Consider the following 62011-nt stretch of genomic DNA (forward strand, 5'->3'; position numbering starts at 1 on the left):
CATCACCAATGAATCTCAACTCCTCACAATCAACACAGCTGCACAAGCTCCTCTCAAACTTACCTCCTCGAACTATCTCTCATGGAAAATCTAATTTGAAACACTCTTCATTGGCTATGATCTCCTTGGATACATTGATGGATCCAAACCTTGTCCACCCAAAACTCTAACAACAAACAATGTTACCACACTAAATCCTGCCTACACCCTCTGGATTCGCCAAGATCAACTGATTTTGAATGCTCTCATTGGCTCTCTCTCACCCACAGTCATCTCATTCATTGCTCGTGCCAAAACCTCTTGTGAAGCATGGACTATTCTAGCAAATACTTATGCCGAACCATCTCGTGGTCGCATCAAACAAGTCAAAAATCTTCTCAAAAATCCCAGTAAAGGCACTATGACAGTAACTGATTTTCTGCACTCTGTCAAAGCACGTACAGATGAATTGGCCATCCTAGGCGCCCCAATGGAGGAAGAAGACCTTACAGAGAAGATCTTGGATGGACTAGGTGATGAGTACAAAGAACTTGTCCGTGCTGTTCAAGCCCGTGACACCTCTATATCATTTGATGAACTCTATGAGAAAGTCTTATCCTTTGAAGCCTCTCTCTCATCCAACACAAAATCTGAAATAAATCTTCCTATATCCCACAAACAGGGACAATCCTATGAACACCAACTGGAGGTCACATAGGACCAACACCAACACCAACTGGCGCCCAACCACTCATACTGTCCAGGTAACACAGGTTGGCGTCCACCTGCAACCTACCCTGCCCGCCCTCCTATGGCCACCAACCCAGGAACTCCACCTCACACCAACCGACCTCCACCTCGTCCATACCAGGGGTTTTGCCAAATCTGTGGCATTCAAGGTCACACTGCCAAGCGATGTCCATCCTTCCAGCTTGTACCAATACAATCATCCACTACAAGTGCTACACCACCAGCTACCTCTTCCACCTCTTGGCAGCCACAGGCTCACTATGCTGCCAATACCACCACCAATAATCCATCATGGCTGCTAGACAGTGGAGCCTCTCATCATGTCACTACCGACTTAAACAACCTGTCTCTTCATGCACCATACACTGGATCAGATGATGTTATGATTGGTGATGGTACAGGTTTACTTATCTCTCACACTGGTTCTGCTTCTCTTCCATCATCAACCACTACTTTTACCTTGGATGATGTTCTTTGTGTGCCAACTATGAAAAAGAACTTAATTTCTATCTCTCAATTTTGCATCTCTAATAATGTCTCTGTTGAATTTTTACCCTCTTCTTTTCATGTGAAGGATCTTCATACGGGGGCAATCCTTTTGATGGGCAACACTAAGGATGGAGTGTATGAGTGGCCAGCTGCACAACCCGCCTCTTCCCCGATTCTAGCCTTCTCTCATGTCAAAACCACATCATCAAATTGGCATCATCGCTTAGGCCATCCCGCTTTTCCCATTTTAAAACACATTATGTCTAATTATCAGTTAGATTTTTCTGCACCTTTACCAAAAGAATTCTCATGTAATGCTTGTCTTAGCAATAAAAATCATAAGCTTCCTTTCTCCATTTCATCTCTTCACTCTACAAATCCTCTTGAAATAATTTTTTCTGTTGTATGGACTTCTCCTATTTTGTCACAAGATGGTTTCAAATATTATGTTATTTTTGTTGATCACTTCACAAAATACATTTGGTTATACCCCCTCAAAAAAAAATCTGAAGTTCAAGAAGTTTTCAAACGTTTCAAAGCCATTGTGGAAAATTATTTCTCTAAAAAAATTATCACTCTCTACTCTGATAATGAAGGCGAATATATGGTCCTCAAAGATTATCTCTCCCTCCATGGCATTTTCCACTTCACTACTCTACCACATACACCTGAACACAATGGCTACTCTGAAAGGAGACACCGCCATATCGTTGAAACTGGCCTCACCCTACTCTCTCACGCTTCACTTCCAATCACCTTCTGGCCTCATGCCTTTGCTACTACTGTCTACCTCATTAACAAGTTTCCAACCACCACTCTCAATCTGTCCTCCCCCTTTGAATTAATTTTTCATAAAAATCCCAATTATTCTAGACTAAAAGTTTTTAGCTCTTTGTGTTATCCTTGGCTGCACCCATATACCTCACACAAACTTAATCCACGCTCCAAACCATGTGTGTTTCTTGGGTACTCTTTATCTCAAAGTGCTTATCTCTGCCTTGACCCATCCACCTCCAAAATTTATGTTTCTCACCATGTTCTGTTTGTTGAATCAATCTTTCCATACACCTCACTGCACACCACTCTTCCACGTCCCATTTTCTCTACCATATCTACTTGGATTCCTCCTATCCTTACTGTCTCCACTCCTACATCATTCCAGCAGGCAGCCCACACTCCATCTGCAGCTAGCTCTCAAGGACTACTTCTGCCCGAGACTACTTCACAACCAGCTGCCCCGTTCCCACAACAAGCTTCCCCTACCCGCCAACCATCTCCTCAACATTCACTTACAACCACCGAACCACACATCCCCATCCCACCTCCCACTCAACACCGCATGACTACCCTTGCCAAGAATAACATCACCAAACCAATTCAGAAACTCAACCTTCATACCCACAAACCAACGTCCCAAAATACTGCTCCTACATCCATCTCCCAAGCTCTCAAAGATCACAATTGGCGTCAAGCTATGTCCGAAGAGTATGATGCACTTGTTCGTAATGGAACTTGGGAACTAGTTCCCCCTGAAGACATTTCTAATCTGGTTGGTTGCAAATGGATTTTTCGTCTTAAAAGAAACTCTGATGGTTCTATTGACAGGTACGAAGCTCGCCTTGTAGCCAAGGGCTTTTATCAAAGACCGGGTGTGGACTACCATGAAACTTTCAGTCCAGTTGTCAAGCCTACCACAGTGAGACTTGTGCTTAGTATCGCAATCAGTAATGGCTGGTCTCTTCGCCAATTGGATGTCAATAATGCGTTTCTTCAAGGCAAGCTCTCTGAAAATGTATTTATGGCTCAACCACCAGGTTTTGTAGACTCTGATCATCCTTCCTATATCTATAAACTCCATAAAGCCATCTATGGCCTCAAACAAGCTCCCTGAGCTTGGTATCACGAGTTGCGTCAGTTTCTGCTCACTTCTGGTTTCAAGAACTCACACTCAGATACATATCTCTTTGTTCTTCGCAGCAGCAATCATGTCTTGTATCTTCTTGTGTATGTTGATGATATTATCCTAACTGGCAGCAATGATGCTCATGTTTCACAGTTTGTTGACTATCTGGCCCAAAGGTTTTCTCTAAAAGATCTTGGTCCACTCTCTTACTTTCTTGGAGTTGAAGTTGTCCCTCACCATCTTGGCATTCTGCTCTCTCAAAGAAGATACATTCAAGACCTACTCAAACGAACCAATATGGATGATGCAAAACCTGTTCTCACTCTCTTACCAACCAGCTCAACATCCATCTCCCTAACCTCAGGCACACCTCTCTGCGACCCCACACCATATCGTGCAGCAGTTGGTAGCCTGCAGTATCTTTCCTTAACACGCCCAGACATTTCTTTTGCTGTCAATCGAATGGCCCAATTTATGCATCATCCTACCACTGAGCATTGGGTCCTTGTTAAGCGTATCTTACGTTATTTGTGTGGCACACTAAACAAGGGGCTCCTTCTCTATCATGATTCTCCCCTCACTCTTCATGGCTTCTCTGATTCTCTTTATGCCTTTTTCGATGCGGATTGGGCTAGTAATAAAGACGATTATTCTTCCACCAGTGCTTATCTTGTTTATCTTGGCCGGAACCTTGTCTCTTGGAGTTCGAAGAAGCAACAAACTGTTGCTCGCTCATCCACAGAAGCAGAGTATCGTTCTGTTACTGCTACTGCTGTTGAACTTCGCTGGGTTGATTCTCTTCTTTCAGAACTTGGTTTTAGCTTATCAACTTCTCCAGTTGTCTATTGTGATAATGTTGGTGCTACCCAATTAAGTTCCAATCCTATCTTTCACTCTCGCATGAAACATGTTGTTGTTGATTATCATTTTATCTGAGATCAAGTTCAGTCTGGTCTACTTCGCGTTGCTCATGTCTCCTCTGCTAATCAGCTTACCGATCTTCTCACCAAGCCACTGCCTACTTCTCAGTTTCTACTATTACGGGACAAGATTGGCCTCTCTACTCGTGGCCTATCTTGAGGGGGCATATAGAAGTAGTCAAAAATTCTGGTGTATAACAGTTTCAGTAGTTCCAACTGCAATTGTATTTTTGAATGTAGTCCTCCAAATATTTTTCTGTTAGTATTCCTTAAGAATAGGTCAGCTTGAATATTGCTAAAATATAGGACATAGTTATTGCTTTCTATTTTGATTCAATGTATTATTTATACGATTTGTTTCTTTAATGAAAATGGTGAGTTCACACATTTATCAATCTCTTCGAACCGTTATAATTTTTTGAGAGGGGCCTCACCCAAGACACTGCGGCCGACCTAACCCACAACCATCCCACAAGCGAAAGTTCACTGAGATTGGAATCCATCGATAAGTCGATTACAAAAGCCAAAAAAGGTCCCACGAATAGAATGGTCATGATGGTCTGAACCGTTGAGGTGAACATATAGCTCAGGCCGTTGTATGGACAGTCAAGATTGAGAGGGGACTAATTACTGTGGTCAGACCAACTACCTTCCTTTTCTACTCGTTGGAAATAGAGAGCGGTTATTTTTTGGACCGACAAAGTACAACTCATATGAATGCATGAGGCCACCATACACTTGACATGTAGTCACCTCAGTTCAAACCATCTAAATCATGCATGGACCACAGTTTGAAAGGTGTCTATCCTAAAATAATTAAATTGCATGCATGGCCGATCAATTTCTTGGCCAGCCTTGAGATCAGGTCATTGTAGCCCGGTCTAGGAAAGTTCATGCGTACGTGTGTCGTATCCTACAAATATGCTGATCCAATGGGACACATGCATCTTTCATGTAGACCGTCAATTCTCATATCCAAAAATGTCTATATGCATGTGCTTCTGATGTAGAGTGGGTTGTGGACACTTTCATGTCCAAGATGGACCAGAGAAGGCCCAATCGGAGGCGAAAGTCATCGAGACCATCAGAACCTTAAAACAAGCATATCTCACAAACCGGAATGAGTTACTCGACGTACTATATATGATTTTGGGTGGCAAAAGCTACTTTAGCTAACCAAACCAGTTGTGCCAAGTTGCACGCCGAATTTACAAGATTCCATCGAGCGAATGGTCGAATTTCCTATTTATTACTATTTTTAGTAAGTTTTGGTTTGATTGTAACTTTTCATATGCTAGGCTTTAGGAGTTATGTCCAACGTTAAAGGTGTTTCGAAAAATTAGGAGAATAACGTAGTTAAGCCATATAGGACACTTGCTATAAATAATAAATTTACTATTTATAATAAGTTACGAATTTTATGGAGTTTAGACTCGTTTATTTCATCTATCAATCATCAACAAATTTATTTCAAATATTTTAGAATTATTTCTATTTCTTTTCCTCATGAATTCAAGAAGTCTCCGTGAGGAGTCCAGAGAAGCTCCGTAGATTCGGAGTAGTTATCCTTAAGGAAGACGGTGATCGACCTCGTCACATTTATCCCTGCATTGGTATTAGATTGAGGACTCCCCTCGAGCCGATGGCAAACAATGAAAGTATGAACGAAAATCATAAGGTACGTCAAGTAACTCATTTTGGTTTGTGAGATATGTCTGTTTTAAGGTTTTGACTGTCTTGATGACTTCCGCCTCCGATCGGGCCTTCTATGGTCCATCTTGGACATGAAAGTGTCCACGACCCGCTCTACATCAGCTTCCAACATCAATAGATGGATAGGAACATTCACCATGGAAACAACAAGGATTCGATCAATTTCTGGGCCAGTTGCGCATGGGCCCGTCCAATTTTCATGCTTGGGCTTACACCTTAGTCCTTGAAGTGTTGGGCTAAGTAGGTTGCACATAGCCCAGACTCAGCACACCACCACTCCTATTTTCAACATGTGATCTTCATAGTGGGCTAGACTTTTGGACGGGTTGGATGTGGTACACGCATGAGCAATTGGCACTCATGCAATAGTTAGATTATAACACACCCGCCCAAGTATCCAGCTACAAACCAAAACTGGAATAAATGCACCCAAAGCAGGCTGGAAGATGAACGTATTTGATTATTTTTCCAATGCTCATGATGCAAGGTGCTTGGAAGGAGGAGCTGAGGAATTCTTGTTGAAGCCCGTTCAGTTGTCTGATATGAAGAAGCTTCAACCCCACCTTAACATATCTCTATACTCTAGTTGTAACAATACAAGTAGTACCGACGATCACAACAACGACCACAACGAAGGAGGTGGCCATAACCACAATGACAACCACGACCAAACTTGAAAAAGAGGAAAGCACTGTCTCCTCAGCCCTCAGACAAAAGACCCAAATATAGAGGTCTTACCTAATGTAAAATGCATACATGAGAAGTAGATACTCTCTTCATGCGTTTAACTATCCATTTTTCTTTTTATTTTATTTTTTCATGAAATTAATGGATTTTCAATAGGATTGCTAGCGGATGTCACCAACCGAGTATGATCCAGCCATTCGAGACCTAAATAAATTATTCACTTATATATATACCCAATTAGCATATATATTTTAAACTATACGATCTCAGGTTACACTGACCTATAGCAAACCCGTAAAGTTAGAGATCAATCCACCTTTAATTAACTCATAATCCCCCTCCATTGACTTGCATTTTTAAGGACCATTGAACCTGCAACTTAAATATTCATCCCTCTGAGACCTATGATAACGTACCTAAACATCCCAAACAATCTAACTAAGATGGTGGTCCAATCCCTCAATTTTTACTCTTAACTGACGTGTACTAATTCTCCAATTTCACCATTAATTTTAAGTCATTCATTTATGAACCTTCACATCCACTCCTATATGCAATCATTCACCAAAACAACGATGGATATACCTAATTAGACTTAAATCTAATAATCTAACTCTCGAGTCATCATGGAACCATTCCATCGTATAACAAACTTGTCCAAAGATTATTGGAAGCATACTTATACACGTCTATTCATGCATGATTATATCATGCCGTTGAATTTCAATCCAAATGACTAAAAGAAATCTATAAACCAAGATACAACTAACGTCTCCTCATGTCAGTTTGTACAAGTGCACCCATGGTTAGGACCGCTCTCCTAAAAAAATGGAAACAGTCCACATCAATTGTAAAAATTCCAAATTAGGGTACGTTTTTTCAGCATAGGTTATGCCTGGTGAGGACCATTAGATCAATGGTTTGGATCCCTGAACGGTGGGTACAAATTGTTGTCAAAAAAAGTCTTCAAGTCTACTCGACTAGTCGAGGGTCCACTCGACCAGTCGAGGCCAGCTTGACTCGAAGTCCAGCGGCTTTGTCCTTTCACTATTCCATATTGCTTGACTAGTCGATGGGCTTGCCCCTCGACCAGCTGAGGCCTCGGCTCGACTAGTCGAGGCCTCGGCTCGTTATGCAGATTCTTGAGTGGATTCTGCGCGGACTGCGTAAATTTGAGGCATTTCAAGGATGTGCGAAAGGGGAGTTTCATAAACTATAAATAGGGGTCCCTATGGCTATTTTAGGGCATTCTAAGGCTTTCTAAAGGTTTTTTAAGGGTTCCTAAAAGGGTCTTAGGGTTTCTAAAGGGTATAATAAGGGTGGGATTTGAGGTTATTCGAATCGGGTAAGTCCTCTCTCTTTGTAATTTCTATTTTCATAGTGGAGATCTATCACTTTGTACCATGGTTTTTTCCCGAAAGGATTTTTCACATTAAATCTTTGTGTTCTCTTGTGTGTGCTTGGTGCCATTGGATTGCTATCTTAAATCTAGATCTGTGTGATTTCGCAGCACCAATCCTCAACAAGTGGTATCAGAAAAATCGTTGAGGCATAGATCTGAATCTAAGGGATTAGTAATAATGGGAAGTACCAGGTATGAGATTGAGAAGTACTCAGGGAAAAAGAATTTTGAGTTATGTAAGATCAAGATGATGAGTTCCTTAATCAAGTAAGGTGAAGATGGTGCTCTTGAAGAACGAAAGTCTACTATGACCGGCGATGAATGGAATACTCTTGATAAGAAGGCTTTATCATCGATCCGTTTATGTCTCAAGGATGAGGTTCTCTACAATGTCATGAGAGAGAAAGCTGCGGCAGTGGTATAACTTCAAGATGGCAGAGGGTGGAGATATGGAAAAATTCATCTGAACATCGCCTACACTTGAAGTGGCAGTGGTATAACTTCAAGATGGCAGAGGGTGGAGATATGGAGGCTCACATCAGCAACTTTAATAAATTGGTTTGCAAATTACTAGATATGGAGGAAGTGATGAAAGATGAAGAACAAGCATGTATGTTGCTGAATTCTCTTCCAGCGTCTTATGAGTCATTCAAGGACACAATGTGCTCCACGATAAAACCCTGAGTGTCGACACTGTTATCTCAGCCCTTCAAGGGAAGGTTATGAGAAAGGTTAACATCGACATGGGATATCTTCTAACGCACTGTTTATATGGGGTAGGAATTCTAAATAAGGTACAGGTTCTTAAGGTTCTAGATCAAATCCAAAGGCAAGGGCAAAGGAAAGGTAAAGTGTTGGAATTGTGGGAAGGAAGGACATGTGAAGAATGATTGTGAAAATCCTAAATCGAAGAGAGAAGATTCTGAAGCTTCATATAAGGAGGTCAATGCTACCACGTCTGATGGATCTAGTCGATGTGATTGTAATATTTTATCTATGTCTACTATCAGGTGGCTATACGATGATTATAAGGACGAGTGGATGCTAGACACAGGGGCATCTTTTCACTTGACTCCTCATCAGAGTTAGTTCACCAGCTAAAGGAAGTGCGATGGTGGACAGGTATTTATGGGCAATGACAGTGCCTGTAATGTTGTGGCTGTTAGTACGGTGCGTATCAAGATGTTTAATGGGGTGGAGCATACCCTGACTGATATCAGACATGTTCCTGATTTGAAGTAGAATCTGATTTCTCTTGGTGTGCTTGAGGAAAAAGGATGCAAGTTCACAAGTATTGATAGTGCTCTTAAGGTATCTAAGGGGACACGGGTAATCATGAAAGCGCAACGACTTGGTAACATATGCAAGTTGATCGGGAGTACTTCAAAAGGTGGAGCTGCAGTAGATGTAGCGGATTTCACATCTGCACGTGTGTGGCATGTTGAGCATGGCCACATGAGCGGGCAGGGTAGGAAGGCTGAGACGCGCGGACAATGATACAGAGTAGGTGGAGCAACCACCTGTGAGAAGAATCACACGGCGTGATCGCAAGATATCTGCGAGGTACATGGATGACTCCAATATCGCGGGGGATTCATCTTCTATTCAGATGGCTCTAGGTGAGCCTGGTGCTGAAAAGTGAAATGTGATTATAAGAGATGTGATGGATTCGTTGTACCAAACCAATATATGGGAGAGGGTGGAGCTTCCAGTGGCCCGGAGAGCGGTTAGATGCAGGTGGATCTTCAGGAGGATACATCATAGATACAGGGCGAGGTTGGTAGCGAAGGGTTATGCTCAGAGAGAAGGGATCGGCTTCTCAGAGATATTCACGCCTACGATATAATAGGTGTCTATTAGATCCGTGATTGGCGCTGGTTGGCTTATGTGATCTTGAACTGGAAGGATGGATGTGGATTCTGCCCTTCTACAAGGCAAAGTGAAGAGCAGATTTACATGAAGCAACCTGAGCGGTTTGAAGTTAAAGGGGCTGAGAAAAGACTTTGCAGGAGGTCGTGGTTCTACCTGTCACCTAGGCAGTGGTTTGATTCCTTCATTATGAGTCAAGAATTGATGACATGTAAATCGTCAATTATGACATGTCTGAAATCAATACACTGAATACTCGGTTAAATGAGACATTGAGGATGAAGGATCGGGGGGCTGCAAAGATGGTTCTCGGCATTGAGACTAAAAGATGAGTAGGCTTTGGTAATCACAGGAGGAATACCTTGTATGTAGGTATTGATCAAGGATGTGATAGGCCAAGTAAAGCCGAAGAGCGTTCCCTACGCGTCTCTCCTCAAGTTTTCCTCAGGACATGTCCCAAAACATATGAGGAAAAGTAGGATATCTCATAAGCCTTATTCGAATGCAATTGGCAGTGTATGTCATGGTCTAAATTAGACCTATTATTTCACAGGCTATCAGTATTGTGAGCAAGTACCCCGGCAAGCAATATTGGGTAGTGGTGAGATGGTAACAAGACTACGTCTTTTGTTTTGAGAAGACGGGAGCAAAGGTGGTTGAGCACGTGGATTCTAATCTAGCAGACATGCTCACCTAGAACGTTCCTGAAGAGAAGTTTAAGTTCTGTGCAACTTCTTTGGGCTAGGCGATGACATAAAAGGAAGACGGAGTGTGCAAGAGAAGCTATGATGTGATGCAGAGATAAAAGAAGATGTCAAAAAGCTATACGGTTGAAGATTGAAGACTTGGTGGAGATTGTAGTCAGAAAAAGTCTTCAAGTCTGCGCGATTGGTCGAGTGGACTACTCGAACGGTCGAGCGGGTCGCTAGACTAGCCGAGGATTGTTCGAATCAAAGTCCAGTGTCTTATAATTTTTGGTGTCCGGACCGCTCAACCAGTCGAGGGGGTCCCTCGACCAGTCGAGGTTACGCAGATTCGAGTCCGGATCTTGTGCGGAATGAAGAAATCTGGGGCGGTTTTCACAAGAGTGTGAAAGCGAAGTTTCATAAACTATAAATAAGGGTCCCTAGGGTTATTTTAAAGTATTTTAAGGCTTTCTGAAGGAGTTCCAAGGGTTCCTAAAAGGATTTTAGGGTTTCTAAAGGGTGTAGCAAGGGTGAGATTCGAGGTTGTTCGAATCGGGTAAGTCCTCTCTCTTTATAATTTCTATTTTCATAGTGGAGATCTGTCGCTTTGTGTCGTGATTTTTTTCCACAAGGGTTTTCCATGTTAAATATTTGTATTCTCTTATGTGTGCTTGGTGCCATTGGATTGCTATCCTAGATCTAGATCTGTGTGATTCCACAGCACAAATCTCCAACACAATCTTGTACCCAAAAACCTGAGGATATTACGCATAGGTCTCCTTTGCGGAATGAAATGATAGGGAAGGTTTAGTTATTTCTTTGAATTATTGCAATTCAATTCAAGTGAACATCCAAACAGAGCCTGAAGTATTCCACACTGTCCTATTTACGAGTTGGCTTGCCTTCTTCTCTCCACCGAGTTAGCCGAGTCCGGTTAGATATGTAAATACTGTATATTAGGACTGTCAACTGGTCGGGTTCGGGTCCAGGCTGATCGGGTCAGGCCTTGCCGTGTCTGCTTAATTGCGGGTCCGGGTCTCATTTTTTATGATCTTGACCTATATTCCAATTGATTTCAGGTATCAGTCAAGTACCCATCGAGTCTTTGGACCTTGGTTTCAGGTCAGGTCCAGGTCAAACAATTGCTATGACACATGCATGGTGTATAAACTGGGTCTCTGTCTGCCTTAGCAAACCTCATGCCATAGAACTGTGCCCAACCTGCCAGGATTTTAACCTCGTCCAGTATGGTGGACCCCACTAGACCTAATTATTTTCTGGGCCTGAACCCAACCTAATTTCTAAATGGTTTCGAAAAATAGGGTCAGATCATACCAGACGATCCAGCTTAACTGGGCCTCAATATTTAGCTACCAGTCAAGGCCTAGACAAGCCTAGGTCTGATCAGGCCCAGCCAATTTATAAACCAAGCACATATCAACACTGATTTGCCAAACAGAAACTCAAGCCTTTTTATTTCAATGCTATTATTGTATACAGAGAGAGTAGTTTTATTGGATATATTCCCATCGTGTAAATCAATCTTACCTATCTATTGATTCAAAGACAAAGTGAGCCACACAAAGCTCATACGCCACATCTAACAATATATCTCTTCTTTTAAAGACTACAATGATAGTTCCTTTACCATGCAGCGCTGAGTCATCCACCGTACAATGCGGTGTGCTTGTGCATTATTGCACTTAATCGAACAATCCTTACCGTCTGATTGGTGGCTTTCAAATGGACGGTTAAAAGAGAACGGCCAGTTGCCCGAACTGAATGGAAAATCGGATGGCTATTATTGGCCAATACATTTCAATTTCGCATCATGATCGACAATGGGGCTCACTTTGAACGGTTTGGATTGCCTTAAAAGCATATTGAGGTGTACGGTGGATGACTCACCACTATTATGAACATGGGAGGAATTAACATGATGGTTAGGGAGAGTGAGGTGCAGCATGCTCATACACACATCCCCCGTGCACATGGCATACACGTACATCAATCCAGACCGTCCAACTCTTAGGACCCACCATGGATGTTGAATGTGCTTGGACTGTTAAACATTTTTCATTCCTACATCCCATCTGACGGTACTCAATCAAAGAGTCATGATCATCATAGACGATTAAATAGTGTGATTTTCGGCAGCCATTCCCAATCCATAGTGGGACCCACAATTTGAAAGATCATGATCTGGTAACGTATATGCCACGTGTACAGTGATGTGTAGATGAGTATAATACACCATGCTCTACCAAAGTATTGTAATTCAAACTGGGCTTGGATGGGCTTGGGCCTGGTCCTGGGCCTGAGTTTGAGCCTGGGCGAGGCGCTTGACATCGTTATTCTTAGTGGACCTGTACTCTCCGTAGAAGTAAGAGACGAAACCCCAGAGAGAGAGTGCTAGGGCCATGCCTTTCTCTCCAGTGAACTTCTCTTTGTAGGCGATGACAGCAGCGATCTGTGTAAGCGGGAGAAGGACGGCACTAACAACGCCGCTGAAGAGTGATGTGGTGCAGAAGATCACGCCCAGGCTTCCTATAAATGCTAGCTGGAATGCAACTGCGGTCGCCACAAGCACGAAATAATACATCCCGTTCCCAAGCTTATACTCCCTTGCCTCCCTTGGAATCACCTGTGCCATACATCTCATGCCATCATATCAGTGAATCCAGACCACCTATTTTGCAGAACATACAATGGATGGCCCACTGCTGCAATACTAACCACCGTATGCTTGAAACTTTTATTGAAATGAAACATAGTTCTAAAATTAGGTGACTCGACTTGGAACTGGCCGAGTCGACTCGACTCAGTTGGTTCTCAGGTCGAGTTTTCCTGTAGACTCGGCGATCAACTCGGCCTCGAATGGGTTGAATGGCCTTTTACTCAGTCAACTTGAACTGAATCGCTAAGTTGGAAGGAAAGGCCTCTAACTGGCAGAGAACAAGCTTTGGAAGCGGATTGCATCCTGTCCCCACCTGTAGGGCTCTGTAGGGCCCACCGTGATGTATGGGTTTTATCTACGCCGTCCATTCATTTTTTTCCGATCATTTTATAATAAGAACCCAAAAATGAGGCAGATCCAAGGCTCAAGTGGACCACAGAGTGGGGATTGAATTCCCGCCATTAAAAACTTCTTGTGAGCGGCAGAAGATTTGGATCAATCTGATATTTGTGTTTCCCTTCATCCAGGTCTATATGACCTTATGAACACGTTGGATGGAAAATAAATATCACAGTGCCTCCTAAGAAGGTTTCAACGGTGAGTTTCATTATGGCCGCTGCTTCATGTGGTGTGGTCCAATTGAGCATTGGACCTGCCTAATTTTTAGACTCATACTCTAAATAATCTGAAATTTTGAATGGACGGCATGGATAAAAGCCATACATCACAGTGGGCTCCACAGAGTTTTTGTGTTATCACATTTAGCAATTATATACATCATTAATTTATTTATTAAAAATTAAATCGAGTCAAGTAAAGACTAATCTGAGTCTTCTAGTCAACTCGACCTAGTTGGAAACCGAGTAACTTCCGAGTCATGCCCAAGCCCAGTCCATGAAATGGAGGACCAGGTCCAGAGTCCAGAATCAAGTCCTAAGCTAGGACAGAGAGGAAATTTTCAAACCTGGGTTGAGGCAGCTTAAGCCCACCTGGGCCAGGTAGCACGGTCAGCCCATCATGCTCTTTTAAAGTATTAAGATTTTTCTATGGCATATCTATGTCAAATATCATTATCATCTATTATTTAAGCACATACCCCACTCAACTATCTACCGTATGCATGGACTTAAAAATATATCAATGAACTGTTTACCATCTAAACCGAAATTCGCAATTGGGAGAGTGCAGAAGTGCTTGCATATAATTCTAGACATTCTACTAAAGTATCAAAGTTCTTCATATTATATATATGAGCGCAGACTCAACAGTCCACATTACTAATAACTATGTATTATATAGCATTCAATAGGCAATGGGCTGGGCTAGACTATTCATCATTGGCTCCGCCCAGCCAGGCATGGACATGGTGCCTAGATTTCAAGCTGAAGCCCAGCCCTCAGGCCTAGTTATAGTGGCCCAAGCCTAACACTTCAGGGCTCTCTCTCTCTCTCTCTCTCTCTCTCTCTCTCTCTCTCTCTCTCTCTCTCTCTCTCTCTCTCTCTCTCTCTCTCTGTGTGTGTGTGTGTAGAGAGAGAGAGACATAAAAGAAGTGAGAAAGGTTAGAAGGCTAATTCACTTATCAAAATATGGTCATGGATAGGAGTGATTAACACAATAAAATTCACAAATCCATGGCAGCATGGTCAGCACAGTTGTTTTGGGTACATAGGGCTATAGGTTTGATGTTGTCACCTTGATGTAGGTTGAAATCAGCTAATACTCCAATCTTAAATCAACATGTAACGATAGGGACCTTGTCAGTTATATTGTCATTCTTTCTTTTATAGTTCTATGATAAGTATCATTTTCTTCCTTCTCTTTGATTGCTTTCTTTCATTCCGGTATCTTTTGATAGAGAAATATATTATTTTGAGTTGGTGTCCGAAATTATTTCTTACTAGAACAACTGCAATGATGATGATAAAGATGAAGAGTACAATGATGAAGTGAACCAACAATGTGGCTTTAATACACATATTCAATGCATTTCCCTTACCTTAAAATCGTTGTTCACCAGCATCCCTGTGATACTGAAGATCGTTGCAAAAACTGCCACGCCTAGCTGAAATTGCAACACAGTAGTGAAATTGACACGGCGACTCGCCTTAGAATAACAGTACTCAATGCTCGGCCAGATAAACCCTGCAAGTGCCGCACTCCCAAGTGTACAGAAGAAACCCAGTAGATATTTCGCCTTAGAGGTTCCAGCAGGTCGGTCTCCATTCGTGTGGAGGCCCAACATGATCGACCCAAGAGTCATCAAAATCACTGAATTGATAGAGTAAGGCGTGAACTTGTGCTTGACGATGAGCAATGCGAAGATCGCCGTAAAAGCTAATTGAGTGGCGAATAAGAGAGCAGAAGTGGATACTGGAATGTAAGATAACCCAAGCGCATACATGAAGTTATCAAATCCTAGCAGGACGCCGATAACAGCGCTTGCGAAGAAGAGCTTGGGCTCGATGAAGAACTTGGAAGGTGGGACTCCTTGGGCACGGGCACGTGCGTACAGGATCAGTAGAGGGATGAACAAGATAGGGAAGCCGGCATTCTGCAAGCAGCTGGAGAGCCATCGACGACCACCTCCATGGATGAAGTAAAGCCTAAGGAGGAGTGGACCACCGATCGTGCCGACGGCCGTGAAGAAGATATTGAGTAGGAGGAGTGACCATTTGATGGCTTTGCTCCTCCCATCGGTTGTGGTCGTTGGAGATGGCCGGTTATGGCCGTTGGGATAATCAGTACCGTTGATTGGACTCTCTACATTCATGGAAGCCATGGATGAGAATCGCAGAAGCTTGTAGTATTTTTTACTTTATTGCATGATAGGATATGAGATCATGAGGTGTGATTTATATTGCATTGAGCATATTCAAACTCACGTGAGCGGGAGACTGGTAGCTTAAGTGGTTGACTTTTTGACTGTTGACTTTCATAACCCCCGGAGGGTGGTATGGTAGAGCCTGCGGGAATGAGGTGAGCCATCACTGCTGTACACGTGGAAGAGAGGGACCGGTCATCCAACTAGCTACAGTGGATGGAGAATGGTTTAAAATCACGTTATGGTATAATCGTTAGTCATCCGATCTATGGAAATCGAAGTAACGATGGGCAATTAATAGTAGCTGCCTGTAAGATACTCAGAAGGGAAATTGAATAAAAAATGATGGGGCTAGCTTGATCATTGTCTAATAGGTACCATTTTAGAGATGTAAGCCATCAGGGCTAGTTCCCACCGGATGAACGGACCTGATTGATTTTTAACCCTGCCATATGGCATTCCAATGAGTTGAGTGTACCATATTCCGGTTTTCCAGCTGCACCGTACCATCTCCCATCCCAGGAATCCCCGTTCTTCGTTCTCCCACGGAACCCTCTACGACCTGTTGCAGGCAGCAGGTACAACACGAGAGCTCCCTCGGCCCACCGTATTGTGTGTAATATTGAATCCATCTATCAAGACACAGTCTGTATTAGGGCCTGGGCCAAAAAATAGTCCCAATCCATAGTATAGCTAGGCCAGGCTGTTGGGTCCTCCTCATATGGAGTTGGAATTCACATGTGTGGGCTTAAATAAAAAAAATTTTTTCTCTTAAAAAGACTTCGGCCAACATTTGGAATTCTTGGAGAAAATAATTATAAAGAAAAGAGAAAATGAAGTTGCGTAAAAGAAGAAAAGCTTTCTACTTCCCAAACCTTCACATTTGGGTTAATGAGACTCTATCCACCATGTCAATTCCTTCTATGGGCTTCTCCAAATTTTATTTTGTGGGTTTCCTATTATCCTTTGTTTGTGAGAAATTTCATTCCTTTATTATTGCTCGTAATTCATATTTAGATGATGTGGTTTGGATATCTAAGAAAGTTATTTGATGATTGTAGTTCCATAATTCCTATTATAATGGATTTTGGATGATGTAGTATGAATATCTAAGAAAAGTTATTTGATGATTGTAGTTCCATATTTCCTATTATAATGGATTTATGTTAAAATAAGTCCTGTGATTTTTGTATTTTTTTTTCTTCACATCAAAGGATTTTTTACCTAAAAAAAAAATTAGCTCTTGTACTTTACATATATATTAAACTTTTTATATTGTTAATTTTATTGATTTTGCACGTAAAAAAGAAAATTTGTGTGGTTTCCAACCCGTAGAGTATGAAGAGAACGGCAGCCATAGGTTTGTTTGAGGTATCCATTATAGTGTGTTTGTTTAATCTAACCCGTTCTTCAGGCGAGAGACACCAAGATGAATAGATAATCTAAAAATGTCTAATCCAATACTTAAGCAAGTTACCTACCCATGTGAAATTAAAGGTTTTAGGCATAATTTTACTTTGTTCTCTAATTTAGATCCGATGATTTTTATTTATTTATTTATTTTGCACTGTGAACATGAGAAGGTGCAGCTAATGCACGGAGTGGACACCGCGCAACCAACATTATGGTCCCCGTAGAGCTAGGCTATTGTACCTTTATGTACAACAAGTACTGTAGAGGATCCGGTCCGCTGCTAGGTAGACCCCTGGGGCCATTTTGATGTATGTATTTTGTATTCACATTGTTCATCCATTTGAGGCCAATCTTGATATATGTATTTTGTCTCTACCCTGTGCATTCATTTTTTTCCTATCGCTTTAGGCATTATTTCAAAAATGAAGCAGATCAGATTATCAGGTGGACCATACTATAGGAAGCAGTGGTGATTGACCATTAATAGGCCTCAAAAGTTTTAGATCAAGCTAATATTTGTTGTTTGCCCTTCACTTAGGCTTATGGGCCACTGCAGAAACATTAATGTGCGCCTGAAGAAGTTCTTAATGTGAGGGCTCAATCACCAATGTTTCCTATGGTATGGTCCACCTGATAATCCAAGCTGCTTCATTTTTGGGATGATGCCCTAAAATGGTATGGAAAAACGAATGGATGAGCGTCGATACATAAAACATACATCAAGGTGGACCCATCCTAAGGTCCACACCATCTTAGGTGAGGCGCTCCTAAAATGTAGAACACGTGGCAGATCCGCTCGAGCTTATGCTTTTTTCTATGAAATCTTTTTGGTTTGATGGTCTGGAAGGCGATTGTCATTTTATTCGCTACATATGTAACTTATTTACTTATCGCGGGCCCACTGTGTGGATGGATGGAGCGGAGCCTGAGAATTGCATCAGTTAGAAGATCCTGAGCGTCCAATTGTTAGACATAAGAAAGGTTTCCTGGTCTGAATATAACAGACAAATTAAATCGTCGGAAAAATGAACCCATTGTTAAGGGCCTATTTTGATTAGGAATTATATAGCTGTAGTGTAAAAGTTTTGTTATTGGGATTTTATGTCTGTTTAAATATGTAATTTTACAGTAAAATACTGCTGTAATAGGAGACAAATAAATAAAATTTATAATTATTATAATTTTACATTACATTACGTTTTGAATCTTCTGTCTAAACACATGTTAGTATTTTTTTTTTTTTTATATTTTGATAATAATATAAAAATATCATCATTACAATCTTACCAGTCCAATTACCTATTCAGGAAATAAGTATTGTAATTTATGATAATTATACTTTACATTATATTATTGATTTAACTCACAATTCAAATAGGCACGGACGGTATATATGCATATATGTGTGGTATATGTATAGATTGCCAAAAAGAAGAAGTTGATCTTCACTTTTAAAGTGTGGCTATGGTTGAGGAGAGGAACACAACAATGGCATGCTTTCAATTGAAGGAAAAAAAAAAAGAGTCTTAATTTTGGCCTTTGAAATCTTGAATCTTGCAATTCAGGACAATTTTGGCGCACGGATCTGCAGATGCAACTCAACGAAACATGTCAAACTGAAAATCCTTCTACACTGTCCAGGAATGCCTGCCATTTGCTCATGTAATTCCTCTAGCAACTGAGAAGGGATGGACGTGATGAGGTTGATCACCATCTTCTTCAGGGGGTAATTACTCTAAATCCATGGAGCTTCTATGGACTCCTTACAGAGATTCCTTGAATTCACTAGAGAAAAGATACAAATTCTAATAAAAATTAAAAAAATAACTAGAGAAAAGATATAAATTCTAGTAATAAAAATGTGTTTACAATCCTTTAAATAGTAATATCAATCTTAAGAAGAAGTTTCATAATCAAACTCCAACTCAAACTCTCTAAAATCTTAACTTACTAAATACTAAATCATGATTTCTACTTGGATGTCATGGTTTTTGGCCAAAAATAATTCAGGTCTATTGTTAACACTGAAAAATAGTACTTAATGCGGGATTGAGAAAATGCTCCATATCAAGAGTTGTTTGTTAATGCCAAAATCAGAAAGCGCTAAGTGATTTTTCATTGAATTATTTCCATAATAGGGGTCCGGCTTAATGGTGAATGCGGAATGCACTCCATAAAATTTTCTATTAAAAAAAATCTTCCAAAATTACTCCTTTTCAAGTTGGGCACAACTCCTAAAACTCAACGGATCAAAAGTTATGATCGAATTAAAACTTGCTATAAATAATAAAAACAGAAATAAAATGGAGCTTCGACCATCAATCTAATGGAATCTTGCAAATTAGGCATGGGTAACCTGGCATAGTGGGTTGGTTGGTTAAAGTAGCTTCTCCTACTCCAAAATCATATATGATACATCGAATAACTCATTCTAATTTGCGAGATATGTTATTTTAAGGTTCTGACGGTCCAGATCACTTCCACCTCCTCTGAATAGGCCTTCTCTAGTCCATCTTGACCATAAAATTGTCCGTGACCCGCTCTACATCAACCAGCATCGCGCTCTGCACTCTAGTGCATGATCCAGCCAGGAGGGACCCTGAGCCACCCTGCTCATCGGGTGGTCTCCCCTTCGAAATTGGCATGGACGGTTGTGTGCCCTTGACGCCCACTGGATGAGTTGACCAACTTGATTTTTTGGCCATCTTCCTGATGAAGAGGCTGGATCTTGAATTCCTACATCAAGCTGTCAAATCTAGCTGAAAGTAGCCTTCGCGGGACTTTTGGATAAAGGAGAGGATACCAGACATCCAAATTTAAGAAAAGAGTTAAGAGGGTGGTCGCAAGCAGCCCTACTTGCCTTAACTCTGCTCCGTATGTACTGTGCAGGAACAATCTGGTAAGACTTGATTCAACTTGATTGGACGTAAAGCCCATGTTTGGATAGGAGCCCAAGTGGGAACTGGACCGAAAAACTTCCAAAAAGCCTGGGTTGAGACACGACCACCCTAAGGGCCTGTTTGACCGGCCGGATTGAACGGATTAAGAGGGATGGGATCAATTTTAAGGTAATGATGGTGGTGCCAGTGGATTAGTTTAAGATCCATGGGTTTGCTATATTCCGGGGCAAGTTCACCGGGTTTGTTAGGCACGTTTAGCATATCCTGAGATTTTACCTTCCAATCTGTCCGTCCAAACACACCCCAGGCCTGATTGAACGGCATTAGGAGGGATGGGATCAATTTTAAGGTAATGATGGTGATGTCAGTGGATTGGTTTAAGATCTATGGGTCTGCTATATCCCGAGACAAGTTCACCAGGTCTGTTTGGCACGTTTCGCATATTCCGAGATTTTACCATTCAATCCCTTCCAACCTATCGATCCAAACACCCCCTAAGGCTCCAGTGAAAAAGCTTCTTTAGGCTCCACTATAATGTAAGTATTTTCTCCGCCTTGTCCGTTCATTTTGCAATTGATTTTACGATATGGACTTAAAAATGAGGTAGATCCAAAGTTTGAATGGACTACACGTAACTCCAATCTGTTAATACAGTCAGTTGAAAACTTTTGGAGGGCCTAGTGCAATGTTTCTTAGCCCGTCTATTAATAAAGTCATATAAATCTAGATGAATCGAGTTACAGGTGGTGTGCTCACACCTTTCTAACAATTACATAAAAATTAAAAATTAAAAAATAAATAAATAAAACAAAAAATAAAAAAATAAAAAAAATAAACAAATAAACAGCATGTGTTCAATACCCGTTGTTTTGTTTCCTATGATGTGGTACACTTGAGCGTTGGATCTGTCTTACTTTTGGGCTTACACCCTCAAATGAGTAGAATTGATGGGCATAATAAATGGCCATTGCAGGTAGAACACATGCATCATAGCTTTTCCACGACATACTTAGTAGTGCAGGGGTTATATACGGAAGCGGATTGGCTGGTGTACCACCAGCTATATAGCTGTTGTATTGACGTCAGCAAGTTTTATGGGTCTAATCATGAGGTACGTGTTATATCCTAATTGTCCATTCATTTGGCAAGCTCATCTTAAGTCTTGAGATGAAAAATAAGACAGATATAATTATCAAGTGGACCACACTGCAAAAAACAGTGGGAGATTGAATGTCTACCATTGAAACCCTTTTTCACAGAAGTTTAGATCAATATGAAATTTATTTTTCCTCTTTCATTCAAGTATTTTTGACCTCATGAACAGATTGGATGGAAAATAAATGTTCTGGTGGGCCCTACAAATTATTTAACGGTGAAAATCATTATCTCCACTACTATTTTTGGTGTGGTCCAGATGATTTTTGGATATGATTAATTTTTTGGATACTGCTCTAAAATGATCTCTAAAAATAGATGAACGGTGTAGATATAATAAATACATCACTGTGGGGCCCATATAACTTTGATCTCCTTTGAACCGTTCGTACAACTAGGAGCTCGAGGTCAGTGCTCGTCTTCGCACGACACGTACCTACAGCGGCTATATAGCTGGTGTGTGGTACACCAGCCAATCCGCTTCCTCATATACCATCTAATCCAAGTCACTGTAAAACATAATTTGAATGGGCTTATCTTTGACAGCGACTTATTATATATCCGATCAAATTTCACCACATTGTATTTTTGACAGAAACTAATCTTTACACAATTTTCCTAATTTATGGGTAAAGGCAAGTTGGGGCCTTATCACCATTCAGTCTTTGACCTGACTACTGTGGCATTTACAGCAGATAAATCTATATTATAAAGGGCTATGATCCATCTTTTATCCGCCTACTAAGAAAGAATGGTATGTGAGAAAGAATGACTTCGATAAGCCTCTAAGCCTCGACCCAAATCATCTTGGGGCCTTATTCAGTAATCCAGTCCATTGGTCTACTGAGTCCCAACGTGGATGGACCACTCACCAAAAATCTCTCAGATTGAAGATCCTTGACACCGATCTGTAGACTTTTTCAGTTAAACGTGGACAACTGTTGTGATTCTTATCTTAACTATCTGTGTAAGCCACAAATCTAAAGGTGAGGATTCTTCTATTAAGGAGATTTCTGTTGCATGATCCATCCAGGTGGGACGCAACATACCAATGGTCTTAATCAATCAGGGTCCCAGTTGTCGAAACTGAAATTCCTAATACACCGTTGAAAGCCCAAGGGATGCTCAGAGTCATCTCTTCTCAGTCCTCGCTAAAAGGACTAGTAGTTGGCAGCTCCAATGCACGTGGAGAAAGGGAATGGGGGTTGAGTGTCTCGTTTCTATTATAGCACGTGACACGTGTTACATTCAAACCTTTAAAAAGGTGGGCCCTTCTTAATGGAATTCGTACAACATTTCACATATGCTACCGTGGCATAGTTATGAGAAATCCTAGCTGCTCATCAAGCAAGACGAACCGTGTATACGCACTGGCCAAAAAATTAAATCGAGTTGCACATTAGGTCGTCCACGAATTAAACAAAAGAAATAATGGACGGTTAAAAGAATGGATTAACGTCTGATTCACTCCACGTGTTTAGCCTGCAAAACGAGAGGCCCATTGGCAAATTTGGAGAAGGACATCTAACAGTCAGGTCTCCGGATTAGCGGCTTGGATCTCGTGCCCGTGCACTATTTGCCACGTGTAAGCAGCGAGTCCCTTAGCCTGGGAACGGGCCGGGTAAGTCCCGGCCTCATTTCTCATGTATTAATATCCAGCTGAAATTAATTGCAGCCATTATGTTGAAAAGTCTAGGCATTGTTATATAATTTATTATCCATTTGGGATTCCGTGAGGGCCCACTTGAAAGGTAGGGTGTGAATGGGACGGGGACTAAGCCCAACGGGCGCATGGGACCCACACTAAGAACGGCAAAATCATTGATTCATGCAGATGTGGTCGGATTTAATTCGGTCACGTGTCACTGTTAGAGATATGCCCACCATTAAGTTTATGGTAGATGTAACTTTCAAACTAATTTATTTTTTACAATGGCAAGTTGTCCAATCATATTCAATCACTACATAAAATTAGGACAAGATGCAGGTGACCTAATACAAAATCTCTGGTGACCTGACTCTATGAGCCTACCATGAGGTATATGTTTTAACCGCACCATATATATCTATTTCACCCGCACATTTTTGGGCTGGAGCCTAAAGTTGAAATATATCCAAAGCTCAAGTGGACCGCATCACCCCGCCGCACCAAACAGGAGGGATAATGAGGTCCAGTGTTGAAACTTTCTTCGGGCACTGGTGTTTATTTGCCATATTCTAACTAGCTTGTAAGATTATGTAGACTTAGATAATGGGAAAATACAAATATCAGCTTCATTCAAAAAGTTATGGCCCCCAAAAACTTTTCAATAATAGGCGTTGAATCCCATTATTTCTTATGGTGTAGTTTAATTGAGCTTTGGATGATTTGATTTTGGGCTCGTGTCTTAAAATCAGTTGGCAAAATGAACCGAATGTGCAGATAAGACTAGGGATGACGATGGTGTTAGGGTTACTGCCCAAACCGCTTCTATAAATTTTTACTTTTCACCACGGGCTCCCTCCCTGTACATGCACATGTGGTGCATTTTCATTGGTACTAGAACAAGCGGGTCCAATGATACAATCCACGTGTGTGTTAATGTGCTGAGTTTAGGCCTGCTACATGGTACCCATACTCTTTGAAGTATCGGTATTACCGGATACTAGTTTCATTCATGGGGATACGGAAATAATATTGATATCATTGATAATGTTGCTGGCACTCCGAAATGTGGAAAATATTGAAAAATATGTAGGAAATGGTGAAATTTTTCAATGAAACTTGAAGAGATGCTAAAATGCACATATTTGAAACTGATAGTCACTGTACATAAATATCGGATTGTCCTCTAACGAGTTATAGGCCTGATGAATGATGCATCTTGTGATTTGAGTCCCAAAACTAATAATGTACGGTTAGATTGTTGCAGTGGGATGTCATCCAAGGTTTCATCGCATTTGGAGTTCTCAAACTTAGTTTACTAGTACATGCTAGGATTATATATGTTCACACACACAAATAATATATATATATATATATATGGGAAAAGGTACTATGCGCTCGACCTCATGATAAGCTCCCGTGAGGTCGAGCTGTGTGGGCCCCACCATGATGCGTGTCGACCATCAACATTGTGCATTTGATGGGTCCCCTCTAAATTATGGAATATCCCAAAAATCAGCCGTATATGGAACTCAGGTGGGCCATACCATCTAAAATCATGTGAAGACACCATTAAAACATATAAAAGCACTTGGTGGGGCCCACCTGAGTTTTGAATGCTGCTGAAACTTGGTGAGAACCCTCATCCAAGTGGGACACACATAATGGATGGGCTGGATTTGCAAACCACATCTTGCTGGCCCCAAAAAATGATCATGAATGTTTTAATGGTGCGCGGCCCCTCCCCACTTCTGTATGTGGTGTGGCCCACACAAGTCACGGATTGACTTGATTTTTGAGACCTAGGTCCACGATGGAATGGTGCATCTGACAGATGGGGTAGATGTTCGAAACGCATCACGGTGGGGCCCACACAACTCGACCTCATGGGACGGACTCGTGAGGTCGAGCGCATAGTACCTTTTCCCTATATATATATATATATATATATATATATATATATATATATATATATATATATATATCGAATTAGATTTTTCTGAGCAAGTCTTAAAGACTTTCAATATCGAATTAGATTTTTCTGAGCAAGTCCTGAAGACTTTCAATGCGGGTACTGAAAAGTTCAAGGTGTTACAAGAAGGGTAGGCAATTCAAATTTAAATACCTTCTTGGGTTTGAAGCGGCTAAGTTCAGGATTACTGGGAGCCCTAGGCCATCCATCCCCGTGATTAACCTTACCCCAACCCAATAGAGCTGTGCCGCTAATTTGAGGCATGAAACAAAAGGCTTACTAATCAGACCATGGTAACCGTTAATTCTACCTGTTCATTTTGAAGACTACAAAGGAGAAGTTAACATCATCTAACTATTTTACATCTTAAGCCCAAGTCTCATCCATAATGGGTCTATTATTTGAACAATTTGGATTAATTACATATATGCCAGTTTTATGATAGAAGCATGTTTGATTGGCACTTGAATTGCAATTGAGATACCAAATGTTATAAAGAATCCTTATTATCAAAAGAAAATAAAATAATATAAAGAAATGAGGGATACACTATAAAATGAGTTTAGCACAACCACGATGACGGAGAAGGAAGGTGTTAAGCTAGCAAACGTATGATCTCTACTTCACAAGACTCGATTAAATAGAAAGGATTATATTAGTTATTATATATAGATGATGCAATGTACTGTGTAGAATGTGGCAATGAGATGCCCACTTCAAGAAATGAATCGGAAAAGACTTCTCTACTTGAACTCACCTACTTAGAGAAGCAGTCGAAATCCAGTTGATCCGAGTTTATAATGGGTAGGATTCATTATCCCGATAAGCCATAGAGCATACACTTGAATTAATTGGATGAGTAAGAGAGTTGAGAGTGGAAATAATGATGCACAATATTGATGCAAATGATGAAGAGTAGTGCAATGTTCAACTCAGGAGTGAGAGCGAGAGATCAAAACATAAGTGATCTGCTGACATCCATTTTTCTAAAAGATATGAGAAAGAAAAGGAAAAACATATAGTTTATCCGAGTATCTGATGTGACAAGAATCGGGTAAACCAACAAGCCTCAGTGCATATGCTCGAACATACTAGAACAGCAAGAGGATTAAAGAGAGAAGTATTACGACTAATTATAAACGAAGTAAAAGAAAGCAGTAAATATATATATTACATGAGATGACCAAGAAAAAGAAGATATAGGAGAGGGAAAAAAAGACCTAACACTCTTCGTAGAAGAGATGGCTAGATGTCTTCAACCCCAAACCTACTCCACAATATCTATACCATTGAAATGACTTATATTCATTGGATGATGGTTTTTAATAGATAAAATTGGCTTGGATATGAGATAGCCATTGGATGAGTGGTTTAGATTGGCTAGATTGTGTTAGAGGGTTTAGATGGTTTGGATGGGCTAGATTGGATGGTTTGAATGACTAACAATCTACTACTTAATCATCATGTGATCTAAAAATGTAGTGAATGATATAGAAAGTGGAAGGATTAGCTCGTAAGTATGTATATGGATGAGGTAGTTTAATGAACTTCCCTCATAGTAGGGTAGAAAGAAGTTCATACGATGGAGGTGTATTGTACTTGTGAATACCCATGAAATCTCAACCCCTACATATATATCAGTCATATCTCAAAGGACAGCCATAAGCTGCAAAAAGCCCTAAACGCCCCCCTTTGGATGTAGCTTGCAGGGTAAATATACCACCTCAATCAACATGATTTGTCACTCGGTTGCTCTTTAAATCGCAATATTATTTATCAATCCAAGATCATCATCACCAATCTTTGTCATAATTGCATAGGATCAAGTAGATTTTGTTTTTAACCAAACAAATGATCATCTGGATACACCTCCTATCATCATTTCAGTAACTCATTGGGCTTCCCTCGGCTGAGACTAGTGTCGTCACCTCTCCCAGGACCAGAATGATTATCCCTGCTAGATGGGTCCACATTCATCCCTGAATGTTGTCGGGTACTGTTAACTTTCCTGAGGCATCGTTAAATGTAACATACCGAGAGATATACGCTCTTTTGGTGGTAGGATCCACACACCTCCACCCTTTCTCTTGCTCATTGTAGCTGACAAATTTGCACATGATATCTTTCTTTTCTAGCTTTGTCCGTAGCCATCCCATCCCCATTTTCATATCCTAGGAGCACAGCTTCTTTTTTTGGTGCAATCAAAATCAAGGCCTTATGGCTAATGTGGAGCCGTTCCTTAGACAGGATGCTAATCATAACAATCTGGGAGGACCTTTAATTTCAAAAGGTGCAATCAAAGAGTCCACTTTTCTTTAATAAAACTGAGATTTTAGATATTCCTATGATAGATGACATTACAGAGATATCTAATATTTAAGTCATCACAGGGACATTGGATTTTTTTTAATTTTAAAGTATCCAATAAATATCTACTAATTTGATAAGTTGGAAAATCAAAGTAGCATAATTCTGAGACATGATACATCTAAGCTAGAAACCATAATTTGAAAAGATTAGTTTTACTTACATGCCATGTACCACAAGTTTTAAGTAATTTCAAAGTGCCGACATGTCACATCCATCACAGTACTCTACAAGATCTCACATTTTTTGCCCTTTTTACAACTGGTACCTTTGTTAAATGATCCAAACAGTTGGTGTTATGATGCCTTTTTCTAGACGATATGCTAGCTTAAAATCTCTGAGATGGAGCATCATGGACCCTTCAATGGGTGACCAACAAAGAAGCAGCTAAGAAAGATGCAGAGAAATCTTCAACCTATAAAAGTCCACATATTTATAGGTAGGATGCCCAGCTTGTGGGGCTTTTGATTCATCGACCAAACACGGTGATCCTTATAAAGTCGACATTGGACCGCTAAACCATGGCCCCACTAGTGAGGAAAACCTAATCGAGCATATTGCCATCAGGCCATAGCATAACATGATCAAGGTATTATACAATGCCAGGGGAGAGATTGTGCATTAGGTTAGGCTTTATGTTTGTATTTTGTACAAGGGGGCCCACTGTTCAAGGATTAGGGCCCGTTAAACAGAAAATATTGCAAAAAAAATTAATTTGCAAATGGAAAACTCCCAACCCTTCAATGCAAAAAAGATAGGCAGATGAAGAAATGCAGTGGTCCATATTAGGCAAAGTATTTACCTGCCTCCGTCCATCAGTTCCGTGGGCCCACCTTACATTGTATGTGTAAACTGACACATGGAAGAACGTGAAGAGGTTGATCACCGTCTTTCTTAAGGGTATAACTACTCCAAATCCACTGAGCTTCTCTGACTTGTCACAGAAATGCTTCAAATCCACAAAGAAAGATAGAAACTAAAAGTAATTGTATAAATCAAAATTCCATTAATGGATAATTGTCACTTAGGTATGTCCCTATTACATCATTAATATAGAAAAGAATTTAAAAAAAAAAAAAAAAATCCTCAAAATTCGTAATTACCAAAAATACCAGAATTCTAACTCTAATAAAAAATTTAATTCTACTAAAACTCTCCTAAAGTCTAATATCTAAAAATAAAAATTTCAAATAAACTTTTGTTAGAAGAGTCCTAGCATAATTACAAGTTATTTCTAAAAAGGAAGAAAATTTAAAACTCTAAAAATAGAAAATTATTTAAAAATTCAGAATTACTAAAAATAGTTTTAAAAAAAATTTCTAAAAATTCATTTTTGAGTTGAAAACGCGCATTTTCTAACAAAATGGACAAATGCGGCCCATGACGTAGGTCAGTTCACCTCGGATGGCCTGTTTCAGTAAAAATTAATTAATAGGTTGTGCGCCCTGTAACAATACCTGGATCAAAAGTTACTGTCAATTTACGATCTACCTTTTTTTGGCCCAACCATACTAGGAACATATATGTGACACATTCTACATTATAAACCCCCTCTGTCCATCAGTTGAGAACCCTTATTTGAACCTCACGTGCCAAAGATCATACCCATAAATAAAATAAAATAAAATAAAATAAATCCAATGAACTACTCTCAATGGAAAAGAGTAAAATTTCTCCTAAAACCTCTAAGCACAAGTGGTGTGGCCCACTTGAGTTTGGGAACATCCTGATGAGTTACACTTGAGTATGCTTTAATGAAAGATACGCACCATTATTGTGGCCCCACACACAAGCCTATGATTGGTATCGACTACCCCTTATTCCCTGTGGTGAGGCCCAGCTGAGTTGTGGATCTGGCTGATTTTTTTTTCGCCTGATCTAGAATTAGGGATAAAACCTAATGGACGGAGTAGATTTTACATATACAACATGGTAAGCCCCACAGAGCTTGAGTGTTACAGGCAGCCTAAAACAGGTGTTGTAGTAGATTTCAGTACCGTTAGAGCCATGGAAAAGGGAAGCGGATTGCGTACTGAGTAACTCAGTACCCTAAGCGTACTGAGTAAACTCTGTGGGACCCATTGATACTATCTTCCGATCTAGAGGATGTTTTTGGATATTATCACCCATCCACGTTGAGGCCCATCATAAAAAGGGTTTAGATCATTGCAACAAGACCCCAAACCTAATGACTACAGTCCGGCCCAAGCTTTTAACTCGAGCACATGTGCCTTATGGGAATTTGTAATGGCATGGATACACACGCTTACGGGCTTAACGAACCTCACCCGACCCACAACCATTTTTTAAACGGTGGTGAACCATCATATTAGTCTATGTTGTTTCCAAACACATTGATAGTTTAAAATCCATTTTGGTTTTTGTGCCGGTAAGGTGCAATGGGCGAGTTTTATGGCCGCCTAGCCGAGCCTGACACCATTAATACCAAGGCCCGAGCCCAGCCCAGCCAGAAAAATTGAACAATTTCAAATTTCCCACATAAACGTTCCAAATCCATCCGTTCATCAAGTGGGCCACACATGCACAAAGAGTTATACACAAAAGAATCTAAAACAATGATCTACATGCATACGATTGAAACAAATCATTTGTTGGATGGAACACATGTCAGTGGGTTGGGTTGAGTTGAGCAGGGCCAAGCCAATATGTCCAAGCCCGGACTAAAGCTGCCTGGGCAGGCCTGTTGCGAGTCCAGCACGGATGGGCCTTGATGAACATTTATTCGAAGACACACTCACAGGGCGTACCACATAATTGATGCCATTTCTTTGACACCAGTGTTAAGTTTTCCATCTCACGTGAACAAATCTTGATTTCTTTTGGGACATGTTAGGTGAGGCCCACTAAATGAACGGTCTTCCTCACCCTTTCCTAGAAAAATAGGATGCCCTCAATATCTATTGCATAATCAGTAGAGAGTAAAAATGCTAACCACAATGACTCAGCTGAGTCAACTCGACTGGGTGAGATCTCGAGTTGAGTCGCTGTGAAACTCGCTGCTAAGGTTGACTCGTTCCCAACCAACTTAGCAAGACTCAACGAGTTGGATCACTAACTCAGTTCTGTAACAACCCTAAATTTTGGTACATTATAAAAATAAAAATAAAAATAAACTAAATTAAATATTTATTTAAAGATTTTATTTTTAAATAAAAAATAAGAATAAGTTAATAGTTGAGCTGGTAGAGATATTCTTAGTTGAGAGAGAGGTTTAAGGATTAATTCTTGAAGTAGTAATAATAATTTTTTATCAAATGTCATAAATAAAAAAAAATAAAATCAAATTCAGGATAAGGGAGAATGTGCTCATCTTATCTTATAAGAATTTTCTTTAAAAAGGGATACGGAAGTTTTCTGCATTAAAAATAAAAATAAAAAATAAATTTAAAAAGAGAGAGAGAGAGAGAGAGAGAGAGAGAGGAAGCCCTAAAGTAAAAGGAATAGGAAATTCTAAGAGGACTTGATAGGTAAGTTCCAACCCTTAGATTTTTTTTAAATTTTTTTATTATGTTGTTAATTTCTTCTTAATCTATACAATGAATGATGTGGATCATTTACATGATCATTGTATGGGTGTGTAGAGAAAATTTTAACAAAGTGATGCTCTATAATTTTAGATATGTTCAGTATTATTTTAGGAATAAATTTAATGAGTGCAATCTAATCGAATTAGATTAGATCTGTACGGATCATATGATCCCTAAGGCTAAAATATACAAGGGCCCTAATTTTCAGATCAATCTGACCATCAGATGAGCCACATTAGTCAGATCTAGAAGTGTTTAATAAGAGAATCTTAGATTTTTTTTTTACAAATATTTGTATTACTTGGCGTGGAAGGTCGAGATGGGCCACTAGTGTATGTGTGGTTAGATCCACACCATTCATCCAATGTGTAGAGGCAAAACATGATAAGACTTTAAGAATCTAAATGATCTAATCATCCGATAGGCCATCGCGATCAAATAATTTCTTATCAATTTTATGATCTTAAAAAAGAAATAAAAGATAGAAATATAAAATAGAAATTTTAATTATTTGATCATTTTGGATTTGGCCACTTACGATGCTAATCAAAGGTGGGCCCCACCATGTAATAAAAATATATGAATAATAATATCGTTGATATAATTGATAGGACCTTGAAATTCAAACCAACTTAATTACCCTGCAAAGTTTATACTACCAGAATCAGGTGAGTAACCCAACTTGTCTCATAATTCATTAAAATTAAAATAAATTATTTGTGATTGTTTGATTGATCGATATACTAATTTGAGTATTTTGTTATGATAATTGTTCGCTAAATTCATATGTGAATATTCTGATCAAGACAACTATGCTAAATATGAAAAATATGCATTTATATATCATTCATCATTCATTGCATTGCATAATGCATGGTCGATCCTAGGGGCCCTCCCTCGAAGAAATATTGATCCTAGTAGAGCGTTACCAGATGCAGACTATACCCAAGCCTACCAAAAGGTGGAAGCCTACCCAATGAGTGGATGCGGGTTGACGGCCTCCAACCCAAGCAGATGAACGATCACCCCGTCTGATGCATTCATACACTATTTACATCCATATCATTGTGCATACATTTTTATGTTATTTTAATTGCTATGATTATAAACTATACTGGGTTATTTCACTAAGCCTGGCCAGCTTACCTTTCTATTGAGGGAAAAATCGTACAGAAGAGCCATTAGTAGATGATATGGCACAGGAACCGGAAGGATCTACTGTCCCTGAACACGACCCATGTGAAACGTGACCATACTTATATGAAGATGAAATGGCAGCATTAGACAATTTTAGATTATGTGATTTATTTGTTAGCATAGTTTAATTAACGTATAATGCATATTGGTATTGATTTTGAGATTTTAATGAATTATTTAGATTTATTTTATTGAAACAATTTTAGTATGTACGATGATATAATAAATGGATGATTTTTAAGGTTTATTTTATTTTAAGGATTGTTGAGATTTATATATGCCTGGTTGATTGGTGCTAAGTGTTATATATGTGTGATTGAAATTATGGTGGAACTTAAACTGAATATGATTATCACCTCTGATTAAACTGATTAAGGAATTAAATTGTACGAGTTATGAACTGAAACTCGGGTCTGAGGGTTCACACTCTGTACTCGGATTTCAGGGTGTGATAGGTTCATTCAATGCAACTCATAGTGATTCAGGCTGAGTCACTCGCCTATTCAAACTGTTAAATAAACAAAGTTTAGAAAGAGGGGATTGAGTTTTGAATAGCTGCTATGAAAGCAAGGTGGATCTATGAAAGTATGAATGCACTACATGTTCGGTTTTTCTTTTTTTTCAACAAAAGGTAGGAGTGCACCACCCGTAGCTTTGTTAATATGATAAAATGGATTACATATATTTGGATGAATGCTAAAAATAAAAAATTAAAAAAGGTGTGGACCTCATCTATCCTATATTTTCACTATACAACATTAAACAAAATATATAAAAAACAGGGACAAAGCCACAACACTCTACACATTCGGTTGGGAAAGTTTATCTATTTTATATTGAAAAGGTCACAAGTCAAACATGTTAGCCCATCATGTGGATTGCACCCACCGGATAACTTCCAGCCTTTCATGTGTGTATGACATTCAACTCATCTAACCGGTTGGCCCCATCACAAAGATTGTATTGTGGAAAAATAAACAACATCCACTCATTGAGTGAACCACACTTATATTTTGCTATTTATCAATGGCTAGATATTGTTTTTATAGTGTGGCCCACCTAATGTGGAGAGGGGGCTGATTTTTGTCAAAAGTCAATCCACGTTGTGGGGCTAACCTATTGGAAGCGATGGATGTAATACACTTAAAAGGTTAGCAATTATCTACTGGGTGGATCATAACTTATGGTCCAACCAATTAAGCTTAAGATGTTTTTTATATTATTAATCGTTAACAACTTTTTTAAATATTTATAAAAAATTTATCGAATATCGAATCAATTAAAGTAAGGACGTGGCCGTGTCTTTGAGTCAACTTGATGCATTTGGACATCGAGTTGAGTCAAGAGTTTTTTTCATTTTTAAACTATAATCTCCACCGAAGACACTCCCCAATCTTGGTTACCTAAATCCATTCATTTTGGATGGGCACCACTTTTCAATCAATGGCTCTTGAAAGACATTACTAAAAGCAAATTAATTAATAATTCCATAAATCTGCATTTCAAGGTCTATACTAAGACTAAAAGGCCCAAATAGGAGGGTCCATATGATCTAGTAGTATCTATATGATTTTAGAAACATATGCACAAAGTTGAAATGGATTGCCAAATCTAGTCATATGTATAACTATTAAGAGAGTGAAAAGTAGCTATTTATCCTTCTGATCCTATAATTAGAATGACCAATGGACATGATCAATAATTTAAATCATGTACAAATAATTTAATGGACAATGAATACTCCCTCATTATTTCTCTCTCAATTTTATTGGGGAATCTCTTAAATGGGATACATTTACTAAGGGAATGTCTCCCCTTTTATAAATGGAGGAATCGAATGCGGGAGTTACGTCTTGTAAAAGTAATATACCCCTTGATCCACTAATCATATGGATGTGGTATGGTCAATCTCTATAATGATCTTAATGACTATAAGTTCTTTTAAACAATATAATATGCCTTAATTGATATTTAGTATTGTCTTAAACTCATTATAATATTAGTTTTATGAAGAGTAATTCCTCTATAGTCTTTGGGACTAAGATTGGATAAGTAGTATTGGCTGAGGAGAATTGTATTCCATAAATCGTAAGTACCGTGATATGCCTTGATCGTCAAGGATGTTTATGACAGATTTATGGACACCATTCTATGAGATGTATGGTCAACTTGTGTGAGGGAATTAACCTAAGTCATAATAGATTATTTCCATCATTGAGAGCTAATTTAATGTCGATCATGCCTTCACTATTACCTTATATAGGAGTATAAGTATGCCATGGATATAGGGTCCTTGTATTAGACCTTTAGACACTTGTATTATAAGATTGAGTTTAAGTGAATAGTTTAGGAGCTCATTTATTAGGACTATGACTTTTATTATTGAATGACTTAATGTTACAGGAAAGATAATTAATCTTTAGAGCTAAGGATGTATAAGAGTCATAATATTGATGAAGCAGCTTTGGCTTACTTTCTAAGGTTTTGTAAATGTCATTAAAAGCATGGATAATGCTCGGTACATCTATTAAGATTCATTAATTCTTCCTTGAGTCATCATGAGATCCATTGGATTTATCTAGGGACCTATGTATGACTAAGATCTTATTAGATTGAAGACTTAATAAATTTTTCGTCGAGCCTGGTACTTAAGAGGTTTTAATTGAGTTTACAAAGATTTTTAAACATTAAAGTTTTGTTTTAACCATTAAAATGGTTTTGATCAAACTTGATGATGACTAATAATCCACTACTTGATCATCATGTGCATGAATGGTATAAAAAGTAGAAGGATTATATTAGAAATATACACATGAATGAGATAATTTAATGGACTTCCCTCATAGTATGGTACAAAAGATTTGTAGGATGGTGGTGTATCATACTTGCAAACACCCATAAAATCTAAACCCCTACTTATATATATAGACCAAATTTCAAAGAATAGACATAAGTTGTAGAAAGCCATAGACGCCCTCCTTTGAATGTGATGTAGAGCAAGTTGTAAATGCACTCCTAGCACAACTGAACTAAAAGAAATCTAAAAGACCAAGTCCTTCGAAGGGCATGATGGAACTCTATCCTAGACATGTTCGATTCGAAGAAATTTATTCCAGATATGGAGAAATTGTCATTTAACATTTTTAACTGTACAAGAGATGTAACTTTTGATCCAAGCATCATCACAAAACACGACCTATCGGTCCTTATGTAGCGTTGCACCCAAGGTCAACCGACTAACTATTTTAATTGCCAACATCCATTTCGCAAGAAAAAGCACATCCAATCTATTTTTAGAAAAAAAAAATACTATTTTTGATATTTTTCATATTTGTTGTATCTTTTTATTTTTGAATTTTGGAATTTTTACTTTTTTAAAAGTTACTTGTAATAATGTCAACAATACTCTAGTAAGGTCTTATTATCATTTCTATTTTTGGCAAAATTAACTTTCTTGAAATAAGGTCTTTTATATAAATAATGTAATCGAGCAATCCTATATTATTCAATAAAAATATTTAAATTTCTCTCTTATTTCTTATGGAGTTAAGAAGACACCTAATGGATTCAACGTTTTGATTACTTGAGGAAACAATGATCTCGTTTGTCGCTACACGCTCTTCACTGTGTTAGGATGTCACTTGGAAAGAGAAGAGAGAGAGAGAGAGAGAGAGAGAGAGAGAGAGAGAGGTTCCCATCTCCTTCCATCTAAATTCTCATGATCTCAACACGTGGGTGTGTGTGGATCCACTTAATATATGGTGTACGTCTCATTTGCCCCTACTAGAAATGCATACGACAATTTTTTTACCTCTCCCACCTGAAATATATCAGGGAGAGACATCTTCCATAAGAATATTAGCATTAACAATCAACGTTAGAAAATTTATCTATACGATTCAATCGATATCACACTAAGATAAAATCTAAACCCTTTATCTCTTGATTTTTAATCATGAAAATTTTAATATATATCTATCAAGATTCATTAATTCTTGCTCGAGTCGTCATTACATCCACTGGATTTTCTAGAGACTTCTTCTTCTTCTTTTTTTCAAAAAATAGGGATCATGCCTATGTTTCTTTGATGATTAAGATCTCATTAGATCAAGGATTTATTAAGTAGTTTTTCACCAAGCCTGGTACTTAAAAGGTTTTAATTAACTTCACAAAGGTTTTTAACAATTAAAATTTTATTTAACCATTAAAATTTTTTTTATTAAACTTGATAATGACTAATAATCTACTACTTGATCATCATTTGATATAAAAAAATGATAAATAGTATATAAAGTGGAAGGATCATATCATGAGTATGTGCATGAATGAGGTAGTTCAACGGACTTCATTCATAATAGGGTACAAAGAGGTTCATATGATGGTGGTGTATCATACATGTAAATACCCATAAAATGTAAACCCTTATATATATACCCTATCTTAAAGGGCAGCGATAAGCTATAGAAAGCTCTAAATGTTTCCTTTTGGATGAGATGTAGAGAATACCACAAATACATTCTTAGCACAGTAAGACCATGCAAAAGAATCTCAAATGAAAGCAGAAGTAGTCCGGCAGAATCGGACCTAATCCTTCGAAGGGCATGATGTAGTTAGGTCCCATATATGCATGTCCAATTCGAAGAAATTCATTTCGATTATGGAGAAATTCATTTAAAGTTTTAACCATAAAAGAGTCATGACTTTTAATCCGAGCATCATCATAAAACAAATGACTTATCGAACTTAATGTAGTGGTGCATCCATGGTCAACCAACTGGCTATATAATTTTTTATAATTTTTGTATTCATTATATATCTCTTTTTTTAGTTTTAAGATTTTTCACGTTTTTTAGAAGTTGATTGTAATAATGTTGGGAATGCTCTAATAATATCTTATTGTCGTTTGTTTTTATTTTGGCAAAATTACCTTTTGGAGGAGATTTTGCTATTTCAGGTATTTCTAATCGAAATAAGATCTTTTATATAATTGATATAATTAAATAATCCTAATGCAACCCTTTTTATACCAAAAAAGTATTATATCATACGTAAGTTTTCATCTCATATATGTAGTGGTCTTTTCATGAGAGAGGATATTTTAGAGTTATTTTTTATAAGCTTTGTATTTGTGAGTGGAGTAATTACTCTCTTGTTGGGTGAGTGATTTTCCATCCCCCTCCAAGTTATCCATTATTAAGTGAGTGATTCCCCAACCCTTTGGGTGAGTAAGTCTATTTATTTTCTTATTCTCATTTAGCCTATATATATACTGTTAATTCAAATTATACTAACAAAGTTGTTTCTCTTTATTACATTTCTTTCGGTTCTACATCAAATCCTAGATTATTTGTTGGGGATTTGTGCTGCGGAATCACATAGATCTCGATCTAGGATAGCAATCTAATAGCACCAGGCAAACACAAGAGAACACAAAGATTTAACGTGAAAAACCTTTGCGGGAAAAAACCACGACACGAAGCGACAGAATTCCACTATAAAAGCATATATTATAAAAAGAAAGGACTTACCTGATTTGAACAATCATGAATCTCACCCTTGCTACACCCTTTAGAAACCCTAAAACTCTTTTAGAAACCCTTGGAAAACTTTTAAAAAGCCTTAGCCCTCTTAGAAAAGCCCTAGGGGAAACACCCCTTACGCACTTTCTAAAAAACTGACTCAAATTTACGTAGTCCGCACAAAATCCGCAGCGTATCTGCATAACCCTCGACTAGTGGAAGGAGGGCCTCGACTGGTCAAAGGACCCCTTCGACCGGTCGAACCTAACCCTTGACTGCTCGAGCACCACAGGATTCTAAAAAACTTCACCGTTGGACTTCGAGTCGAGCAGCCCCCTCGATCGGTCGAGCAGTCCACTCAATCGGTCGAGTGACTCAGGGTACAGATTTAAGACATCTATTTTCAACATTATTATTCAATAAAAATATTTAAATATCTCTCTTGCTTCTTATAAAGTCAAGAACTCACCTTATGGATTCAAGGTCTTGATTACTTAAGGAATACGGTGATCTTCTTCTTGTCGCTTCATGTTCTTCCTTACATCGGGATGTCACTTAGAGATATGAGAGAGCGAGAGAGAGAGAGGTTTACATCTCCCTCCATATTGATATTCTTATCTCAACATATGGGCGTGTGTGGGTCCACTTAATGAATTGTACACGTCCCCTTCACTCTTACTAGAGATCCAAATGACAATTTTCTCACTCTCCTACTTAAAATAGATCAGGGAGAGACCTCTTCCATAAGAAGATTGGCCATCAGTAATCAACGTTGGAAAATTCATCTATGCAATTTAATCGTGCCAAATTATGGGGGTCCTAGGTCCTGCCTTCACCAAGAACATAAGGGGGGCTACACTTTCTTAAAAAGGTTTTTAATTAGCCGTTGTTCTAAGTTCAAGCTAGCACCCAAGAGTAAGGAAGCGAAAGCCCCTATCATACAGGAAGGTAAGAGTTAAACCCTTTATCTCTTGATTTTTTTTATCACGAAAATTTTTACGTTATCACAAACTATGTTTTTGAGAGGAACAGATTGATTAGATCTTTAGTAAATACTAAGTTTCTATTGTATTTGAACCTGAAAATTGAATATCAAGAGGATTAAGAGGAGTTTAGAAATGATAGAGCTTATCCTTATAATATTTGATCTCTCTCTCCCTTATCACAATTATCTTTCTTTTGAATTTCAACTTCAAGAGAATGTGATAGGAAAAAGAGATATCTAATCGAAAAAATTTCAAAGGATAATGTGTAGGACTAACCCACTAGTGGTTGCCCACGAGTAGCCTCACGGGCCCACATCCAACATCTCTTGCTCAATCACATTATGGGAGGGAAACAATTTAAATTTTCTATCTAGTTAGTGTCATAACTATCAAAATGAAAAGAATGTGATCTAAAAAACTAAAAATATGAGACTAATTAGAACATTATTATCTTCTCATAGATGTTCAAGTGCTAAGTAGACACTTGACGAGCACTCAATATACAAAGCTTTGTTATGCATGTCTTGGTCTGCATGACCACATCAGATATAGTTGACTCTCAATTTGGAGTACTCAACTTGGATATCCAAATTATCAAGTTAATTTATGCATATATAAAAAACTCATTTTTTTAAAAATGTCAATTTAAAAGCCTTTTTAAGTAATAGTATATTATTTATATTTTTTTTAAAAAGAATAGCATTTGTAAAATCTTATCAAAACTCAAAACTCCTACCTGATTAAGTATTTATAGTTTTAGAAAGTTGATATAACTGTCATGTGATCTTTCCTATGCAAACGTGTAGCCTACAATCGATTAAGCCACTTTCCTTGCGTAACCAAGTTCAATCAATTTAAGAATTTTTTTTTCATCATACATTAAAATAGCAACATACAATATCATCTTCATATATACAAAAAGAGAATAGCGAAGAACACAAAGAGTCACTTACGAGATTGACTACTTGTACAATACAATGATTAAATCCAAACATTTAATTTATACGTAACAAGTATGTGTGCATGACTATAATCTATACCATAAACTACACAATACTAGGCATATATCGAGTTTGCAATACGTAGGTCACACATAAGGAATGAATCATCTCATATCTTCATAACCCGACTTTTTTAATCAGGCTTTAATATTAATCATATAGAAGAAAATGGAGTGATTATATTATTTCGACTTTGATTAATTAACTTCTCATGACTGAAGGTAGATGTAACATCTTATCATTTGTAACCCCATCTTCTATTTTTCTTAGTAGAAGTTGGTTCAACAGTGGGTATGGTCGCTCACTGGTTCTACTAGAGCTACTTAATACCTCTTACTAAGAGGGTTGATGCACACACATATACAATGGTCTCTCTACTAAGCTCTCCAAGTATATCCTTCTTTCTTATTCCTGAAAATTCAATCATCTCGCACTCACTTTCAAGAAAGTCAAAGATAAGCAGTAGTAGCAGCAGCTTTAGTTGGAGGAGCCTTCTCACCTTCGAGGAGATTATGCATCTCACTTGATTGAGTGGGAGAGGGTAAAGCTGGTGGTAGATGTGAAGATGATAAAGTATGAACATCACCGCAATTTTATCTCTCCTGTACATTTAGAATTAGTCTGTCATATGAGTAGACGATCCACTGCCAGCAAAGACAGAAATCTCTCATAAACCCACGGAAAATATTGATTATCTACATGCCTAATAAAAGCAGCACATAATATAAAACAAGAAATATGATCATTTAGTAACGGGTACTCGATGGGCCCATCTCTTACAGGACCACTAGCCCAATCAAATTCCCATCACGCACCACAAATCTACACAGTGCTGGAGTCACCATGTCATATACAACGGAGACTTCCTTCCAATGTAGGATAGATAGAGAGCTAGGACGACCCAGTCTCCTTTTGTGGTAAGGTAGATACAGAGCTAGGGTGACCCACCTGGCTCGATCCCATTCCACAATTTGTACTGGCCTCAGCTTGGCTGGGGCCGTTCCACTTTAGGCTAGCTTTAGCTGGACATGGGAGCGAGCCTAACCAAGCAGTTGCTCTTGACCTGAACCCAACTCCAAGCGATGGGATCAAAGGTTGGAGGCCTCGAGTATGATACCGGTCATCCCAAACTCAGAAAGTTGGCAAGACACAAAGCTGACCCTCTTACCGGGTCAGGTTACAGGTAAGCCGGGAGCCGAACCTGAACCCATCTTGTCGACTGCCCTAACTGAGTCATTATGAAACTCACTAGTATTGAGTCTAACTCAGTCGACTCATTCTACAGGACTTGAGTCGACCCACTGACTCGATAGACTGGACATGACTAGCCAGGACTAAAACTGACTCACTTGCCTGGAAATAGTTCATTTTCATAAAAGGAAAAAAGAGAGCACTTTGAACCCGCCAACATTTCAAGAGAAGAAAGCATCTATCTATATTCTTGCTGTCGAACTCACAGGCTACAAAAAATTATTTATTTTAGCCATTTTATATATTTTATCTATACATAACTATTCTACACATTTATAACTAATTTATTTATTAAATATCAAGTCAAGCCGAGTCAAAATTCATCTGAGTTCTCGAGTCAACCGCCGCAGGTGGACAGCGAGTCAAGTCGAGTTTTCAAGGATTTTAGCTATGATTTACATGTTGCGCCAATTCCATCCGGAGCCCTAATTCCTTAGGTCACATCCTGGGCTGTGCCTAGACTCTGGTCCTTAGCTGATCATATGCTGGACTAGAACAGCCGGTTGCAACCCTAACTGCCCCCCATTCGAGGTTGGGCCTGGTGGATGAACAAATTCCAAATTTCGGGTGAGGTGAGTCACAGCCCCCGAGTCAAATTGCAAACACATGTAAAAGAAAGCATAAGACAAGCCAGCACCGAGTCAGGTATGAAAAACTCGGATATTAGGCCGAGTCAACCCAATAAAGATGGATACAGGTTTACAAACTCAATTAAAACTGTGGTAAAAGAAAAACATATCATGTGATGTAACAAGGGGAAAAATCTCATGTTATCATCATCATCATCTCTTGATCACTTCCCTCGGTCATTATAACAACGACATGCACTTATTACTCAACTAATCATTATTAATTAGTAATAATTAATAAGTATTAGATATAAAACATCAGGTGGTAGCTATGCAACGGGGCTCCCACACCAGCACAGGCCTACAAAACTCCATGCACCTCATCACCATCGGCAGGAATTCCTCCGGCTTCACCACCACCATCGGCTTCTTGGACACGATGAGGTTGCTGGGCCTGGGTTCCACTGGCCGATCGATGATCGCCGCACGATTGTAACCGTTGAAAGCCATCACAGGGGCGGTTGGTGTTATTGGTGAGGCCCTCTTCAGAACATCTCTCTCCTCCACAACCCTTTTCACCCAAGGGTTAGGGTTGTTGAGGTGCATCCCACTTACAATCTTGTCCATCACTAGCGTCGATCGGTGGACCTTCATCACAGCTGCCGCTACCTCTTCTTGTACAATCTTCACCTCAAACACAATTCCTTTCTTGATAGCAACCTCATCCACTTCTTCTTCTTCTTCTTCAACTATCTTTTCTTCTTCAACTATTTGAAGTCCTTTATCTTTGGTTATGGTGTGATTATCTTCTTTAACGGGTTTGTTGATGAAGGAGAGAACCAGACGGCCATCTTGGCGTTCAGCATGGAAGGTGTTGTGGGAGGGGATGGAGATTGCCGCCAGGACAAGGCGGCCGTCTTTGCGGTGGGGCTTCATGCGGAGGCGCGGCCCATAGCTGTTAGAGATGGAAGGTAGTGGTGGTGGAAACGAGCGAGGAGGCGACTTCCTACTCATCAAACAACGATAATTCGCAGCTACTGGTTCCTTGTTCGTATCCTTCAGCTCTTCTTCTACCACAACTGGGACACGTTCTTCTTCTGTTTCCTCGTTGCTTGATTCAGATACCAGGTAGTCGGGGATTTCAGGTGGGGAGATGCTGTCGGAACCTGTCTCGGATCCAAGGCTCTCTGTGCAGATCTGGAGACTCTTTTGGCTGAGTGAGCTTGATGATCGTTTTACCAGTGGGTGAATGTAAGGAGGAGGGAGTGGAGAGTTGGGGTCTGCTGTCTTCTGTGATTGGATCAAGTTCCATATGTCGCACTGACTGGGTCTCTCGAGCTCCTTTCTTCGCTCTTCTCTCTCTTCCTCTTCTTCAGATGCTGATGAGGACGCTGATGAAGAATCAGGGATGGGCATCGCTGAGAATTCTTGCGAGGATGCAGTCTTCTTGAGAGAGATTGGCATGTGCTGAGCCAACCATTTCTTGGAAGACATGTCAGCAGAGAAGGTCCTTCTGAGAGACTTTCTAGTCTCAGTCCTCTGTCTCTCGGCGGAGGAGGAGAATCCAAGTATCGTTCCAATACCTTGCTGATCGCCGACGATCAGTTCTTCTTCGAGGCGTAAAGACACTGGCAGTCGAGGGCATCTGCGAACAGCCGACGACATCCCGGGCAGATGGGTGGTGGTGAAGTCAAAGAAGAGCACTGCAAAGTGTATGTGTTTATCAGAAAAAGGATGCATGAGGCATGAGGCAGAGAGAGGTGACACAAGCTCTCAGCTACAACGAAAGATAAATACAGAAGTTGAGCAGTGACCTCAAGTATAACGAATAAGAGCAGAAATAACAACAACAAGAGATGAATATGGTGAAGATTGTGTAATGGTGGAAGATGAATATCAATATATGTTATGCACGGAGAAAGGATTTTACCTCAGCCAAGATAGAGAGTAGAGAAGAGACTTTGAGTAAAAGAGAGACTCTCTCTCTCTCTCGCTCTCTCTCTCTCTCTCTCTAACACAGATGCTTTTGGCTCTTGTTTTTGGAGGATAGAGACAATGGTGATGGTACTTATAGAGATGATCGAGACCGAGGAGGATAAGAAGGGAAGGAGAATGGAGTGGTATTTGTAGGGTGCCAAAAGCCTTAAGAACCGGGTCCAAGTGCCTCCCACTCACTAAAGAAGGGAGCATTTCTTTAAGGAGCTACAGTTTAGTAGTCTGCATAACCACTAGAAAATGTAGTCCTTGGGCCCTACACCATACACCAGACCCACCCTCGTCCATCGAAACCATTGCCCTAGTAGACCCCATTTTGGGCTACCCATGTCACAAAAAACCATGCCATCTGGAGCCATTCATCCGATAAATAGTCGGTATAGGATTTCATCCAATCAATAGATTTTTGCAACATGGGCCATTCATAATGCGAAAAAACAATTCCAGCCATGCAGTGGAGGCCAATGCACGGTGGAGGACTTGGGAACGTGCAATTTAGAGTGGTCACGCGCGCTACCATATGATCCCACCTTTATTTACATTTGTTTAGTAACCCATCATGAATCTCTCGCCTCACTAAGGAGATGGGGAACGTTGCTTAAGGTGGAAGCAGAAACAAACGGGAAGATGATATGAAGATGATTGGATGACCCAACCTACTTTAACACAGGAGAGAATCATCAGAAAAAAATATCATAAAATATTGTACGTCCAAACAAGCCAAGCGTCATGCCAATGTATGCCATCCAGTAATCAAAAGGTGGTGATGTTGATCCAATCAAAGCTCTCTCTCTCTCTCTCATATGTATATATAACTCAATGTAGAAGAGTATATATTAAAGGGAAAATGACCACCATCCATGAAAATGCAAGCATCCACTTACACGTGGCATAAAAGTGGGCATGCTTTACATGGAAATTAAAACCAAAAATTACTTTGAACAAATTATAGTAATTGTACGATTGATGCCATGACCGTTTTAATATTGAAATAGTCAACGGTTCATATCTGATAAACAAAGGTCCATTAACTAGGGATCAATATCGTAAAACCAACCTAATTTTAGAAATATGCCCATCTATAGTGCTGGCCCACCATTTTGACAGTTTGGATCAATATAAATGCAACACGTGTACAACGCATTAGTGCAAACGTACAGATCACCTCGCACTACCAGCACTCCTTGGGGATTAAAAAAAAAAGAGTAGGTGTAAATATCATTTACCTACCCACCTATGTATAACAAGAGCTGATTCAACGCATCCGCCAGCATAGAATTCATCGTACCTCTACATTGTTTGTGTAGTAAACGTGGGATGTTTGGTAGGATCTTGACCGTTCATCCATTTGGGTTCTTCATTAAATGGATGGTAACCAAAAATTGCTATGACACAACAATCCTAGCCATCCAATTAGTGAAAATGTTCTCTCACTAAGGAGACAGAGTCTATCATACACCACTAATTAAATGGTTGTGATTGTAACCATTTGGATTGTTGGAAATCATGAAGTAGACGAGGAAAGGAAAATAACATATATTCGGATAAACATGTGAGGAAATATGAAGAAAAAGAAAATCTACTCCCTCAATATCTCGTCTTTTACAAATAAGAAAATCTTCTCATACGAAGGAATCTTTTTTTATTCTATCATTACAAACTGCCACACGTTATCACGTTTCACAAAACCCTAAGCGTGTGGACCATGAAAAAATGCCGCGTGTACGGGCAAAAAAATGTGCGAAGATCAGCACCATGCTTATATATATTCGGAAACCTAAAGTAGGCAGGCATACCAAAGGGAGAGGGAGAAAAGGATGGCGTGGGAAAATAAACCAGGATGCGCCTGTCTGTCAAGAAAGCTAAAACCACCGAAAGAAAGGTTACTGGAAGAGAGAAAGGAGAGGTAATAAAGAGAGAGGATTGAGTATATATGTCTTATGGAATGGAATGGGAATGGAAAGGAAGAAGCATATGCTCCTCCTTTCCTTTTTAGAAAATGGTGTTTTATTTTTTTTATTTTTTATTTTTCGTTAATGCGGGTGGACGTTGCACTACACCATGTATATCCACTGATTTTTTTCCTCTTCTTTGCATATGTATGTATGTGAATTTTCACATACAACCCTTTTTTTTTCTTTCCTGCAATTGTGCCACTTGGGTGGAATATCCTAGCCGTTCTGAAGGTGGGCCACACTATGATGTTCACTTGGGTCGAAGATCAGAGTGGTCCACTCATTGATCTGGCGGCCCACCTGATGAGTGGCGGCATAATTTTCTGGGAAGATATGTTTTTGTGGTGTGGATCATCTTCTGTATGGGTTGGATGTTCTTGTACGCATAGCACATTGGCGTGAAAGATGGGCCTGCATGTGAAATTTCACAAACAATGCACGTACGTGATCATTTCTCAGAAGAGGCTTTAACAATACGCTCACAAGAAAAGATATTATGGACCATCCGTACGTAGAAAGTGACACACATGTACAATAAATCAAACTGTTGGAATAGTAGGACCTGCTCTAGATCATGACCCAAAGATCACACTAAAATATTATTATAACTTTCAAGTCCATGGTCACATATGGAAGGTTTTAAATGGAATATGGTCAATGGTCCAAGACACTAAAACAAACATCCATTAACCAAAGGCTAGGATCGTTTCCAGGTGAACGTATAACCTTGTTTAGGTTTCGGATGTAATTTTTTATGCTCTTGCGGAGCATGATGGACCCGTAAACTTGCACACAACCACTGGGATATATGCACGTAAATGAAAAACGTACGCGCTCCATCTTAGATGGAGTATCATCGAAAACTTACAAAGGAGATCCTAACTGTCGGATCGAGGGCCATCGGATGGGAAAATGGATTGGCTACTCCCCCTACCACTAGTCCGGTGGCTGGTGGTCGGTGCTCTGCGGGCCCACCATGAAGTATGTCTTTTATCCATGCCATGCATCCATTTTTATAGATCATTTTAGGGCTTGATACCTAAAATGAGATGGATATAAATCTCAGGTGGACCACACCACAGGAAAACAATAGCCATTGGATATCCACCATTAAAATCCTCCTAAGGCCCATTGTACTGTTTATTTGACATCCAATCTGTTGATTAGGTCATACAGACCTAGATGAAGGGAAAAAAAACAAAGATCAGCTTGATCCAAAACTTTATGGCCCCAAAAAAGTTTTTAATGGTCGACATTCAATCAACACTGTTTCCTGTAATGTGATCTGAGATTGGGATATACCTCACTTTTGGGCTCATACCATAAAATTATCTAGAAAAATAGATGGACGGCATGGATGAAACACATACATCATGATGGGGCCCACGGAGCACCGACCACCAGCCACTGGCTAGTTGCAGGGGGGTAGCCAATCCGTTTCCATCGGATGGACGGTTAATTTGGAAGAAGTCAATAGTCAAGATTCAACTCATAAATGTCCAGTAATCAGAGGTTCAGATCGTTGATCATCCTATCAGTAACTGCTACAATCGATGTGGGACCTACAGTTTGGATTGAGGTAGGTGTTGAGTGGATGCATATGGACCGTGACACTGTCTACTTAAGCTTATGCTGCTGTTAATGGAGGCTGCATCATCTGCAATTAGTGGAATAAGCTTATTCTACAATGGTGTGCATGGGGCCCACCCTGGGGTTTGTATAGCATCCAACCCATCCATCAAGGTCGTCTAACCATGAAAGTTCGACACCTTAGAAATCAGGTCAACCCAACCATATAAATTTTGGAGGTGTTAGGATTGTGGTCCATGTTTTTCCTATCATGTGCCGCACCTAACTATTGGATAGGCCTGATTTTAAATGCATCCCATCATTATAGGGGGGCCCACTTGGTACACCGGTTGGATGGTCTGGACAAAACACAGTGGTCTCCAAATTAATGAGCAACAGTAATTAAGCGGGTGCATATTCCTTTCCATATGAATACGTGGGTGAATAAATTTTATACGCTGATGAATAGGGTGGCAGAATAAGCTTAGTATCGAACGTTGTAGCTGATCCGAACCGGATAGGGTGGGATTTGATTGGTACTGCTGATTGCCTGTACGATTATCGGTGCAAGCGTAATTGAGTGGAATTTGATTGGCCAATAGACCATTGTTAGAGATGGGCCAAGTTAAGTATGTTAGAAAGTTAGTTAGATGAGTATACATGTATATTACATTGCGCTGGACGAATTGTCTGTGGGAGGCTTTATTAGGAAGTTCCAGTGCTGAGAAGCTAGGTGGGGCCTTTTATGATGCTTGTTAGAAATTTTGCCTATTCATCCATTTCCTCCTCTCATTTTAGAACATTGAGATAAAAAATTAGGGGGATACAAAAACTTGAAGTAGGCCACATTGACCATCATTGAAACATTCATATTAGTTTATTTGTCTTTTCAGTTCATTGCAGTAGGAATGACTATAAATAGCTGGATGGCATATAAATATCTAAGTAAACTTAGGAAGATTCAACAATGGACAATTTTTTCCTCACTTTTCCCTATTATATGGTTAACTTTACATTTTGGATCCACCTTATCTTTTGTCTCATTTTCTAAATTGAGCTGAGAAAACAAATAGATTAAGTGAATTTCTCAAAAACATCATGAAGGACCCACCTAACTTTCAAGCGCAAGGAACTTCCTGTGATCGCTGGTAATCTGCGTCCTTGGTAAACATGAGACATCAATTTCTTTTGCAAGAAGTTCCGGCATTGGGATGCTAGGTGGGTCCCACCATAATGTTTTTGAGAAATCCACCCTATTCATCCGTTTTTATGAGATCTTTTGAGAACATGTGACAAAAAATAAAGTAGATCTAAAACTTGAGTGAGCCACACGAGAAAAAAAAATTAGGAAAACAAATGTGTATGGCCAAAACCTTCCTGTGCTCCACCTTGAAGTGTATATGCCATCTAAGCTGTTTATAAGATCATTCCTACTTGGATGAAGTGAAAACATAAAAAACCTAGCGTTGTACATATTTTTTTGCGGCCGGACAAATGTTTCAACAGTGGTCATTAAATTCCCACTATTTTCTCTTACGCGCGTGGACCACTTGAGCTTTAGATCCCTCATAATTTCTTTCACGTGTCCTAAATTGGGCTCCCAAAATGGATGAACCAGGGTGGATTTCTCACAAACCTAACAATGAAAATCAACGTCCGAAAATAGGTGAGGCCCACACCTGATGAGATTTGATTGGGCCATGCAAAGCATGCTAGAAAGTGGTTCAGTCAAATATAATTCGCATGAGGCTTGACCAATCAAATCTCGTCAGGTGAGGCCCTCACCAGAGTTTTACTGAATCAGCCACCGTACACGATCATATGCCACAAGTGTGCTAGACCAACGGTCCACATCAATGCCTCACCGAACTCGGCGTTTCCAAATGATCCAGCCTATGTGATGGTTACCCGTTACTATTTCCGTTAGTACATTGCTATTGCCACCTGTTTTTTTTTAGTTTTTTTTTTTTGATGGACACATTTCCTACTTTCAGTAATACAGTAGTACAAACATGTACCATACTATCTCATTGTCAAAAGTAGTGGCTAACAGTGAAGTGTGATTTCACAGTGGGTGTACTAACAAGCTAACAAAAAAAATAAAAAATAAAAAATAAAAAATCTCTTTATCAAAAGTAGAAAAACGGGTGCTATCAAAACGGTGTGTGTAAATAGCGTCACTTTTTGTACCTTGCCTTACACATGGAAACAAATCATACGTGTGAGATCGTGCCCCTCACGAGATCATCATCATTGCGTAGACAATATGGCTTAAAAATCAGGCCGATGATCGTATGGGGATGTTCTTTTTAGTTGGCTCCCACGTAAAAATAAAAATATTCTCATGGATTTAATATGGTGTTGTGGTCAGCGGGACGCGGATTGCGTCCTACCCCCGCCCGGACGGACAGTAACCGTCCGAGCAGGGCTCTGTGGGTCCCACAGTGATGTAAGTATTTTGTCGCCGTTAATAGTTTTTATCAGATTATTTTAAGGTGTGAGTCAAAAAATGAGGCAGGCACATGGCTTAAGTGGACCACAAAGTGGGGATTGAACGTTCACCATTAAAAACTTCTCGAGAGCTGGAGAAGTTTCAGATCAAGATGATATTTGTTTTTTCAATTCATCCATGTCTACATCCTTATTAATAGGTTGGATGGTAAAAGAGCATCACGGTGTCCCTTAGAAAGGTTTAAACGGTGGGTATCATTATCACTGCAGCTTCCTTTAGTGTGGTCCACTGGAGCAATGGACCTACTTCATTTTTAGAAGCATACCTTAAAATGATCCGAGAAGAGCGATGAACGGCGTGGATAAAACAATTACATCACGGTGGGCCCCACAAAGCCCTGCCCGGATGTATTACCATCTAGGCGGGGGCCAGGACGCAATCCACGTCCTGGTCAGCAAGGGCCCAGATGTGAGGTGGTAGAACACGTGGCAGAGATCCGAGCACACTGTAAGCATTCCAAATACCAAAAATCAGGTGTTCATTTAATTTGGATTGCCCAGATTTGTTTTAAATTTCTCTTACAATTTTGACCCATTTAATCAATGGACCAATATCTTTTTGGTCTATGGCATATGTTTACATTGTGCCGTATGTGATAAATGTTCAAGGATCTTTTGCACGTGTGCCATTTGCTCGGATCTTTAACACGTGCTCTACGCCCTTATAATTAGAGCGGTTCAGTCAATTGTCACAACCATTAGCTGATGTTGGTGCATGGGCGTGTGACATCTCCCAACTTGAGCGATGCATGGGGAGTGTCGTGGGCTAAAATCAAATATATTTCTGCATAGCATTTAGCCTTGAATTAATTACCATGAAGCTTAGAGGATGAAAATGTTATATTTGATATCTTAAATCCAATCAGATTTCAGGTAGATTTTTTCATAAAACTGCGAAAGTGCGGGATTTGTTTTCAATTTTATTTAGGATTGTTTCCAATTTTATTTGAGATTTTTTTAAACTATATATATATATATATATAGGGTTGGAAAGTATTCTAAAGAATTTTAAGACTTTTTAAAAGGATTCTAGGGTTTCTAAAAGGGTGAAGCAAGAGAGAGATTAGAGGATGGCTCAAGTTTGGTAATTCTTTTGTCTTTGTAATTTTTGCTTTTATAGTGAAAATCTATTACTTTGTGTCGTGGTTTTCTTTCGAAAGGATTTTTCACATTAAATCTTTGTGTTCTTTTATATTTGCTTGGTGCTCTTGAATTGTTATCTTATATCTATCTATATGTGATTCTACGGCACAATACCCAACCATTAAAGCCAGTGAACTTTTGAATTTATACATTTATGGTACAATAATTTAGAACATCCAAACTACTCCCTGAGGGTAACTGTATAAATAACCAGGGATGTGGACTGGGTACTACCCCATCAGGACCTTAATAAAAATGGACTATCCTCATAGCAGCTTTATAGGGCCTACCATAATGTATATGTTTTATCCACACCGTCCATCCATTTTGATGGATCATTTTAGGCATGATCTCAAAACGGAGACATATTTATCGCTCAAGTGAACCACACCATAGGAATAGGTGGAGATGGAATGTCTAGCTTTCGTTTCCTTATGGGACCATAGAAGTTTTGGATCAAGTTTATATTTATGTTTTCCATTCATTCGGTTCTATTGACCTTATGAGCATATTGGATGGAAATTAAACATCATGGTGGGCCCAAGGAAGGTTTCAATAGTGAGCGTCATTGTCACCATTACTTCAATGGTGTGGTCCACTCATGACCTCCATTTGCCTACTTTTTGGGTTCATGCTATAAATTGATCGGTCAAAATAAATACGAAGCATGGATAAATACATGAACGAAGATGGACCTCATATAACTACTAGTATTAGGACCATCCGTTTCTAACTAGGTCTTGGTGGGGTATTATGCAATCCATAACCAGTAACTAGAAACTTGCCAATATTAGCCATCTGATTTTAATAACCGGACCAGTCACTAGTTTACTTTTAATAGTCTGATTGTTATGCATTATATAAATTATTAGAATATATTGACAAGTGTGATTTTAGCTATATGCTCCATTTATAATGGACCTATAATTTGAATGGTTCAGATTGCTGTCCATCGGTGCCACATGGAAGGAAAATGAGTCACCGCCATTTATAAATGTGTAGAGTTAAAGCCAATTCTCCTTACAAGCATTTCTCAGAGGTGGCCCGTCCACACGAGGTAAAGTCATGCGCGCATACGCACGTGAAAGTGGACGTGGCCTGCATGGTGAACCCAACACCATGTAGCTCGGTGCTGCTCGGATATAGTGGGATTTTGTTAGGTCTAATGCCGCTCTTAGAGACCGGCACATGCAAAGTATATATGTTTGTCAGTTGTTAGGTGGACAGGTAGGCTGATACTGCCCCTACTCATACTGAAATTATTATAGGTATGATATTGGGATTTTAATTGGATGATAAAAATGGATACTTGGGAAAGCATGTTTTCACCAGGGTAAGGTAAATTACTATCCATATGGAAATTATTATCTCCATTGCAACGTGGGAAAACATATTTGAAAGTTGTTAAGTAGACTCAATTTTTAGTGCCTTCCCATCCAATCAAATTCATATGAACTGGTGTATGTGTCTGTGTGTGTATATATATATAGTGAGGTAATACTTAACCCATACCCATTAACTTGTATCTTTTAGCTGTGTTGTTAGGAGAATAATAAGAGGTTTCAGTTGTACATACATCTCTCCGTTGTAAAATTCCTAGAGTAACATGTTCTTAGCATGATATGCTTATTTTGCCGTAGTGTTCTTGGGATCCTTGCAATCACTGTTGTGATCCGTGAATGCTCATTTCTAATTTCCTAAGCAAGTACTAACATGCAATGGCATTCCATTTATACGAGCTGACCGTGATAGGTTGACTGTAGAGTGGTGCTTGTTCGATTGAGCTACTGAGATAACAACAGCACATGACCAATTAAATTCTGCCACGGCCCAATTCATGAAATCCTTTTTGCAGGATGCGCTGGGGAACAAGGTGGGGCTTACTGGGATGTTTATGACAAATTCACCCGTCCATTCATTTTAAGAGATTATTTTAGAAGACACCACAAAAAATGAGTGAAATCCAAGACACAACGGAGTCACATGAGAGGTAAAACAGAGAAAGAACAGTTGAAAACTTCCTAAGTTCTGCTTGATGTTTATATGTCATCCAAACATTTATAAGTAATCCCCACTGATATGAACTGAAAATACTAAAAGCTTAAGGCCCGTTTGGACAGTGGTGTTAAGTTATATCAAATGGGCTTGTATTACTATTCGCACTTCGAAATTATGAATGACATATTTAGAAGGAGTGTGAAATGGGATTAAAATTAACTTTGTAAGCTTTAGAAAATGAGCCTGATTAAAATTAACTTTGTAAGTTTTGGAAAATGAGCCTGATTAAAATTAACTTGATTAAAATTAACTTTGTAAGCTTTAGAAAATGAGCCTGATTAAAATTAACTTTATAAGCTTTGAAAAATAAGCATTGTATTGGATAATGGACTTTTACTTCATCCAGGGTCATTCCAGATACAATTTGAAAGTAAATCCTAAGATTTACTTTTTAATATATACATTCTTAACGTAGTATTAAGGAACCTGGGATATACCCAGTACAGAAACAATACCTTACACATTCATTTATTGGAACTTTTACTTCCATCCACCTTAATCCCACCTAATACAGTGGCCTGACAGGCCCTTGACATTATACAAAACTTTTGCGGTGATACTAATGTTTCAATGATAGTCGTTCAACCCTACTGTTTCCTCTCGTGTGGCCTACGTAAGGCTAGGATACTGCTAATTTTTTGTTCGCATGCCATAAAATGATCTCTTAAAAAAGGATGGACGGGTTAGATTTCGCACAAGCATTACGTTGAGCCCCACCTAGCTTTCCATCGCACGAAGTTCCAAAAAAGGCTTGTAACCGCTGGCATGACAAGCGGAAGCTTTTTGTTTTTAACCAAAGGTCCAAAGGTATTGCAAAGTAACACAACCAGGATCTAACTCGGGAGAAATCCGACACACTACCCCATCGAATCCAAACATAGATAACACGTGTCTCCCGCATTAAATAAAAAGTTCTGTGGGGTCCCTTTGTTACATCAATCCCATCCATAAAAAGACCGGGGCAGGCTGTGAAAAAAGCCCGATCCATTGTTTCAAGGAAACCATACCACAGAGAAATAGGAAGTGAGTTTTGAACGGCTTGGATGTCATATAAACATTACAGTGGGCCAGAAAGGTGGGCGTTCTCATTCCCACCGTTCCCTTTGGCGCGGGATAATTCGATTTTTGCTCCGACCATGCTTTTGGGGGAAACGGATTGGCTACTCCCCCTGACACCAGCCCCGGAGCTGGTGGTCGGTGCTCTGTGGGCCCACCATGATGTATGTGTTTCATCCATTCCGTCCATCTATTTTTCTAGATCAATTTATGGTAATACACAAAAAATGAGGTATATCCCAGTCTCAAGTGGAACACATTATAGGAAACTGTGTTGAATGAACTTCGACCGTTAAAAACTTTTTGGGAGCCATAAAAGTATTGGATCAAGTTGATCTTTGTTTCCTCCCTTCATCTGGGTCTTTATGACCTAATCAACGGGTTGGATGTCAAATAAACAGTACATAAGGCCTTAGGAGGATTTAAATAATGGATATCCAATCAGTATTGTTTTCCTGTGGTGTGATCCACTTGAGATTATATCCCTCTCAATTTTTGGGAGAAAGATATAAAATGATATTTAAAAATGGATGAACTGAATGGATGAAACATATACATCATGGTAGGGCCCACAGAGCACCGACCACCAGCTCCGGGGCTGGTGTCAGGGGGAGTAGCCAATCCGTTTCCGCCTTTGGGATCACATCCTAACCTTAGCTGTCACAACTAATAGACGGGATGGATGTCACCCACGCATCATGGTTGGGACCCACTGACACTTTTGTTATAAAAGGCAGGCACTTAATTAACCATGCACTTCAGGATCACCCGAATCTATACGCACGATACCTAGATACGGAGTACGTAGGCCTCACCGTGCATATGCCACGGCTGAGAGATACACCATTCACATGATCTTTACCATTCCACGTATATAAAAAAAACAATGGCCATGAGGTTCCACCGATTGAGTGGTTAGGATGATGTGATCTTCAACATGTGGCCCATCTATCGAAGGCCTACTCTTTACCTCTCTGTTCGAGTGGCCCCACGATCAGGTGGAGTAAATTCTGTCATGCTCCCGATCTGTACCTGCCTTTCCTCTCTTACTATATCCGTTTCTTTTGAATGGGCTAATTTTTTCTTTTGAATGCTACCCTCAGCAAACCCTGCTTTCCAATTCCACTTCTGGAAAGGAGAAATAAGAGACGGAAGGAGTTATTTGATAAGCTAGATGGAGTACCTCCATCCATACGCTTGCGTACGGACGCCGTACATGCAGAATTCATATACCTCAATACAAACCGTCCAAGGAGTGGACCCATTCAGATGGGTAATCATCCATCAGAGATCTTATCGATTAGAAAATCCTACTTCTTATTGATGGCCGTTTGTTTTCTTTATTTTAACTTCATCGTTGAGGAACATCTATTATTATATGAATTTACGGTTATTACTCATCTAAAACGAGTCCCGCGATTTGGACGGGCTGGATTGATGTGTATGTACGTTAAAGGTCACACGCCAGACCATCACTGTCCCTATGAAAAGAAAGATATTCGCCTCTCATGAAGCTACTAGTAACAGTATTAAATATACTGAAAGATCGCCCTCAGGACACGGAAAGTAATGCGAATAAATACACGAGAGATCCCCAATAACTTTAGGGCGGAATCTAACGAATGACAGCATGCCACGTGTCTTTAGAGGACTACGCGACGTCGCACTCACCGCGGGCATCGGGAGTGTCGTGGTCCAATGCTGACCCCATGATTGCGGGGGCAACGGTGGCCCACTTTTCTTCGCTCTGTCTCTCTCTAGTGGCCAACAATGCAGAATCTTGTGTATCCTCGCACTTGGGAACGGACCACCAGTAATCACACCAACAATGCAGAATCTTGTGTATCTGTTTTATCCACGCCGTCCATTCATTTTACCAGCTCATTTTAAGGTATGAGTCCAAAAATAAGACAGATCCATATCTCAAGCGGACCACACCAAAGGAAAACAATCCCCACTGTTTCCTGTGGTGTGGTCCACCTGAGATTTGGATCTGCCTCATTTTTGGGGTCATGTCCTAAAATGATCTGCAGAATGGATGGAAGGCGTGGATAAAACAGATACATCATGGTGGGGCCCACAAACCTTTGACACCAGCTAGTCAAACCGCCTCTCTCTCCTGCAGTACACGTGGCATGTACATGAGATCCTAACCGTCCAAATCTGCCAGTTAGGATCATAACTTAAGTTTGGGTTATATCCAGTCTACGGCGGGCCCACTATTTGGGTGATTCATACTTAATAAAATGCCACGTGTACAGTAGAAACCCTCCCATGTACATTAGTGGCGATGTAATGCCCGTCACTCGTTTCCTTTCCTTGATGGAGACGATGAAAGGGGCGCGGATTAGATACTGACAAGGTCAGTAGCCAAATCACCATAAAGTGACGTCTCCAAAATCCGTGGACCCATCATAATGCATGTGTTTTATCTATACCGTCTGTCCATTTGGAGAGATCGTTTTATGGCATGATAAAAAAGAACAAGATAGACCTAAAGTTCAAGTGGATCTCACTATAGAAAACAGTTTGGATAGTAACATCTACCGTTCAAAACTTCTTACAGGCCATGGAAGTTTCCGAATCAAATTGATATTTATGTTTCCACTTCATCTATATCTATGTTAACTTATAAATAAGTTGGATCTCAAAAATACATGATGGTGGGCTATATAAATGCTTCATCGATGTGTGTGACTGCTCTCATTGTTTTTTGTGGTGGGTCTACTTGAACATTGGACCTATCTCATTCTTTTTCTCCTGTCTTAAAATGGTTGGACGGCATGGATGCAACACATGTACATGGTGGGTCACATAGCTTGGTGACATCACTACAGTAGCGATTTGGCTACTGACCTTGTCAGTACCTAATCCGCGTCCCGATGAAAGGTGGCCGCTATTGGACACTTTTTAGCTATGAGTGGCAGGAAAGGAGATCTTTAGCTTGGGATGTGGGACACCCAATACCCCAGCAGGAGAGACGATGTGGTGGGATCCTGTCCGTCCGACATCAATGATGTCACCCAACTCATGCGCGTCGTTGAATTACGAGCGGGTCTATGCACACGCCATAATATAGTCTATAACCAAACGCGTTCCGAGAACGCTGCATGAGGGTCTTTAACTGGTCTGTCATGATATGTGAAGCTCCCTCTTCATGGTACAAGTGGCAAACATGTACGTTGATGCACATGAGTTGGGTGACATAACAATACAAGTGGCAAACATGCACTTGATCAGGATTTTCTGCCAGGGGCCCAAATTTCTCGATCGTACAACTATGGTATCAATGGGTACCGGGACCCGATGAACTCACGGACCCGACCCGATTGTGATGGGTCCGGACCCAATTTATTTGGATCCATCAAGAACACATCTTGGACCCGATTAGCCTACTTCGGGTAGGGTCTATCAGCATGGCAAGTCAGGTCGGCTCCGGTCAATATTAATGGTAATATAAAGTATTGATTATTATAGTACTGAAATAGGGCTTCATAAGCCATGCACTTGTAAAAGAACCTATTCACGTATCACACGTGTCAAAGTGGCACATAGGTGCAATATGACACAGGGAAGGACATGTGGTCGAGCACCATCTTTCTCAAGGGATAATTGTTCGTAAGTCATGGAACTTCCCTGGACTCCTTACAAGAAACCTAAAATGAGGAAAAAGAAAATTGAAATAATTCTAAAATATTCAAAATAATTTTTATTGATGATGAAAAATGAGTTTACAACTCTTTAAATAAAGCTATAAACCTTAGGGAGAAGTTTCGGAATCATATTATAACTAAAACTCCTATAAATCACGGCTTACTATAAATAGTAAACTTACTATTTATAGACCGTTATGATTTCCACTAGACATCATGGTTTTTGACCAAAAATAGTAAGTGTCTTATTTAGCTCAACCATGCCATTCTCCTAATTATTCTAAGTATCCGTGAAAACTCTGTACCTCAAGAATGTTTGTTGGGATCGGCCATTCCCTGATAACTTTTACATTTTCCTTATTCACTCGAATATCCGTGGATGTCACGACAAAGCCCAAAAACAACGGGTTGTCGATCAAGAAGCAACACTTTTTAAAATTGAGATACGGTTTATTTTCAGTGAGCACTTGAAGGACCTTTTTGAGATGTTCCATATGGCGTACTTTGTCCTAACTGTATATCGAAATATCATCGAAATAAACCACAACGAACTGCCCAATGAATGGTTTCAGAACGCAGTTCATTAACCTTATGAATGTGCTATGAGCATTCGAAAGGCCGAAGGGCATAACGTAACCATCCATTATACAACCCTTCCTTGTTCTTTAAAGTCGTCTTCCATTCATCACCCGGCCGTATTCGAATCTCATGGTAGTCGCTCCTTATGTCCAGTTTAGATAATAATTTTATGCCCTCAAGCATGTCCAACATATCATCCAGCCGTGGTATGGGAACATGTATTTTATGGTGATTTTGTTGATGGTCCGACTGTCGACATACATGCATCAACTCTTATCTTTCTTAGGAGTTAATAGAGCCGGTACGGTACATGGGCTCATGCTTTCTCAATTAAGACACTTACGGATCAGTTCCTCCACTTGTTCTTACAGAATTTCGCACTCCTTCGAACTCATCCGATGGTGAAGACGATTGGGTAAGTTGGACCAACGGACAAGGTCGATATGATGTTGGATATCTTGCATGTGAAGCAATCCATTGGGAAGGTCATCGAGCCAAATTTCTTTAAGTTTTAGTTTATCATGAATGATGGTGGGATCAAGTTCTTTTCCATTTACAATTAGTGTATAGACCTGTCCTGTTTCTTTGAATTCCTCCACAAAGTCCCGTATGGTTAAGAGAAAATGGCCCTCCACTTTAGAACTTTCAGGTGACCCCTCTGGATCCATAGCGGCTTGTTCACAACCCCAAGTCTAGGGTCGCAATGTAGTAATAATCTCAATGAGACCAAGGTCGAATCCATAAGGACTAATCTCGTGCGTATTCTGAAAGCAACTAGAACAAGAACTAGAAAAAGATGAAAACCTAAATCTATAAGTATATAGAGTAATTGTGAGAGATTTAATGAAAAACTTAAGAAATTCAAAGGTGAAAAACTAGGGTTTCTAAGGATCCACTTGTAGAGATCAGGGAGATTTATGCTTGATTCAATGACGCAACTGGAATCAGAGTCCCATCTTATCCAATTGAAAGATATTTCAGTAAAACCAAATCTGAACTTCCTTTGACCTAATTCTCAATGGATGAGAGGTGTGAGAACTGGAAGTGATTCTATCACAAAACCATGCCCATGAGATAAGGCAAACAACAGGATTTTCCAATCCCACAATCAATCATAAGAGAATCATGAAGATTAGAAGGATTCCATCACCCAACCATGCCCATGGGACGATGGTGAACAACGGGATTTCCTGATTTCACAATCTCAATACATGAAAAGAACATACTCGAAGCTATTACAGATCTATTATAATTTAAGTCACAACAAACCATTAAAAACTAAAAGTATTTCTTATAATCAAACTAGAATCAAAGATAGTTTAAATTAAACATGAATCAAAACAATAGAAAACATCCCATCACGCTACAAGCTTCACCTCTTAGCTGTAACTAAGAGGTTTAGCCAACCATAGGCATGATTGAACTAGAATCTCTTAAGAAAAGCATAAAAACAACTAAGGAAAGGGAAGAAAAACTATTGGCGACGGCTTCTCCACGCTTTTACTCCACTCCACAAACCCTAAAAGATGCTTAGGAACATCTTAGGGAGTCCTATTTATAGTTGTGGAACTTTAACTTTCGCACCTAGTTGGAAAACCCTAAAATTTGCCTCAAATTTACGCAGTTTTTCAAAATATGCTTCACTCTGTACAATTTCACAGAATGACCTAGAGTTTCAGAATATGCTTCTTCAGGACACTTTCGGGAATATGTTTATTTTAAGGACAATTTCAGGATTCTTTTTCTTCACTTCAAGTCTTCAATGCTCTTCATTCCTCACTTGGTTTTCTTAGTTCTTTGGTATGTGAATTCTTCACTTTTGGTCTCACAAGATCCATCCTTGGCTTTGGTGATTCTTGAGCGTTAAATTCATGCTTTTAGCATCCTTTTCAATCCAAGCTCTTAAATTCACCTTGCAACACAAACATGAGTAAAATAGAACATTAAACATTATCATGTTCATAAAATCAAGTAATAAATGGGGGATAATATGCAATATTTGACCATCAACACAATCTTCAACCGGCATTTTGCTAGTCTTGAGCAAAGTATGCGAAAAATATTTCGAGAACTATAGGACAATTTCTATATATAAGCTCAAGTGGTTTTAAAACAATCCAGATAATAGAGTTTCACAATACATCGATGTTAAGCATTATTTTCTCTTAAACTGTAGCACTCGGTAAATTCCATAGTCAAGTTCAAAGTATTAATCCACAAATTAGAGTAATTCTAAACATTGAATTCCATGGGTGCATAGTGAAATCTATACTTATCACAATCAAAGGTTCAATTCTTAATTTTCATGATAACATTGATAATCAAAAGAGCATTCAGGACAACCAAAACATAAACCAAAACTTGTCTTACAGTTCATTTTTTCAATATTTCAGCTTTTGATTTTTCCATCGATGGCTTTCACGCTATGTTAATCTTTTTAAAGGTCTTTAATAGGTAACCGTTTTCGACAATAACTATTTTTTTAAACTGGATATTTATTTATTTTTTATTATTATTATTTATTTATTTTTCAATTCTTCTCATTGAACATGATGGATAAATTCCCCAGGTTGGTTCCTTCCATGCTTAATAATCACCAAGTTAACAATTCAATATCAAACTGACACCTTAATGTATAAGCTAGATGTGACATGTGTAATCATGACTCAATCAATGTTTAAAACTTTTAATCATGGATTAATAATTCGAACTTAACTGTGAAATCTAACAAGTAGCTGAACCCAAGAGTCATAAATCACCAACATTAAGTATCTTATACTTCTAAATTATGGATGAACTTCAAAATCGCTCGAATTTACAAAATTTTCATGATTTTTGCTCAAAGACTAAGAAAACATTGATTAGCTTGCCTAATCCACATCCCCAACCTAAAATATACATTGTCCTCAATGTAAAAGATATAAGCATTCAATGCACATGCGACAACGAAAGTAAAGGAGAAGTGATGGAAAGGTATTACCTGAAGAAGGAACCTAGAGGCTTTTCCAATGGTCTCAGTGTAAAAATGGGTTATCACAAGAGTTAAACCAACAAAAAGCAAAATATCCTAAAATAAATGGAAAGCAAACTATCTTAAACAGCATAAAGCCGACAATCCTAGACATAACATGAAAGTAATAAACTAATCCTAAACTAGGAAAGCAAGGGAAAAGCTACTTAGTTATGCCATAAGGTTCCTCCTCCGACCAATATCTTGATAAATTTCTTAGTGGGTTTCTCAACAAGATCATCCAAAAGCTCTTTTTACAATAGGCTTGGATGCCCTGGAGCATGAATTTCCATATAAATATATGAACCTCAGCAAAAAAATTATCATTGAATCGCTTAAGGTATCCAAAGTACATATGATTCACCTGTGACTGAAAAAGTATCAATGTTAGTACTCCATGGTGAATCAAAGACTACGGGTAGATAAAATTCTGAAAAATTTTCGGCAGATGATGTAGTCTCAACACATTCCGAAGTTTCAGACTTCGGTTCAATTGTCAGCTATCCCTCCTATGATAATAAACATTCAGTATCTGTGAAAGGAAAGGTTTCAGAATAAGGGTTCTCTCGGTCAATAACAACTACCGAGGTGTTGTCATGCAAGGCATTCACTATGTCTTGTATCATGGAATCATTTGAATTTGTTCCATTAGGGTTAAGTAGTCTTGGGTGGGATCTAGGGTTGGGCCTTGGTTCAACTCCACTTTGAAGTTGGGTTGGACTTAGGTCGAACCTTGCACCCTTACCACAGCCTAATCCCTTTTGATATTTCGGATATGACCCCTGGACATGGTGTGCCACGGAACCATTATGGGCCCTCCATTTTAAATGGGGCCCACACTCAAAAGAACCATTGACCATAGACCCCGCCATGCACGGCCCAAACGCAAAATCCTACTCTTTGGATGTGAAAGAGGGTTTCCCAATGTGGCTTTCTAACAAATAGTTACAACTACAAAGGTACTGTTCATATTCAAAGTGCACGCAGAAGTGAAAGTCCTCGGATGGAACTGAAGCGTCTACTAACATTTATTTTAAGCAGCAATTAAAACACCCAAGCTGTA

The 62011-nt window shown here is 39.4% G+C and overlaps 2 protein-coding genes and 1 pseudogene across 2 annotated transcripts; 1 reads left to right on the top strand and 2 right to left on the bottom strand.

Annotated features, from left to right (window-relative positions):
• LOC131244382 (two-component response regulator ORR9-like) overlaps nt 1-6540 on the top strand; it is an 11922-nt pseudogene extending 5382 nt beyond the window's left edge.
• A 5305-nt stretch (nt 6541-11845) lies between these two features.
• LOC131242567 (purine permease 3-like) lies at nt 11846-15881 on the bottom strand. The gene is made up of 2 exons (XM_058241285.1): nt 15072-15881; nt 11846-13042 (listed from the first exon to the last, which is right to left on the bottom strand). Exons 1-2 carry the CDS (start codon nt 15852-15854, stop codon nt 12677-12679), a joined length of 1149 nt encoding a protein of 382 aa, XP_058097268.1. The 5' UTR covers nt 15855-15881; the 3' UTR covers nt 11846-12676.
• Nucleotides 15882-41498: 25617 nt separating this feature from the next.
• Nucleotides 41499-43523, bottom strand: LOC131242568 (protein FAF-like, chloroplastic). Its single transcript, XM_058241287.1, has 2 exons — nt 43350-43523; nt 41499-43122 (listed from the first exon to the last, which is right to left on the bottom strand). The coding sequence occupies exon 2, from the start codon at nt 43082-43084 to the stop codon at nt 41738-41740; it is 1347 nt and encodes a 448-aa protein (XP_058097270.1). The 5' UTR covers nt 43085-43122; nt 43350-43523; the 3' UTR covers nt 41499-41737.
• Between the last annotated feature and the right edge of the window lie 18488 nt (nt 43524-62011).

This window comes from Magnolia sinica, chromosome 4, assembly GCF_029962835.1.
Source record: "Magnolia sinica isolate HGM2019 chromosome 4, MsV1, whole genome shotgun sequence".
NCBI lineage: Eukaryota > Viridiplantae > Streptophyta > Magnoliopsida > Magnoliales > Magnoliaceae > Magnolia > Magnolia sinica.

Coding starts and splice junctions, on each gene's coding strand:
- LOC131242567 (XM_058241285.1), bottom strand. CDS start 15,854: ATGGCTTCCATGAATGTAGAGAGTCCAATCAACGGTACTGATTATCCC. Junction 13,043..15,071: donor TGGTGAACAACGATTTTAAG/GTAAGGGAAATG, acceptor TGTATGGCACAG/GTGATTCCAAGGGAGGCAAG.
- LOC131242568 (XM_058241287.1), bottom strand. CDS start 43,084: ATGTCGTCGGCTGTTCGCAGATGCCCTCGACTGCCAGTGTCTTTACGC.